This window comes from Euphorbia lathyris, chromosome 2 (genome assembly GCF_963576675.1).
Source record: "Euphorbia lathyris chromosome 2, ddEupLath1.1, whole genome shotgun sequence".
NCBI classification, from domain to species: Eukaryota; Viridiplantae; Streptophyta; class Magnoliopsida; order Malpighiales; family Euphorbiaceae; genus Euphorbia; species Euphorbia lathyris.
Window position 1 is genome coordinate 61,842,141 of NC_088911.1, and position 72,089 is coordinate 61,914,229.

The window sequence follows — 72,089 nt, forward strand, 5'->3', positions numbered from 1 at the left end:
TTTTTAATAAAAGAATCATAGCAGCTTGTTGAAATTGCAGTGGGAGCTTTGTGAAGTGCAGGTGATTCAATATGTGCATTTCATTGGTTGTTGCATTTATTAGTATCATGTACATACATTCAATTGTTTTCTGGCTTCAAGGTAATTTCTTATTTTATTTGCTATTTTTTAAAGGTTAGTTTAACATTGTTCCATCCACTAAGCCAAGAGGTCGTAGTTGTTCCATGACTCTCTTTTTGGCTAAGGGGTTAGTTTTTCCCTGAATATAACCAAAGATTAGATATATGCTTTAAAACATGAATGCTTTAGTGGCTACCAATAGGAATTTCAAGCTTGCAGCAAGGCTGCTGGGTTTAGACTCCAAACTTGAGAAGAGTTTGCTTATTCCTTTCAGAGAAATTAGGTAATTTATAAATTTATAGATGTTGTTTTTATTAATCATTCTAGTTATGACAAGGATATCGGATAAAGCAGAAGTTATGACAAAGGCCAAGCCTGTCTGTTCGACCATGATGGGTTCAAATAATTTAAGCGGATCATGTAGTTCAGGCAGTTCTAGTGGTGGCCTTGGATCTTCTTCTAGTGGTAATTGAGACATTTTCCTTATAAATTATAATTAATGGTAATTGAGACATTTTCCTTATAAATTATAATTAATGGTATAAATTATAATTATATATATTGTTCAGATATAGGTCGATAACATGAGCTGGTAAATCTGTTAATGTAGGCAACACTGTTCTTGGTTTTTGATTTCATTGCGTCTCTTGTTTCTTTCCATGACCTTTACAATATTCAGATATCAGACTGTTCACTGAAATGAATCTCTCCGCCTTAGATAAAGTATATTAGTGGTTGTAAGGTTACTGTTAGGTCCTATGACTATGTAATGTTTTTTCTTTTACGGGTAGAATACGCTAAATTCAGTAGGTACTGCTTGCAGGTTGAATGTACTATACCTAAAGATAATGGAGCATTGGCGTCTTCTGTTGGGTTCAGAGTGCAGGACGTGAAATGGATCTGATTGAGCTCACAGCCTATGGCAATGTACGCCACGTGCAAATCTACAGAGCTTGTAGAATTCAATGACCACTTAGTTGCATTCATGTGATCTTTTAAGGAATTTGTACTCCCTATTATATACACTTATGGAAACATTTAGTCCCAACATATACATAAGCTTTTACACCAAAACTACATAAACCTTGTTAACGCTTTTTGTCAATTCTAGAATGTAGTTCATGTGCTTCACAACTGCATTTTTAAATCTTTATGTATATTGTAAGTTGATGATTATTGTTTGTTAGAGCTCCATTCAATCCAAATTTAAATATTTTACTGTTTATAAAAATCTGTCACAAATTCTATTAGAAAAGAGTCAATTTGCATCGGCCCTTTAAAAAGTGCGATGCAAATGTTACAACATTTGCATCAGCCTTTTAAAAAATACGATGCAAATGCTACATCATTTGCATCGGCCTTTAAAAGGGCCGATGCAAATGTATCTTATTTGCATCAGCCCTTGATGCATTTGCATCGGCCCTTTAAAAAGGGCCGATGCAAATAAGATGCATTTGCATCGGCCCTTTTAAAGGGCCGATGCAAATGATATAGCATTTGCATCGGCCGACGGCCGATGCAAACACATTTGCATCGAGGGCTTTTGCATCGGCCAATGACCGATGCAAATAGCCCTAAATGGCCGATGCAAATGGCATTTTTTCCACTAGTGGTATTTCCCTAGGTTTGGCCTTTTATTCCGTTTCTGGCTCAATGGAATAATTTAGATAATATGTCCATAACGCCAATGTATGTGTCTGATGTATGCTAAAGCAAATCAAGACTAGGTTAGATTATAAGACTTAAAATAAAAATCTCTCACTAATTAAAAATTAAGTAAATAAGCAAGTTATTAAAATCGGTTGCCCCTCCCTAATATTATAATTCAGCCGGCAGTACTGGGGGCCTTTGGGTTGTTGAGTAAACTCAAGCTCGGGGTCTTATGGTAACACCTGAATTATTAAAAAAAAATCGTTTTTCATGAATATGGGGTAATACTTAAATTAGATTATGATAATTGGATGGGTAAACTCATGTTATCATAAACTGATGGGCAATATGGTTGGGATTAATATGAATAGCATATTAGTTACTAATGTGGTTAGTAAACCAATAACCTAGGAATCACATTAAAGATGTGATTGATTGTATGAATCTACCTAACAAATGAGACTAGCTTGTTGAGTAAACTCAAGGTGAAATCTCAGGAGTTAGGATCCTAGCTCACTAAAGGATTTGTGAAATTCTTCGAATTAATATGGAGGGCTATTAATTTGGCAAAATAGTGGGAGCAATTTAAAATAAATTAAAAGACCTATAATTTTAGATTGATGTACTTTAAAGCAAATGAATAACATACGTTTACTCTTTCTCACTCGCAGGTTAAATTAAAACACTCCTAAAATCATGACTAAAACTAATCTGCAAAATATACTTATCGATAACAAGTTGAACGGTTCAAACTTCACCGACTGGTACCTCAAAATCGTTTTGAAGTTCGCTAAGATAGGGTATGTACTTGATACATCGATACCCCCTACCCCGGCTTGTGATGCTCCCATCGAAGAGATCAATGCTTACCGGAAGCATAAGGCTGATGACGATCACGCGGGATGCATCATACTTGCATTAATGACACCAGAATTGAAAAGGCAACATGAGCAGATGGATGCCTATTCCATGGTCGCGCACCTGAAAGAGTTGTTTGGGAATCAAACTCGATGCGAACCCTACGAGATAACGAAACAGTTATATAGATGCAAGATGCAGGAGGGCACATCTGTAATGACACATTGTGTCAAGATGATTGGCCTTATTACCAAGTTTTCTAGTATTGGAGATGCGATGGATCATGAACTAAGTGTAGACTTACTTCTTCAATCCCTCCCCGAGAGTTATTCACAGTTCATCATGAACTACCAAGTGAATGGCTTGCAAACCTCTCTTGAAGAGCTTGCAAATATGCTCGAGACAGTCGAGCCCAATATGAAAGAAAACGAGGGAATACCGGCCCTTGCTATTGAAGGATCAAAACTCCCAATCCTAACTATCCTAAGAAGGGCAAGGGGGCCATGCTCACCGAAACAAAGGGGATGGAAGTGAAGAAGCCCAAAGGAGAGTGCCACTTTTATGGTGAAGACGGGCATTGGAAAAGAAACTGTTTGGTGTACCTAGCTACCATCAAGAAGGGAAAAGTCGGGACTTCAACATCTGATATGTTTTATATTGAAATAAATACAATTTCACAATCTGAATCTTGGGTATTAGATACCGGATGTGGATCTCATATTTGTATGAATATTCAGGGACTCAGACGGACTAAGGAATTGAAGAAAGGAAGCATAAACTTGCGAGTAGGAAATGGAGCAAGAGTTGCCGCCCTCGCTGTTGGAGATTATGCTTTGAGTTTGCCCTCTAGGCTTGTAATAGAATTAAGGAACTGTTTGTATGTTCCAGAAATGTCCAGAAACATTATTTCTATTAGTCGTCTTGTTGACGACGGTTTTCATATTTCAATAAAGAACAAACATTGCAAGTTTTATAGAGATGGGATTTTCTATTTTTCAGGAATATCACAAAATGGGATTTATGTGCTAGATGACAAAATTTCTGTATTCGCGATTGATACCAAAAGACATAAGCTAGATAATTCGACTTACTTGTGGCATTGTCGTTTAGGCCATATAAACAAAAGACACATGCTTAACCTACATCAAGATGGGCTTATAGATTCAATTGATTCTGAATCATTGGAAACATGCGAAGCATGTTTAAAAGGTAAAATGACAAAGACACCCTTTAGCAATAAAGGTGAGCGTGTATCAGACACTCTATGATTAATACATTCAGATGTATGTGGTCCTATGTCAGTCCAAGCAAGAGGAGGATTCAGATACTTCATAAACTTCATAGACGGCCATACCAGATATGGTTATGTTTACTTGATAAAGCACAAATCTGAAGCTTTCGAGAAATTCAAATGCTTCAAGAATGAAGTAGAAAATCAATTAGGAAAGAAAATAAAGATACTTCGATCTGATCGAGGTGGTGAATATCTTTCGGATGATTTCCTGAATTATCTAACTGAATGTGGGATATGCTCACAATGGACACCTCCCTATACACCACAACACAATGGTGTATCCGAGAGGAGGAACCGTACCTTACTAGATATGGTACGATCTATGATGAGCATAGCATTACTTCCAAAGACATTCTGGGGCTATGCCTTAGAAACTTCCCTCTTCACCCTAAATCGAGTACCAACTAAATCCGCTAGTTCCACACCATATGAATTGTTCGTTGGTAGGAAACCCACATTCTCATTTATAAGAGTATGAGGTTGTTCAGCGTTTGTCAAACGCGTAGCATCAGACAAACTAGATTCTAAATCTGATAAATGTTTCTTCATTGGATACCCTAAGGAAACTATGGGGTATTATTTCTATCATCCAGATGATCAAAAAGTAATAGTATTCAAGCACGCAACCTTCTTGGAGAAAGAGTTTCTCGAAGAAACAGAAAAGGGAAGCATGATTGAACTTGATGAAGTTCCAGAAGAAGAAATGCCGACTGAAACAACAGAGGCGGTTGAGGAACTCGAAGCAGTCCCATTGAATGAGACTCAAGTGCCACCTACTCGTAGATCACAAAGAGTTCGTGAACTCCCAGTTAGATATGGTTTTCTAGTGGGAGATGATGATGAGGTCCCCGTGTTAGATGACAAACCCGAAAACTACAAAGAGGCTCTTACTAGTCCAGATTCTAAAGCATGGCTCGAGGCCATGGATTCTGAAATGGATTCCATGCACACCAACCAAGTGTGGTGTCATGAAATAGTTTGGAATTTGATTGTGAAAGGAAATTTGAGTACGTTATGATTTTATGATTTTATATCCATCGAGAGCTATCCGGATCGGTGGTTCCATATTTGAAGACCATGTTCAGTGAGGGACATGGCCTGTGTACACAGTTTGAAAGACCTATTGGGTATGGCAAAGAAGTGTCGGGTAAGACCATATGGGATAGGCAATGTTAAGAGACGTCTCGATTATATATGTGGTTATGGATTGATACTTAAGGGGAGAAACTCGAGGATGGATACAATGTTTTAAGTTCATTTGGATTATGTTTTACGTTATGATTGATTTTGATATAAGGTTTTACGTTTAATTGATTACGATTTGGTTTGATAAAACGCTTATTTGATTACAATATTTTATAAGGTTTTGAACTCAAGAATCGATACAAGATTTTATATTTTTGGTTTTTGGTTTACTACTTTGACTATATTATGAACTTTGGTTTTGAATATATTTTATAAGGTTTTAATTAAATCCCTTTTTAAAGGTATATATGTAGCTATGTTCAGTAAGTTGGTTTTTATAGCTGATAGTTTCTTACTGAGATTTTTGTCTCACCTCTTTAAATGTTTTAATGTTTTTAGGTGATAAAGTACAGGATATAGAGAAGGTTACTGACCAATTAGCCGAGGTTGGAGACTCCTAAGTGTTGATTATGATCTTTCTATTTCACGCCCGATGCCGATTGAGGTCGTTTATGGTCGGGTGTGACATGTGGACTTTGGTTGATCCACCCGAAGGGATAAAACCCATTGGGTGCAGATGGATCTTCAAGAAGAAGACTGACATAGATGGAAAGGTTAGCACCTACAAAGCTAGGTTAGTAGCGAAAGGATATCGTCAGAAACAAGGAATTGATTATGACGAAACTTTCTCTCCTGTGGCTATGTCCAAATCAATAAGAATAATGCTCGCTATTACCGCTCACTACGATTACGAGATTTGGCAAATGGATGTGAAAACAGCTTTCCTAAACGGAAACCTGCTTGAGGATGTATATATGATGCAGCCTGAAGGTTTCATATCAAAGGATGCAAACAAGGTTTGCAAACTACAGAGATCCATTTATGGACTCAAGCAAGCATCGAGAAGCTAGAACAAGCGTTTTGACGAAACCATAAAACAATTTGGTTTCGAACAAAATTGCGAAGAAGCTTGCATTTACAAGAAAGCAAGTGGGAGCTCAGTTGCATTTCTCATATTATATGTGGACGATATATTACTAATGGGAAATGATATAGCTCTACTACAGTCGGTAAAAGTATGGTTATCAGGTAACTTCTCCATGAAAGACCTTGGTGAAGCAGCTTATATACTTGGTATAAAGATCTACAGAGATAGATCAAGAAGACTGCTTGGTCTTTCATAGGCTATATACATTGAAAAGGTGCTAAAGCGGTTTAGCATGCTTGAATCGAAGCGAGGTAACTTACCCATGGTACATGGAGTAAAGTTAAGTAATCATCAATGTCCTAAAACCGAAGATGATAAGAAACGCATGGCTGTAATCCCGTACGCCAGCGCAATCAGTTTGATTATGTATGTTATGCTTTTCACTAGACCTGACGTAGTGTTCGCGTTAAGCATAATGAGTCGTTATTAAGGTAATCCAGGAGATGAGCATTGGAATGCCGTCAAGAACATTCTTAAGTACTTGAGAAGGACTAAAGACATGTTCCTAGTGTACGGAGAAGGGGATCTAAAAATAGAAGGATTTTCAGATGTCAGACATCTCATAAATGAGAATGATTTTAGATCCCAATCAGGATACCTGTTTATCTTGAATGGGGGCGCGGTCAGTTGGAAGAGTTCCAAGCAGGGAAGCGTAGCTTTCTCTACGACCGAGTCAGAGTACATCGCTGCTGCGGAAGTAGTAAAGGAAGCGGTTTAGATTAAGAAGTTCATTACAGAACTTGGTGTGGTGCCTGACATTGTAAATCCCATTACTCTGTACTGTGATAGCAATGGAGCCATTGCACAAGCAAAGGAACCACGGTCTCATAATGCATCCAAGCATTACCTAAAGCGATACCACATTGTAAGAGAGATTGTGGCAAGAGGAGATGTGAGAATAGAAAGAGTACCTACTGAGGACAACGTTGCAGATCCGTTGACAAAGCCCTTAGCCCAGAAAGTACATGATCGTCATCTAAGTTCTACTGGGATAAGTTGTAGAAACAATTGGCTTTAGTCCAAGTGGGAGCATGTTGGGGTTTAGTGTCCTATAGACAATTGTTCTAGGATATGAACTGAATGTTAATGAAGTGTTCTTTATATCATTTGTTTTAATAAGATATGGTTTCATAATTATATAAAGGCAACCTCTTTTAAGAACTAAATAAGTCTAATAAAAGGAAATCCCTAAGTTTGTTTAAAGTGATTATAAAGTGTTCATACAAGCATGAAGTGAGACGAAACTTTATAATAAACTGATAAACTTAAAACCACCCCAAGTCAAGTAATATGTTTAGAAATAGGATTGACATATCACTATTGAGACTTGCATGTAACAATGTCTTCTGTCGAGACAGAGAGCTGATCTCACAAGCTTCAAATATGCAGATATCTAGACAGTTGCATGGATCCGATGAAAGGGAGTTCATTAGAATTGGGGACCCGACTTGAGATAACAAGATGGGTAGATTTATCATTGTCACATGTTCATCTTATTGGTATTAATAGGTATAAGTAATCCTAAGACTCAAAGGAATGTTAATTAGTGATTCTGGATTATGGAATGTGATGCTTTGATCCTGTTGTAACACGATCCATAACAGAGATGACTCTGGGGTGTGAACGGCAGACGTTGGGTATCACAGGAAGTAATTGTAGGATAGTTATACATTGGATTGAGCATTTGTCACTCCCGATAAATGAGAGATACGTCCAAGGATCGCTTATGGAAGACTCGACTCTAAATCCTTGCAAGGTGATAGCTTAAGACTTGAAATGCAGATTTCACTTAACCTATCTAATTGGAGTTAACTTGGCCTGTACAAGTAAAATGAACGTCTCGCTATATGTGACTTGACATTATCCATAGTCATAAGATTCAGTTCAAGGATGTAGTTGATGAAGGATCGAATTATATTGTAACTAATACGGAAAGGTCAACGATAGAATCAACATGTCTTCTTATAGCTCTGGGGGAATGTTTCAGATCTGCCAATCACATTTCGCGTACTCATTCCGTTATGCAAAGATTAAATATAATTCTGAAAAAATTAATTTAATAATTGCATACGGCTAGAAGCGATAAGAACCTAATGGGTAACACATAAGACTTGGAGCCCAAAAGAGAAACAGATGTTAATTAATTGATGGAAGCCCAACTGAGTCCACTAAGGCCCAGTACCTAGGGGCGATTTATGTATGTAAAATACATAAATAAATTAATTTGATTTTAAATAATTCTAAGTAGATTATGATTGTGAATTAAATTAATTAAAGGATAAATAAGTTAGGAGGTTTAATGAGATTAAATTGCTTCTATTATTATCATATCAATAAGTTATTATTATTATTATCTTTATATTTAGATATAATTATAGATAATAACTAATAAGAATTTTATTCCGAATTAAATTCTTATTTCAGTAACCTAATTCTATCTAACTAGGGTTTAGATACAAGAGACTATATATACCCCCCTTATAGTAGAATTTCGGCCAACCCTAGCCAACTGGAGAGAGAGAGAATTTCGACCCCCTTGTTGAGGACGAGATCATCTACCGCTTCCTTCCGTTTCAATTGATTATTAATCTCTTTCTCTTATTCCTTGATCTTGTGTTGATTTATTAGAGGCGATCTACTTTGGTTGCTTTCATACGGTTGAGTTCTAACCATATTTTGAATTGTGTTTTTGGCTTGTGCTCGGGAACTCGGAGTAAGAGTTGTGGGCACTACGATTGCAACGGTAGATAGTTCATCGAAAGGTATTTCCTTCTATCCCTCTTTATATGAAATAACGATTAACGGATCTTGGGTTAATGGAAAAAGGTTAAAAATTTTATATTTCCGCTGCCAAACGATAGCCTATTTTCCTTCACAAATAAATTTTTATCTATTAGAAAATTAAATTGAGAATTTTATGAGTTAAGAATTGATGAGTGATGCGCCTCACGGCGTCGGTACCGCAAGGCTCACTAAGGGATAAGTGTACCCCGTCGTTATTAAGTAATAAAATCTGGACAAGTCTAGGTATCGAATCCACAGGATTTATTTCCGCAAGTACCGAACGACTCAATCTCAGTTGTTATCTAGGCTATGGGGGGTTTGAATTTGGTTTTGTTAAATTAATCTACTCTTAGTTAATTTACGCTACTCCTACCTAAGTTATTCTACCCCTTATTACGTTATTCTACTCCAAATTGATCTTTCACTAATGAATTTACCCGAAGGAACATGGGATGATATGATAATAATGAAGATAAAATTGCTAAGGCAATTGATTAAAAACTTAACCCTAGTCACTTGTACTCGAGGCGATTAACCCTACTTATCCTTTTGATGTCCCTAGTAGGTGATTCCTTTGTAAGGGCGATACTAGCTCTAAGGCTCATCAATTTGGGCCTCATCAACTAAGAGGTTGTCAATCCCTTAGGCTCTGACTAGGTCAGATTCGGCTCGCAATATGTGCCAACTTAATTTTTGGACTTTTGAATGAGTTAAACCAATCGAATAAAGCGTAAGACAAAGGTTAAATCAATGAATCAATATGAACAGAACAAAAGCTATAATATTATTAAAGATGGAGAAATATTGTCACATGTATTCAATTAGCCTAGGATTCATAGACTGTATCAAGCGTTTAAAAAAACTATGAAAAAGATGAGAAAATCCATTTCAGGGAACCTGTCTACCGTTGCAGACGTCTTTCTAGGACTTAAAGATGGACCTTGAACAATCTTCGATGGGCAGAGCTTCGGAAGTTCTTCAATGGAGGTTGAAGGAGATGGAGGAGGTGGAGAGGATTCTTCAGGGGTTAAAGCTAAGGAAAAATACAATAATGAAAGATATTTTACAATTGAAGCTAAGAGTTCTATTTACAGTCGCGGTTTGGGCCATCGTTCTGACCTAATTCGTTTCCTTTTGCAGGTGGGAAGATGTGGGGTCGATCCTGGCATCGTGGGGCTGGGAATCAGTCTTTTGATTGATTCCCGCAGGTCAGCTCGTCGAGCTGGGTGAGCCAGCTCGGCGAGGTGGCCTCCAGCTCGCCCGAGTAGGCCCCTAAGGGCCAACTCACCAATCTGGCCTAAAAAGGCCAGTTTCGACGAGCAGGAGTGCCCAAAACGCCTTGTGCGACTGCCGGATGTCCCGAAATGCAATTTTCATCCGAACTCGTTCCTGTTTTAACCTGCACACGCACGTAATCTCTAAATAACATTAGTTCCGAGACTAAATTGACCCGCCAATCGCTTGTTTTGAGTAAATACTCCGTTTGGTGCGACTTTTGGCGGACCAATTAGCCATAAAAGATAATCAAAATTTAACATACATGCTAATTTGGCCATATTTGCCTAGAATAATCAGAAAACGAGCCTAAACAATGAAAAGTAAATAGAACATATACAATTTCTAACTAACTCACACAAAAGCATATAAATGCAAGAATTGCTCACTTATTCGCAAAACTAAGATAAAAACCGTCCTAAAACCGTACCCAAAGATATGGGGTTTTGACCCTTATCAATGAGTCAACTTCGTAGATAATTATATTGTTTTCTCTTCATACCCGATGTTGTTTAGGGTCGGGTGTGACATTAGCGATGATATACCTACGATTTACTTACAAAATTATTAAACCAATATTGTAAACCAAAATACCAAGAAATCGCAAACGACATACCGACGACAAAAGTTACCAACAACTTATGTCGTTGGTAATTATAACTACTATACGTAAACAAAAAATACCAACTCATCACCATGTCCTTGGAATTAGGGACAACATACCAACGACATACTTTGTAAACAAAAAACATTAATTACAAAATATTTAAAATATTCACTAAAACCTACCCAATATATATAATGTGCAAAAATACTGACAAACAGGAGCAATTTTACTATTCATATTTAAAATTATGCAATTTTACCTCTAATGTTGTTTGTAAAAAAAACAAATTTACGCCTAACATTGATAAATTGGATCAATTTGAGAAATAATTCAACAAACCATGTCACTATATCATTTTCCCTTTCACATGACACAAGATACATGATAAACATTTGTTTTTGTGTGGTCTGATTTTTTTTCGTGACAGTATTTTAACATTATATCATCTAAAGGCGTAATTAAAAACGCGCTCGATTCTCAGACGACACTGCGATTTTGATGGAAATTGTCACTTCACTATCAGACGACACTGCGTATAAATAACTGTCATTGTTGCGAGTAAACAAAAATCTAAAATTATCTAACTTTTGCGGGCGGAGCAAAAAGTATCGAAAAATTGAACGTGCGCCCAAAACTCCAAATATACGATTTTACCCCTTTTCTCTTTTCTCTCTCTTAATTATGTTGTTGTCTCCTCTTCACTTTTCATTTTCTCTCTTAGAAAACCTAAAACTATCGATATCTTCACTGTAAACCTAGGTCTTCTTTCTCATTGATATTTTTCTCTCTCTTTATGTTGTTTTTGCAAGTTGAAGTTAGGGTAAGGGAAGGAAGGGGTGTGGACATTCATATGTTTCGTGGCCGCAGACCAAGTGTATTGCTCTCCACTACGAGGGCTCTGGACGACCTGGGCTTGGATATTCAGTAGGCTATCATCAGTTGTTTCAATGGGTTTGCACTTGATGTGTTTCGGGCTGAGGTATATATATATGCTTCTTTATCCGTCGTAAGATGATATTTTCTAATCAAGTTTGATTTATGGTTTGATGCTTGTTATCAGCAATTGAGGGAAGATGAGGATGTGGCACCGGAGGAGCAAATAAAAGCACTACTCCTTGATTCAGCAAATCACATGGCCAACTCAGTCTGTAAATGGAATTGGCTTTTCAATTTACATTTACGTTGCTCTGTTATGTGCTGTGCCCTAGTTTCTTAAGTAGAATAAATAAATTATCAAAGTTTCATTTTTGGTCCTATCTCAATTATAACAGTTGTTGAATGCAATGTTTTGATTGTAAAGTAGCTATGATTATGAGTAGTTATCCAGAAGTGATAACCCCTCACCCATTCTAACTAATTTTCATCACGTGCCTTAACATGACCCTGTCACAACATAACTCTTTTAGCAGTTGCGATTGAATTTTGATGTTCAGAATGTTCGGGTTGCATGTACTGCTTGGAATAGGTTATTTAGTTGAATATGCTTGTTCTATTACATCTTTTGGCATGTACTGTAGGGTTTATTTTTATTCTTTCTTTCATCATCAGTACAGGTTGCATCAAAGAGGTTCCTATCATTTTAGTGGGGAATCTGTAAGCTTCATCCCCTATTTGATAGCTTCATTTGGCCTTATCATTTTAACTTGTGAAGGCATTTACATTTATTGCATTTTATTTCTAGTGATGACATTCTGATATGCTTGTATCTAATGTAAATGCATAGCTGATATATCATGCACTGGGAATATGCTTTATCAGAAATGGAACTATCATAGAAGGTATGGGCTCTAATCCTTTAACTAAGAGGTCTCAATTTTGAGTCCTAGGGCTGCCAGGAGGCTTTCTCCTATTTAAGCTCCATCTATGTGTTTCCTCCTATGATGATGTAGTCTATGCTGTTGTTTTATAGATCTAGTTCCAGCCACCTTGTATGTCATACCAACATGACAAACATTGCCTTTGCAATGTTATTATTGTTACTGCCATTCTTATTTTAAATTTACACAAATTTAAGTTGTTAGCTTTGTGCCTTTAGCACTCATTGTGCATGTGTGTTTGTGTTTGGGTATAAGAGTTACTGTCTTGATGGTCTATAGTTTACATAAAGCTTTGAAGGTCTAATGCGTGGGATAAAGAGGAGAAATGGAGGATCAAAAAACTACATTGTACTGTATTTTGAGTTATAAAACACAAATAGTTTCGGTTTGATGATGAGCAATTGCACTAAAGTCTGTCCGCTGCAGCCTTTTCAAACTCCCATCTTTTGAAAAGGCATGTGTATCTAGTACATTAATTTTTAAATCATGCATTAGTATTCTTTCTTGCATCAAGTTATAAATTAGGATCGATCATTCCCTTTTATGCAAACCATGACATATCATTGTTGTTCTTCAGAGGAGGTCTTATTCTAACTAATTTGTTGATCATGTATGTCTTTATATGTAGAAATTTGTGGAGAAGCTTCTCAGAAGATCAGAGAACTTGCTTCACATACTTCGATAGCTTATGGTTTAGCTTATATATGAAAGCACGGTATAAAGGAAGGGTGCTTAAAAAAGAAGAAAATTTTCTCTAAGAAATACGTTATTGTTCCCATTGTATATTGGTGAGATTCTGGTAAGTTAGTTTTGTTGTGCTTTAGAACAAAGGATACTAAAATCTATTATCTAGGGGTCATTGGAACCTCTTGATCTTTTGCCACTTCGGCGAGAGTTTCGAGTCAGATGTCATAAAACCCTGCACGTTGTTACTGGATTCACTTGAAATGGCAGATCCGAGGCGCCTTGAACCATATATAAGAAGGTATGAGTACTTGAAGGAACCGAGTTTTTTGGTTTTCCTCTGATGAGGATTCACAAAGTAGATGTTTTTTATTTTTCAGGTTTGTGTTAGACATATATAGATCAGAAGAGAATGCTGAAAATGAAACCTTGATCTCTCACATTCTGTTCCTGGTACCGAAGGTACGCAGCTACAACTTGAGCTATTGTTTACTTCAAACATCCATCTAATCAAATCCATGTTCTTCTTATTCCTGTTGAAATTGTTTTAGGTTCCACAACAAAGAAGTAATGTAGATTGTGCGAATTGTGTTCTCTACTATATATAATTTATACAGATGGCCCCGAACGATTTTTATGTAAAGGAGTATCCTTACTTTGTAAGTCCTGACAACTGCTTCATTTTTTAACTTTTACTTTCAGGTTTTCACTTTCTTATATGTGCAATTTTAATTGAGCATGTGCTGATGCCAATAGCTGTTCATAATGGTTTGATGTCACTGGGTTGTATAAACAAGAGCTTTATGTTATGTTTTATGGAAGTCACTTATTTCTGAAGGACTTGTAGAAGCACTACAGAACATTGAGATGCCATTGGTAAATTTTTACTAGTCAGCTGCTATCTTCAGAACTCTGAACAACTTATGGCCTGTATTTTCAATATCTTCATGAAAGTTGTTCCATTCAATCTAATAACATAGAAATATCTCTTTTTTAACCTTTTCCTACATTCATGAACTCTATTTAGCTAATAAAAATATCCTATACAATATTAAATAATTAGTCAACAATAATCTATCGTTAGCCTCTTCCTTCACTGATATCTTCATGATTGGCATCTCGTATTTAGCCTTGCATGTTTCTTATGGATATGCAACTTTTCAAAATATTTGAAATTCTTGAGGTTTGTGATTAGTTTAAGACATCCTTGGTTTTAGAACCATTGAAGTGGTGTTAACTTATACTAGTTTCACTGTTTCATTCCTAAGATATTATTTGGTTCCTAGGTTAATCTTAGTGCACGTGTTAGGTTAATGTTCTTAGGCTTGGGCGATTGGGCAGTTGGGTTGGATTGCAGGCCCACTTGTCATGCTACTTTTTGTCCTTGTCAATCTCTACACTTCCAACCTTTTAGCTCATTGTTACAGGTCTCCTGACCCTGTCATTGGCCAAAGAAATTACACTTATACTGATGCTGTCAAAGCTAATTTAGGTAACCATTCTTTTCATTTTTACCTCTTTTCAACTGGGTAACTTTATAAATTTTAATTTGCCATGTTAATGTACATATACAAAGGGGGAAAGAAAGTACTATTATATGGACTGGTTCAGTACTTGAACTTGTTTGGCATTTCAATCAGTTAGCATGATGCGAGTTTAGTTTGATAGCACTAATAGCATAAATTACATACAAAAGTGTGGCATATATATGATACGATTAAGGTGGACAAGTGATGAAACTGTTATACTTTTGCAGGATACAATAAAATCTCCACCAGCAGAATACAAACCATGAAGAAAGCAACCCTGCTTAGCATAAGTAGTTTCTACTTGCTATATATCTTTCGGTGATTCTTAGGCTTCATTCATATTGTGAAGAATTTATATCCAAACTTGTTAGGGTATTGTTACCAGTTATATTGCAATATTCTTTTTGGTGTGAATCATAGGTACCCTTTGACAACTAGGGGTGGCAATTCAATTTATCATTCCAAAATCGTGTTATGAGATACTGCTTATTAGGTTTACAAACTTTCTATATAGTCCCTATTTGCCTTTCTTGATATACTAGATTGTAAATGAAGGAACTGCTTCCACGTATTGTAATGTCGGAGCTGCTTCCTCGACAATGAGGTGAAAAGTGTGCGTTTTTGGACGCCATCTTTCAACTAGTGCAGTGGTTAAAGTTTGGTCAATTGACATATCGCCAACACTAGTAATACAACTAAATCCAGATGATTTTAGATATTCCTTAATCCTTGGATCTATGCTACGGAATGCCTTGAACCCCGATGCTCTTTGACATCGCAAAACAACATCATCATCCTATACATTTATAAACGTAATATGTTAGAATATTATTCAAAATATTCAAAACATCTAGTAACACTAATATGCTAAGGTTTAAATTTTACCTTGTTCATCCATATATTTTGTGAACGGTGAGCGGGTTGTAGATACAATAAATCTGCATTCTGTGGATGAGATTGTATAACTTGTTCAACTCTTCTTCCATATGCCATTGTCTCTTAAGAGTTCCGATACATAATAGATCATAGTAAAATTTGATTAGTATAATATTTTGACTAATTAAAATGGTAAATACATAAAAGCCAACTATTTACCTAAGTATAATCGTACATTATGATCTAACAAATATATTCACTTACAAATATAAACATTTTCATACCTTATTAACTACTAAATATATTTAGGTAGCTCATTTACTAACTAAAAATAATTTTATTAGCAAAACATAATATTTTCATACCTTATTAACTACTCACTCCGTGCCATTATATAAGTCGTTTTAGAAAGTGATTTTTTTTCCAAAATATAAATCGTTTCGGTTTTCCAAGAATTTTTAGTTTAGTTTTTTGGTCCAAACATTAATTTTTTTTGTCTTGATCTATATGTTTCATTAACATTCCAATACTTATTGCCCAACCATTATATGAGAGAGATTTTTTTAAAGTTAACCAATGTAAAATTCATTAATTAGGTTCTATATTAATTGTATTTCTTAATTTGTGTGAAAATCTCTAGAATGACTTATATTATGGGACGGAGGTAGTACTAAATATACTTAGTTAACTAAGGCCATGTTTGGTAAAGAGCGTTTTGGGATAAAAAGAGCGGTTTTGACCAACTTTAGAGGTTTGACCACTGAAACCGCTAATTGTAGTGTTTGGTGGAGAGAGGTTTGAGAGAGAGTTTTGGGATGAAAACGCTAATTTAGAAAAAGCTCTTAAAATGAGCTTTTTCAATTAGCATTTTGCAATATTAAAATTAATGAACTTCTTTAACCCTAATAGATAGACTCCATCTTCTCCTGCGCCAAAATTAATGCCCTTATTCGTCTTTTTGCACAAACCACTATTATCAATCAGCTAATTTTTACCAAACAGGTCTACACAAACAGCTAATCAAATCAGCTAATGTAATCAGCTAACAGCTAATTCCCAAACAGGGCCTAAATATACTCATTTACTAAATATACTAGAATATTTAGTTAACTAAATTTACTACAATATATACTTGATAACAAGCAGAGAAATTCTGATCAACTTCCGTCCCTGTGGGGGCGTCGTTGGGTTCGACGGGGGGAAGCTCCGATGCCAAAGTCAGTAAGGTGAATCAAGGGAACAAACTGAATTGACAAAGGATGTAAGAATGTATACCTTGATAGCCTAGGGATGTAGGCTATATATAGCTAGGAAGTCGTAACCTTCAGCAACTAGAAAGTCTCCATTAATGGCGGTTACAGGTTATCTTTAACCTGGCGGTTAACTAATTGATAGCTCATTAATGGTCTTTATGGCCGAGTCGGCGGTTAGCCGTTACTGTGGTGAATCAGGTGAAGGAGGAGATTCGCCTCATAGGTTCGCCAGCGGATCCCTTCAAGCTGGATCAAGGAGATCCGCCCGCCGGATCTTCTTTGGGGATCTGTACACGGCGTTTCTCCAGGTGAATATCCCTTTCGGTCCTTGGGATAATATCTCAATGTTATCAGAAGCACCCCCAAAAGTCCTTTAAAGTCCTTTAGGGCTTTTGAGCTTCCGCGCGCCGTCATGAACACCTGTATTAATGCGCACTCTGTTCGATGCCAATCGAGGAGTGACACATATAACGGGCGCACTGTCCTAGGAAAGAGAAGACGTCCTCCTTTCTCCCTTGCTTTCTCTCTCTTCTCCATTTCGTCTTCACTTTCTTCTTTACTGCTCGAAGCTTTTCCTGGGAATTTCAGAGTTCAAAGCTTTTCGATTTCATGTAAGTTCATCTTTTCTTACTTGATTTGTTCTGAATGTTTAGGAGTTCTTCTTCATCTTCTAGATCAACTTCGGAGCTTTTTAATTCGACCCCTTCCCCTGAAATAGTAGTTGATTTTAGTTGGACCACTTCGTCATCGGAGAACTCATCTTCCTCCGAGGACTCCATTATCTCTGAGTTAGCTGGGTTTTATAACTCGGCGTGTAATCGCTACCAAACTCGTTCCACTAGGAATCAAGTTTTTTCTACTTCTGTCTCCGGTACCGCTCCGGCTGTTAAGTCCAGGTGTTTTCCGGGGACAATGGCCTCTTCTTCAATCCAACCTAGGAAAAAGAACCCTCGAGCGGAGTCTACTCCGTCTCGTATGAGTGCCGCAGATCTAGTGGATCTGGTGAATCGCTTCCTTTGGATCAATAATTATGAGACTCAGTTAGCCGCAGCCCATCAACGACCCTCCTGTCCGCCTAGCGGTTTTCTAACAGTATATTGCAGTCATGTGGAGAGAGGGTTCCGACTTCCTCTCCCAAAGATGATGGCGGACATCCTTTCCTACTTTGATATTACGGCCAGCCAACTGCATCCCAACGGTTGGTTGGATATTGCTTTAGACTGCTACCTCGCCTCAAATTTAGGAGTGGTATATACGGGTCGTATCTTTAGAGCTTTCCATAAACCCTCGAAACGGAAGTACGAATCCTATCTCACTTTCGCCAAATTCGGAGTATATTCGCCATTCAGTGACAAAATGTCCAATGTCCATTGCTGGGATGAGAAATTCTTCTATGTGAAGATAAAAGAGGGCGAATCACTGGGATTTCCCTCGTTTTGGAATCCCAAGCCTTTACACATGGCGGGCGATATGCGAATATTGACCGATAGTGATGAAGAGGTGGCGGAGCTCATGAAGAAGATCAAGGCGGATGCATGGACATACACAGACGCTTTAGCCTTCATGATGAGCGATATTCCGTTGATTCGCCGAGAGGGGGAACAGTTCATTTACTCGAAGATTATGCAATTTGATCAAGGTAACCTTTATTTCGTCTTGAACCTTGATTACTTTACTGTTTTCTTTGGCAGGGGTTTATCTAAGGCCAATCACGCTATTGCAGAGAAACGTAGGAAGTTCCTAGAGGCTGAGGCGCGTAGGAAAGATCAAGCGGCAAATCCTCAAAAGGATACTGGAAAACGCCCTGCAGAAACAGTGGTTGAGCCGCCACTAAAAAGGAGGAAACCTGCAGCTTCTGGAGGTTTTAAGCTTATGGTGGATGCCATGAAGTCCGCCATGCCTGTAGGGGAGATGGAACAAGTAAGTTGCCTTTTATTTTTATCTGTTCATCAAGTTTTGGACTTGAGTTTTGACCCTTGAATGTTTGTGCAGATGGCGAAGCCTGATATGGGCGGATACTGGTCCGCTAAATATGGCGCTCAAGGATCTTTTGAAAATGAATCCATCATAAACGACTTGGATGAGGCCCTGGGTCAGGTGGGCAAAGTGCAAAAGAATCAGAACCAAATTCCTGGTTCCATTCATGCGCAAAAGGGGAAAACAAAGCTCCTTATGGTGAGTCCTCTAGAAAGGATTTCTTTTTGTAGAAAAAGTTGTTCCTTTGCTCTTTTCTTTTAACGAAACTGTTTGTTTTTGACAGATGTATACTCGCATACGTGCTATGGAGGCCGAGCTCCTTCAAGGTGTGGCGGATAAGGCAACCATTGAAAAGTTGGAGAAAGAGGTAGCGGAAGCCAATGCGAACATCGCTTCTGCTAATGCGAACCTTGCCTCTGCCACAGCCGCCTTAGTCCTTAGAGATGCGAAAATCGAGAAGCTAAAGGAAAAGATTGTGACAGACGCCAAGAACCATGAGGACGCCCTAGGAGAAGCTGAATATATAGCGGGCGAACAAGCCTTCTATTATGGCGAACTGCTCATGGCGTACTTTTCCCTGGCGCATCCCGAGATTAATTTTATAGATCCGCAGTTCACCGTCCCCGACCCAGAGGACGTAGCCAAATATGACAAAATGTCAGACGCTAAGGAATACCTCCGCGAATATGTTCGGAGATGGATGAAGGGACCCATGGAAGAAAGCAAGCCTTCCACTAATGTCACGCTAGTGGAGCTTGAGGAAGTGCCCCCCAAGGCGGGTGAAGAACCGATCACTGATAACGCCCTTCCTCTTGGTCCCACATCTTCCGTGGAGAAGGAGGTACCTTTGGTTGGCGTATCCGAGGCTTTGGAGAAGGAGGTTTCCCAGGCAAGTGCCGTAAGCAAAGATAGTGTAAAGGAGGATGCTCCCATTATTACTTAGTTGTTTACTTTTTGTAAAAAATCCTTTAAGTACAATTTGTTTAATCCTTTATGGCAGCTATTTATTTTACTATTACGTTTGCGTAAGTAAATATATAGGCATGTAGGATTTATTTTGGAGTAGGTGGCCAGCCATACTCCATTGCATGGACCTTTGTGAAGGTTAGAAGTTGTTTTATTCCATTGAAGGAAGTAAAGCTGCCTAGGGGATCAATTTGCTACCTGTCTTTGAGGTGAAGTGATCCGCCCGTAGGACTTGTGAATCCTTTTTTGGGAAGGATATGTAAGAGAGTGTAAAGACCTTGCGTCCAAGGATCGTTTTAACTCTATCGGAGATTGGGATCCTCTCAGAGATGGATCCGCCCATAAGATAGATTCTCTTATGTCTAAGGAGAAAAAGTAGCTATGAGATAGCGATACTTTGTTAATGCGGAGAGCGTTGGATGCCCCCCTTCTTTTTAAGACTGGAATATTGATATTGCTGCAATAAACTTTAAAAAGAACACAGATAATAGAACAAATGATGTTTATTAATGGGAGAAATGCTTTATTACAGCAAGCAGGTCTTATAGGTGAGCCTCGTTAAAACCTTTAGTAAGAAAAACCACATGGGAAAAAGCTTACTAAAGGAAAAAGAGTACTCAAGACCGTGTGTACACCTCATTTTCTGACAAAATATTTGCGGAGATTTTGGAGGTTCCATGTGCGCGGCAATGTGTTGCCCTCCATGTCCTGAATTTTAAATGTGGCGGATCCAATCTTGTCCACTATCTGATACGGACCCGTCCAGTTGAGCCCTAACTTGCCCTTGCCTTCTCGAGACTGGATTTTGTCAGCCTTTCGGAGCACAAGATCACCTACATTCAGATCCACAAGCTTGGCATTTTTATCATGGTAAGCGGCGATCCGTTGTTTATACGCCGCCATGCGTACATAGGCTTGGTCTCTTCGATCTCCTACCTGATCCAGACTTTCCCTTAGCCTTTTGTCGTTGTCCTCCTCACAATAAAAGGCCACTCTATCGCTTGGGACCTGTATTTCGACTGGGATCACAGCCTCTACACCATGAGAGAGGGCGAATGGTGTTTCTCTTGTGGCCGTCCTAGGAGTGGTGCGATAAGCCCATAAAACGCTCGTCAGCTGATCCGCCCACTTCTTATCATGCTCTCCCAATCTCTTCCTTATCCCTTTTACGATCGTCCGGTTCGTGACTTCGATCATTCCATTGGACTGGGGATAATAAACGGAGGTAAATCTGTTCAGAATGCCCAACTCTTCACAGAAAGTTTTGAACTCGCTACAGTTGAACTGTGTTCCATTATCAGTGATGATGGTATAAGGAACACCGTATCTTCCCACGATGTTGTCTTTGACGAATTCCACCATTCGTTCTGCAGTGATGGAGGAGACAGCTTCGGCTTCTACCCACTTGGTGAAATGATCCACTGCCACTACCACGTACTTCCTCTGTCGGCGAGTTGGAGGGAATGGCCCGACGATGTCTATTCCCCAGAGGGCGAATGGTCGTCCTTCTATGATGGGCCTTTGGAGATGTTTGGCAGTATGTGATTCATTCGTATGAATCTGGCAATTATGACAAGATTCTACCAATTTTTGTGCATCCAGTTCGGCCGTGGGCCAGTAGAAACCTGCTAACCTGGATTTCTTCAAAATGGTGGCGGATGCTTCATGGGCCCCACATGACCCCTCATGTAGCTCCTTGAGGACTTGTTGTCCCTCCTCCGATAGAATACACTTTAACCAAGGGTGGCTAAAAGATTTTCTATAAAGGCCATCGTTGATCATGGAGAAATAAGCCGCTCTTCTAACTATCCGCCGTGCCTCTTCCTTATCCTCAGGTAAAGTTCCACATAGCAGATATTGGCGAATGGCCGATCTCCAGTCATCTTCTACTGTTGTGAGTAGGGATATTTCCTCTGAGGCGAAGGCTGGAGCTATTTTAACTTCGAAGGGACATTGTGGATCTGTCTAGTTCTCCTCACTGGAGGCCGTTTTGGCTAAATGATCCGCCTCAGTGTTGGACCCCCGGGGTACATGAATCAGTTCCCATTTGGTTTCTTTTGCCTCAAGGTGATCTAGCAATTTTTTGACTTCTGCTACGTATTTGGCCAAAACATCATCTTTCACCTCGTAATTCTTGATTACTTGATTGACCATTAGTTTGGAGTCACTATAGATCACAATCCGCTCGGGAGTGATTTCTTTGAGTAGGCGTAATTCCAATATCAGAGCTTCATATTCAGCAGCATTATTAGTTGCATGAAAATTCAATTTTGCTGCGTACCGTAACTTTATGTATTGGGGACCCTTGATCACAACGCCTATGCCCGCTCCATTCGCCGAGGAGGCGCCGTCGGTGTACATTGTCCACTCTTCCATTGGAGGCTTGGGATGATCTATCCCTTCCTCAGTGAATTCATTCACAAAGTCTGCCAAGACCTGACTTTTCAAAGCTGACCTGCTTTCATATCTCACATCGAATTCACCAAGGCGGATTGCCCATTCCATCAACCTTCTAGAAGTGTCCGGCTTCTGCAACACCTTTCTCATCGGTATATTCGTTCGAACCACCACAGTATGAGCCTGAAAATATGGCCTAAGGCGGATTGTTGTGGTGAGAACAGCCAGCGCCATTTTATCAAGCTTAGAATATCTGGTTTCGGCATCTTTCAGAACCTTGCTCACATAATAAATCGGAAACTGCTGGCCGTCTTCCTCTCGTATCATGACCGTGCACACGGCTTTATCCGTAACCGATACGTACATGTAGAGGTCCTCTCCTTTCATCGGCCGACTCATCATGGGCGGCTCCGTGAGAAACTGTTTGATCCCTTCAAAGGCCTTTTTACAATCCTCGTCCCATTCGAACGCCTTTTGCTTCTTGATAACCTCGTAAAAGGGCTGACATCTGCGCGCTGAACAAGAGATAAACCTGCCCAGGGCTATGATCCGCCCGTTAAGGCGTTGCACTTCTCTGATGTTCCGTGGTGCCTGCATTTCTAGGACAGCCTTAACCTTGTCAGGATTTGTGCTAACTCCTTTTTCACTGATCATGAACCCTAAGAATTTTCCATACGTCGCACCAAAAGTACACTTCTCTGGGTTCAGCTTAATATTGTGGCGTCGGAGTACGTCCAGTACCTCCTTTACATCATCCGCGTGTCTTTCTATGGTTGTGCTTTTAATGATCATGTCATCCACATAGACTGAGTAGTTATCACCTTTGCTTTCTGCGAATATTTTGTTCATCATCCGCTGATAAGTGGCTCCTGCGTTCTTAAGCCCAAAGGGCATGACTTTGAAGCAATAAGTGGCTTGGTGAGTCACGAACGAGGTTTTGATTCTATCTGAAGGCTCCATGGGAATTTGATGATAACTCGACTTCACGTCTATAAAGGAGTACATCGCATGTCCGGCAGTTCCATCCACGAGTATGTCAATACATGGCAAAGGGTAGTTGTCTTTGGGACAAGCCTTGTTAAGATCTGTAAAGTCGATACACATGCGGTAAGATCCGCCTGCTTTCTTCACCAGAACGACGTTCGCCAACCATTGTGTGTAAAGTACCTCCTCAATGGCGTCCGCCCGTTGAAGCTTGGTGATCTCCTCCTCTATCACCTTTTGCCTTTCAAGCCCATGGTTCCTTCGCTTCTGAGCTACGGGAATTGCATCTTTGTCAATATTGAGCTTGTGAGTGATCACGTCTGGACTGATCCCGGGGAGAATCTCATCCTTCCATTCGAAGACATCCTCCGCTTCACGGAGTACCTTGGTGATTGCGTCTTTAATTTCGCCCTTGAGCCCTTTAGCCATTCGCACCTGCTTTTCATCCGCCATAAGGTACATTTCTGTCTCGCCCAAGGCCATTGTGATGAGCTCCTCCTCATCCTCTTCTTTAGATTGGGGGCGAATCATTAGTGATGCCGAATATGTCTCCTGGGCCACCTTTTGGCTACCTCTGACCATTACACCTCCCTTGGCCGTGGGGATGTAAAGTGTTAAGTGGCGTATGGAGATAAGGGCTGCTACTTCGGAGATAAAGGGCCGTCCGAGGATGATATTGTAAGCTAACTGACCATCCAAGACAGAAAATTCCAAATCACCTTTCCAGACCTGATCATCGTTTGTAAGCTCGCAATGCAAAGTGACTTGGCCTTTTGTTTGGATAGTGTGTCCCGTCACTCCTAGGATATCAACCACAGTTGGCTCTACTTGGACTGGATCAATCATGAGTTTGGCGAAAGCTCCTCTGGTGATGACATTGCACGAACTCCCAGTATCAATCATCACTCTTTTCATCTCCCAGCCTTCCACCATCATAGTGACGACCAATGCATCCGCATGGGGAGAGATTTCAGGACCTACATCGGCAATGGGGCGATTTAACGATGTTCTGTCAAGAGCGGTGGTCTTTGCCTTTTTCAGCATTGGTTGGTATCCAGGTCCGCCTGCTATGACATTAATGGTACCCTTTCCCTTCTTCTTTGGGTCCTCTTTGGATCTATCGCCATCTCCTTTCTTGCCATCACTTTGGATGAACCGATCTAATTTTCCTCTCTCAATGAGACGCTCGATTTCCCGAGCTAACTCCCAACATGCATCGGTGTCATGGCCATTTTTCCTGTGATATTTACAATAATTTTTAGGATTTTTACCAGTATTGGTGTACTCCCCCCCTTTTGGTTCGGGGTATGAAATGCTCCGTTTGTGTTGACTGTTCTCGATCCACATAAGGACTTCACTTTTAGAAGCGTTGAGAGGTGTGAAAGAGGTGACAAACGTTGATTTGTTCTTAGAACCTCTTTGCCTGCTTCTAGAGGAAGAATCCTGATGCTTGTCTTTGTCTCTATCTCGATGGCGAGATTCGCCCTTGTCCCTTTTAAGCGATGACAGTGATCCTCGGCGAATGTCATCCACCTCGATAAAGTCTTTACAACGCTCCATCAATTCTGCCATGCTGGTGGGTTTCTTTCAAATTAGATCTTCTTGCAAGCTCTTACAAGTGGCGTTTCTCACAAAACATTCCACTGCTATGGAGATATCCACATCAACGATTTGTATGCACAATTGGTTAAAAGTGTCCACGTACTCCCGAAGGGATTCGTTCGTCTTCTGCTTTAACTCAAAAAGCTTCCCTGATTTAACCATTGGAGGAATACAGCCGGCGAATTTAGCGCAAAATTCCCTGCTCAATTGATCAAAACTGTTTATCGAGCCCGGAGGTAGAGACTGAAACCACCCATAGGCTGGACCCCCTAGCGTGGTGACAAACATTTTGCAGAGCACCGGCTCGATGGCACGATTGAGTTTAAGCAGTATTCAGTATTTTCTGACGTGAGCTTCTGAATTGTCAACACCTGTGTATATAGCGAGATTAGGTATTTTAAAAGCTCTATCCGTTTCCTCCGCCTCAATCCAAGCTGCGAAAGGCGAATCTCTATTGGCGAACGGATTATGCCTGGCATTTTCCTCATTCATACGGAGTACCAGAGCTTTAATTCTATCATCAAAATTCTCCGGATCCGCCATTGGGCGACCCCTTCGTGGAGATCTGCTTGGAGAGGAAGAAGAGCTTGACCCAGATGATGGATCTGATGGCGAACGCCCTCCTCCGCTTCCGCGTCCGCCTCCTCCTTCGCTACTACCTCCTCCGCCCCCCCACCTGGGGGAGCTTGCCCACTACCCCCTCCATGGCTTCCCGACGGGATGTGACCAACAGTTCCTAGGGGTGGCGGCGGCGGTGGTCCACTCAAATGGGGTGTCTCCCTTGGCCTTTTACTCCGTCTACGACCAGTAGATGGGGGCGATCGGCCACGATGGGAGGATTTCGGTCGTCGAGGCGAAGGTGATTTAGACCGCCTACCTTTCTCCTTTCTATGTTTTTTGTGTGTTCGCCCTTCGGATCCGCCAAGGGAGAGATTTGTCTGTGGGCGCCTCGGGATTTTGGACCCACCCAGATTTAACCCAGGATCCGTAGATCCGCCCGGAAGGGTTGAATCGTTTCTTTGACTTCCTTCTGCGCCATTAGGGAATAACTCCCGATTGATTTGACGTTCTCCACCTGCTGCCGTGGTAGTTACCATAGAATCCGTGTTGTGAGCTTGGAGAAATGAAGAACTTTGGGCGCCCGGTCCAAAGTTTAATAAGGGCCAAGATGATACAGCCGATGTGGACGCCATGCTCCAATGCGGAGGAAGGGTCATAAATGACCGCAGGCGATTCCCCGTCTCGGGCCCAAACCGTTCTCCGATTGCTTGTGCACACATGTTGATGAAAGCATCTGGGTTCATACTACTTTCGATGTGCGTTGCAGGAGTAGTTGAATCTGTGCGGCCAGCACTAGATGGTGTAACTAATGGTGTTTCAATCCCTAAAGAGGGATTCTGATCTCCAGTTGTCATAGTTTTTTAATGTGAACGAAAAACCCTTTGTTCGATTAAGGATTCCACGATCACCGCACCAATTGATAACAAGCAGAGAAATTCTGATCAACTTCCGTCCCTATGGGGGCGTCGTTGGGTTCGACGGGGGGAAGCTCCGATGCCAAAGTCAGTAAGGTGAATCAAGGGAACAAACTGAATTGACAAAGGATGTGAGAATGTATACCTTGATAGCCTAGGGATGTAAGCTATATATAGCTAGGAAGTCGTAACCTTCAGTAACTAGAAAGTCTCCATTAATGGCGGTTACAGGTTACCTTAACCTGGCGGTTAGCTAATTGATAGCTCATTAATGGTCTTTATGGCCGAGTCGGCGGTTAGCCGTTACTGTGGTGAATCAGGTGAAGGAGGAGATTCGCCTCATAGGTTCGCCAGCGGATCCCTTCAAGCTGGATCAAGGAGATCCGCCCGCCGGATCTTCTTTGGGGATCTGTACACGGCGTTTCTCCAGGTGAATATCCCTTTCGGTCCTTGGGATAATATCTCAATGTTATCAATACTCTTTTACTAACTAAAACATGTTTCCCTTTCAAAAAAAAAAAAAAAAAACTAAAACATATTTAGTTAGCTAAAAATACTCATTTACTAACTAAAAATATATTTATTAACAAATATAAACAATTTAATTATGTACACTAATTTAATTTACACTCTTTTATATACGCTAACTAAAAGATATACAATCTTTTGCTAACTAAAAGATATTTAGTTAATTAAATACACTCATTTACTAACTAAAAACACTCATTTACTAACTAAAAATATATTTACTATCTAATATAAACATTTTAATTACTTGGAACTATAAATTATACAAGTATTAACATTATCATACAAGTATTAACAATATAATTAATTAGAAAAGTAAATTATACAATATTAATTACCTTTGTAGAATGAAAAGTATGTAAATAATTGAAGAAGATTAATCCATATTAAGGGATCCTTAAGTGTGAAGAAGAGAAGTATGAGGAAGAGAGGAGTTAAGTGTGAAGAAGAGAAGATTGTGAGGAGAGTGAAGAAGAGAAGAAGAAATGTTAGATATTTAAAACATATTGATCAAAAGGGTCATTTTTAATAGGATTAATTACAAAAAGTACCTTGTTGTTTGGCCGATTTGCGATATGGTACCTGTGGCATTTTTTTTGCAAAAGTAACCCTGTGGTTTGCAAAATTTTACATTTGAGTTTACTTTGTCAGAATTTGATCGATAACGACTTCGAAATGAAATTTTTCAAGAGTTAAATGATATTTTAAACAACTTTAATTCTTTAACTTTTCAGGTTTGATGTAATTTAGGTGTTGTTTTTTTTATGAGAGAGAAAGATAATGTTTAGAGAGAGAAAACTCCATAAAATAATGTTTTTAAAAAATTAAGAATATGGTTCCATAGTAAATATGACACCAAACAAGTTTAATTCTTGGTCGTTATCGGTCAAATTTGGCAAAGTAAAATAAATATGTAAAATTTTGCAACCATTGGATTGTGTTTGCAAAAAAAAACCATAGGTACCACATCGCAAAGCGGCCAAACCACATGGTACTTTTTTTATAGTTAACCATTTTTTATATTCCGGAATTAAAGGGGCAAAACAATATTTTGCCCCTTCAATAATATCGAAATTGAACTCTGCTTCATCTGTGGAAGCAAAGTTGGCGTGCGAATCTTATTCGCACGCCAATGACACCGGTGATCCATTCACCGGTGTCGGGAGACCGGTTATCCATTAACCGGCCTCCCAGTGATCCCGGTAAATGAAATACCAGGATCTTTACAAATGTTGAAATTGGTGATCCATTCACCGATTTCAACTAACCTGACTTAAAATTTTTAATATTACAGTGTACAATATGTTTAACCCAGATGTATAGGTGTAAATAATGCCAAATTGGGCATTATTTTAAGAAAAAAATCCGATTATTTATTTATTTTATTATTAACAAAGCACCCTATAAAGCCCATACTGTGGTTCACGCCTGCTCTGCTAGGGTTCTAGCAACGAGTTAGGGTTTTGGCCGATTTTGGTGCACCTTTCTTTCTACGCATCTGGTTCGAATCTGTTCGATTTCCTTCTGATCATCTCACATCTGGATTATCGCGATGGCTGAATCGGTCGATGATATGTTGAAAAATTTGAAATTAACAGAAGAAGAAGATACGGTGATTGAAGTTGCCGTCAGTCCGAAGGCAACATCGCAAAGATCCCTAACCTTAGCCGGAAAACTTGTGTCGACAAAACCCTTGAATATAAAATCCATGGCCAATGCGTTTCACAATATCTGGAGAACATCAAAAGGTTTCACGTGTAACGATTGTGACGATAACGTGTTTCTTATTGAATTTCAATCGTATAGAGACCATGAACGGATATTGCAGGAATCCCCATGGCACTATGATAGGAATTTAGTGATAATCAAAGAGATTGATGGGGTGGATCTTGTTACTGATGTGGATTTTGCACATTGTGAGTTCTGGGTCAGACTTTACGATATCCCGCTATCATGCCGGTCTGATGAAACAATTGCAAAAATTATAAGCAGACTAGGGGATGTTGCTGCGTTGGAAGAGAATCGACCAAAATACGCTCCCTTTAGCAGAGCTCGGGTTAATATGGACATAAACAAACCTCTATTAAGAGGCGTTAAGCTGAAAGTTGGTGGGCAGGAAAGATGGATTAGCTTTCGGTATGAAAAGCTCCCAAATTTCTGCTACGATTGTGGAATCATCGGGCATGTACATGAGGACTGCACTGTTGAGGTTGAAGAGAGGGAGGACGGATTTTGGCATTATGATCCATCTTTACGAGCAACTCCAACTAGACAGCGCAAAGTTGAATACGGAGTGAAGGCAACTAGGGAAAGGGAAAAAAGAAACAAGGAAGGAAGTACCACAACATCAGGCTCTATTATCCGAAGAGGACTCTTTCAAGAGGCTCAAAAAGAGACTGTGGATGAAGAATCAGAATATTCAGTTCCTTCTGAATAAAACAAATCCAAACAAGGTGACCCAGGCAACTTATAAGAGACGGATCCCTGAGACCACTAATAAAGATGATGAAGAAGTGGTGTCCACTCCTGCACAAGAAGCCAGCGAACTAACACCAAATTTACTGGCTGTGGATTCGGAATATGGGCTAACTGGCTCTCTCCCCAATGGGAACACAACAGAAAAACAACCTGCTCTGCGCCGTGTGAAAATAAAAAGGTTGGCTAGGGGTACTTTAAAGCAAGTAGCAGGAATTTCAGGGACCTCAGCAACTCCTCCAGAAGGAACAAAATCAAAGCGACAATATACTGATATGGAGGGGGTCGAAATGAATTTTGAAGTAGTAAAATATAAGAAATTAAACTCAAATGACCAGAGGGTGGAGGCCGGAAGTGGGCCCCACCCTATGCAATGACAATCTTAAGCTGGAACGTCCAAGGTTTGGGCAACGCCTGGACGTTCCGAGCTCTCAAGTCAACTCTGAGAGCATGTTGCCCGGATATTTTCTTTCTCATGGAAACAAGAATGCGAAAGAATGGAAATTTTATTCAGAATGCTTTTTTAGATTTTAATGTTTTTTTTTGTGGATGCAGTTGGTTCTAGTGGAGGGCTAATATTGGGGTGGAAAAAAGAGTTAGATCTATCAATCAACAGGTATTCCCAACACTGCATCTATTTCCATATCAAACAAAATGATAATGTGTGGAGGGGATTAGGGGTATATGGTTGGCCGGAAAATCAAAATAAAAGGCTCACATGGGACCTTATTAGCTTTCTAAGCAATTGTGATGATCAACCTCTGTTGACATTTGGAGATTTTAATGAAATACTCTGGAATTCTGAAAAGAAAGGGGGCAGACTACGTGATAATAGATCAATGGAGGCTTTTCGTGAGTGCTTGGTAGAAAATAACCTTATCTCTTTCGACCAACCAAACCAGCCATTTACTTGGTTCAACCGGAGGGCGGGTGAGGAGGCTATTTGGGAAGTGTTAGACAGATTCGTCGCTAGCCTGTCATGGCATCAACTCTTTCCCCATTCAAAAACAAAAATACTCCACCGGGTCTGTTCTGATCACAACCCAATTGTGGTTGATACTACGGCTACGCCTTGTGGAATTCCAAAGAGAAAGGCACAATTTCGCTTTGAAAATATGTGGGTTGGAGACAATAGGTGCAAAGAGGTTATTGCAACAAGTTGGAATCAGTCTGCTGCAAACAATATTTCCTTCAGTGATAGACAGAAATTGGTTGCTCGAGATTTAGCTGATTGGAACCGAGCTGAGTTTGGGTCCTTGGGACAATAAATACGGTCAGTCACTAGACAGCTTGAAGAAGTGCAGCGACAAGCTGATCCGAACCAGCGAAACCGTGAATTTGAATTGGGAAAACAACTGCACAGGTTACAGGAGAAAGAGGAAATCATGTGGAAGCAGAGGGCGAAAACTGAATGGCTCAAATCGGGTGACCGGAATACGGCCTATTTTCACGCAAAGGCATCGGCTCGAAGGCGTACAAATACAATTCATAGGATTAAAAATTCTAATGGGAGTTGGGTTGCAGGGCAAGAGAATATTGCAAAGGTAATTACTGAATACTTTACTGACATTTTTAATTCGAAAACGCCTTCAGGGGAGGATGAATTTATTCAGGCGGTGGACTCACGGATTAGTGATGAACAGTACCAGTTCCTATGTGAGCCATTTTCAAAAGAGGAGGTGACTCGAGCAATGTTCCAAATAAATCCTACAAAAGCTCCGGGGCCTGACGGTATGTCTTCTTGTTTTTATCAATCATACTGGGATATCATTGGCAATGATGTAACGCAGGTGGTGCTCAATTGTCTTAACTTGGGGGTAATGCCAGAAGGGGCAAATCACACGACAATTGCTCTTATTCCAAAAGTTAAAAATCCTGAAACTGTGAAAGACCTTCGGCCTATAGCGTTATGCAACGTTATATATAAAACGATTTCCAAGACCTTGGCAAACCGGCTAAAGGAGGTTCTATCAAAAATAATTCATGCTTCTCAAGCAGCCTTTGTACCAGGAAGGCTTATTACGGATAATGCGATCATTACCTTTGAGGCATTCCACAGTATGAAGGGGCAGAAGGGTAAAAAGGGGAATTTTGCACTTAAACTCGATATGAGCAAGGCATATGACAGGGTAGAATGGAGGTTTCTTAAATTAATTTTGGCTAAAATGAATTTTCCTGATAAATTTATTGAGCTGATTATGCTATCTGTATCCTCTGTAACTATGTTTGTTCGCGTTAATGGTGTTTTGGAAGGTTTCTTACAACCAACACGGGGCCTTAGACAGGGGATCCTATCTCCCCGTACTTATTTCTCATATGTGCAGAAGGACTATCTGCGGCGCTTCGACAAGCTGAATCTCAACGAGTATTACATGGTATTAAACTAGGCCGTAACGGTACTAGTATATCACACTTATTCTTTGCTGACGATTCACTCATTTTTGGCAAAGCAAATTTGGAGGAAATCAGGAATGTGTCTTCTACCCTCAACAATTATGAAAAAGCATCAGGTCAGATGATCAATTATGATAAATCCGAATTGTTTTTTAGTTCTGGTATTCCAGAGAATACGAGAGCACAAATTTTGGCAATCCTAGGAGTGAAAGAAACCAGCGGATTACCTCGATATCTTGGTCTCCCAACGTTAATTGGAAGATCAAAAAGGCGATTTTCTCAGTAATTAAAGAAAGAATTGAAAGACGGCTAGTGGGATGGAAAGAACGGCTTTTATCCATTGGGGGTAAGGAGATATTGATTAAAACAGTTATACAAGCAATACCTCAGTATGTTATGTCTTGCTTTATTCTCCCGGATTCAATCTGTATGGATATTCAACGCCTTATCAGTCGCTTCTGGTGGGGAGGTAGTGAAGGAAAGCGACCAATGTACTGGTTATCCTGGGAAGCAATGTGTCAGTCCAAAAAAGAGGGTGGCTTGGGATTTCGATGGTTAAAATCTTTCAACTTGGCCTTGGTTACCAAGCAATGTTGGCGCCTATTACAAAATCCAGGATCACTGTGTGCGCGAGTACTGAAAGAAAAATACTATCCGAATTCATCGGTTTTGGATGCACCTGGTTGTTACAGACCAAGCTATTTTTGGCGAGGAATTTTTAAAGCTCGTGTGCTGTTGAAGAAAGGATTAATGTGGAGAGTGGGTACTGGTACTGATATTAAAATATGGGAAGACGGCTGGGTGCCTGGTTTAAATGCGCGAAGACCCCTAATTAATCTACAAAATCCAATGCCGGTACTGGTAAGCGAACTAATCACCCCTAATTTATCCTGGGATCGGTCTATGCTGTCAAAACATTTCCGCTTGGATGAGAAAGAGGAAATTCTGAAAGTACCGTTGAGCACCCGCCGACCAAGGGACTGCAGATATTGGAGACTCACCAGAACTGGTGAATATTCGGTCAAATCAGCATATCACTTAGCTGAACAGAACCGAGCTGGGGATGATAATCGAGCGTCATCATCGTCGGGGGCGAGTGCATTGTGGAAGAAGATCTGGGGCATTAATGTCCCGTTGAAGATCCGACATTTTCTTTGGAGGCTAAGTAGGAATATATTGCCAACTAATGAAGCCATGTCGAAGAGAGGGATCAATTGCTCGGATGTTTGTGCAAGATGTTTATCGGCGGGTGAAGACAACCTTCACGCCATTAAATCCTGTATTGCAAACAAGCAGGTATGGAAAAATTTTGGTTTCCCCCTTCGGCTTGACAAAATCGAAACCTCTGATATACAATCGTGGGTTCAGTCGTGTTTAGACAGATTAAGGGAAGAAGATGTCGGTCGGGCAGTGTGTGTCATGTGGTGGCTTTGGTATAGACGAAACAGGTTCGTTCATGGTGAGGAATGGATGGATGATGAGATGCTTATATCCAAAGCACGGGACTTTATATCAGAATGGCATGTAAGCACGGTGAGCAACACTAACCGAACCTCTGAACTGTTAGTCCCTGATCCTAAAAAGACTTGGTATCCACCTCCGCGGGGCGTTATAAAGATTAATTGTGATGCCTCTTTAGGAGAAAATGGCCTTGTTGTTAGGGCCGGATTGATAGCTCGGGATGGGGAGGGAAAGATACTTGCTTCAGCTGGGATACCACTTAACCCGTGTGATTCTGCAGAAGCAGCGAAACTTGCAGCGATCATGGCGGGTCTCCAGCTTGCTCAGGACTGCTTTTTCCCTCATATCTGTATTGAATCTGATGCACAGATTGTCATCGACACCCTATCCGGCAAGCGGATCCCTCAGGCTGCGCTACAATTTCTTTATGAAGATGTTGGTAATTTTAGCTCGAGTTGTGCAATGTGTAGTTTTAGTTTTATTCATCGTGAGGGGAATGTTCCGGCTCATAAACTTGCTGCATGGGCCAGGGATATTAGTTCTCCGTTAATCTTTATAGAAGATTGTCCATCTCGTATCTGGAAGGACGTTTGTAATGATGCTTTAAGGCGTAATTAATATCAAGTACAGATTTTTATCAAAAAAAAAACAAAGCACCCTGAAATCAGAAAAACGGAAAACACCTCAAAATTAGTAAAGAGGGAATGCGGCATAGGCGGAAGGCGGTGTATGTCAGAGTCATAGAAAAGTCCAAAAACATTCAACGTTGGGGAAATTAAATATTCACAAATTCCCACGATCAGATAACGTGCCAAAGAAGGGGATGATGCTGTTCTGCTGTATACACTGTCTAGCGCAAGCAGTCTAAAACCTGCTACTGATCTTATAGTATTTGAACAAGTCATATACTTTTGTTAAAGCTCACATAGACTTGTCCTTCCCCGATTACTACCTGCGTAGGCGGGAGAGACGAACTCCGTGCTCCCCTCCAAACCAAACCAAGTCTTTTTCGATATTTTACCAGTCTCTTTTCTTTTCCAAGGAAGAGTAGCGAACAACACTAGAAAGAGTATTAGCGAGCAGTGGATTCTGAAAATGGCGGATTCATCGTCTCCAACGTCTTCCTGTAGCTCTTCCCGTTCTTCTCCATTTCTGTTGCCTGAGTTCTCGTCCCTCCCCGTGATGTCACTCAGACACAGAATCGTCGACAAAATCTTGGAAAATCGCGTCACTCTCATTGTCGGCGAGACTGGTTGCGGTACTTTCTCTAATCACACTGCTTCACTTTCTATCTTTGTTGTTGAGGAGCTGTTTTTGCATTATTCTCCGCTATTATTTGACCCCGGGAAGAAGTTTGGGACCGCTTTCGTTTTAGAAACAACGATCAGCATTATTTTGGAGAATTAGAACAAGATATAGGCTTAATCGGTATACATTTACAATTTTGCGCGAAAAACTCTGTTATTCCCATGTTTTCTGAGAAGACACAAGGGGAACGAACGAGGAAGCTGGAACTATTTCAATAGTTTTCTCTATTAAATCGAACTAAAACAACAGGCTTATGATTTCTATTTTTTATTTACTTACTATTCCAGTAACTAGAATTTTACGTGTTCGATTTTATTAATTTGCTTACCCTGAATAGTATTTGGCATGTCATTTTGACTGGTATCTAGTGAAAACTATTACTAGATATAGTGCTTCCCGAGATTCAAGGAGTGGCATAGGTAGTTCCTTGACTGCAAAGTATTCTTTTCTTAATGTGGAATTTGTAGCCCTCAAATTTGTGCAATGGATATTCTGTGTTATAAACCAGGCATTCGAAGTATGAGGGAGTGAGCTATTTGACAAGGAAGAACTATTAATACTCTTAATACTATTCCATGACCTGAAGTTGCTTACGAAACTGAATCAAATATAACCTGGGTGTTCGGTTTTATCAGCATCCTCATTCTTACAAAATCAAACACTCATATAAAATGTATGATATTAGTCTCCTATATAATTGTCGTATTTTATTTTCCTTTTCTGAATAGATGAATTTAGAGTTCAGTTGTACCTGTACTGCTTTAAGTTGCGTTTCTTGAATAAAACGTTCTTATTTTACAATTTATCGATAATTTGGGCGAATATTTTTATGTATGAAAATAAAAATATCCTGGTGTGGCTTTCTTTTCCTTCGTATTTTTACCTTGATCTATTATTTTTTCATCTTAGGCTGTAACCTTGATAGAGCTTGCTTTCCTACATCCCTCTTTCTATTTGTTTATTTATTTATTTTCGCTTCTATATTTGTTATTTTATCATACTTTTTCTTTTTCCAATTCTGTTTTGAAGGAAAGAGCTCTCAAATCCCACAGTTTCTTTTGGAAGAAAACATGGAACCCATATTATGCACACAACCAAGGAGGTTTGCTGTTGTTGCTGTAGCTAAAATGGTAGCAAAAGCTCGCAACTGTGAACTAGGGGGAGAGGTTGGATATCATATAGGCCACGAAAGGCTCTTATCAGCAAGGTATATATTATTCTGTTAATTAACTAGTGATACTAGTCACGTTTATATGTATGCATTACGCCTCTTCCTCTTTTTGTCTGTTTCTTTCAGCCATCTTTGGAATGTACTTGCTTTATTTCATATTTGTCTAGTGATAAAGGGTAAACCTCTTAACCCTTTATTTTGTATCGCAGATCGAAGATTGTCTTCAAAACAGCTGGCGTTTTATTGGAGGAAATGAGAGATAAAGGGTTGAATGCACTCAAATACAAAGTTATCATTCTTGACGAAGTGCATGAAAGATCTGTTGAGTCTGATCTTGTTCTGGTCTGTGTGAAGCAGTTTTTGCTACGAAACAATGACCTGAGGTAACTGTAGTAGTTCTGTTTGTGTCATGCAGGGAAATGTTTCTTGGTTCCTGTTGCTTCTCTTTGATCTCATACATGATGATCTGATGAAAGTTGATTTATCCAGGGTGGTATTGATGTCTGCAACTGCTGATTTTGGAAGATACAGAGATTACTTTAAAGATCTTGGCAGGGAGGAAAGAGTTGAAGTGCTTGCAATCCCTAGCTCCAACAACCATGCACTTTATCAGAGAAGAGTTTCATATCTTGAACAGGCAATTTCTTATTTCTATTATTTACTTTCAATTAAGTGGAGTTTGCTTCAACCGTTGATTGCAGCCTGCCACCTCCCATTTTCTTTTTTTGCCTTAAAATTTCTTGAACTGGTTCTAATACATCAAGCTCCAATGCTTTCAAGCATAGCACCATCCTTTTATAACTATAATTGATTACTTCTGCTTTTGCCCTCATTATGAGTTATCTGTATTGCATACCATACACTATGTGGAAAGGACTGCTACATCTTAATTGTCTGTACCATTGTTAAGTAGAATGTAAAACAAGAATGAAGTAATATTTTGTAAACCTATTGCTTTTGCATATTGAAACTGCACGCTATAGCTAAAGGCATTATGATGCCACTTTTTTAGATTGTTTGCAGCCATGCAGTGTTAGTATGCAAGGTGTTGCTTTTAGAGTCTTGTTGTCCTAAAAAGTGACACTAGCAAGTGCACTAAGTCAAATGCAGTAGGGGTGAAGTACAAGTATCGTTTCCACAAGGATTGACTATGAAAAATTAATCGAATAATTACCGAAAAGCTTGTTCGTGCACACAGGTAATGACTTTTTAGTGATTAAGAACGAATCTCATGCAATGCAATAATTGTAAAATAAACATAAAAAATGCTAGATTTGGAAGTTTGAGATGTAAATGAGTAAGCTTTAACACAAATATTTAAAGGCACAAGCTTTAGCACAACCCGACTAGGCAGTTGTTTGTTCTGCTTCTTCTTCTTGTTTTCATCTCCAGTTTTTCTGAGATTGCACTGTTATGCTGCCCAATTGTTTTTGGGATTTTCTTGACTCTGTCTCTTCTATTTTTACTTTGCTCTTGCTCTCTTTTGTTACTCTGCTCTCTGTTTTGGGATGTACATGTACTGTTGTTGTTATGCTTTCCACTTTTGACTTATTTAAATTTAATCTGATAATTAGTAATCTCCACTTTATGCCTTTCTTATTGTTGCTGCCTCGGTCTGAGACTTTTGTGTTTCTTTTGATCAAAATTTGTGGTTTCTGGAATGGAAAATCGTTTGTGTTCTAATGGGATGTTTGGGATTGTGAACAATTTCTTTCTTTTGCTATGTTAGAAATTCAGGCTTTAAACTTAGTTTACTTTGCAACAAATGACCTAAAGAACGTTATTAGATGGATAAAGGATTAGTGCTTGGATCTTAGGTTTTCCTGGTTGTTAAAACTCTTGACAAATGCAACTAGTCTTAAATTGCTGTAATTTGACACGCTGCTAATTATTAGATGGGTAAAGGATGGCGTTTGATGTTGTGTTATTTGGATTTAGTTTTATTATTAGACTATTAAGTTTTAGAGGGCGAGCCTTGGCGCAACGGTAAAAACGTTGTTGCCGTGTGACCAGAGGTCACGGGTTCGAGTCTTAGGAGCGGCCTCTTGCCAATTAAATTGGCAAGGGAAGGCTTGCCCCCAATACACCCTTGTGGTGGGACCCCTCCCCGGACCCTCGCTCAGCGGGGACGCGTAATGCGACCGGGCCGCCCTTTTTTTTATTAGACTATTAAGTTTTATTTTGGGATTTGGATGATGATGTTTGATATTATGTTATTAGGAATTAGGATTTTATTATTAGACTATTAGTTTTATTTTGGCTTACAACTTTAGAAGTTAAACTAGTCAATTTGAGTAATATTTTTATGTTCTGTGTTTTTCTAATTTGTTTGTTGCCTCAAGTGCGAGAGGTGGTTGCGTCGCCTCGAGGCTATATTTTTCCTTTATCGCCTCGACCGCCTTTCGCCTTTAAAAGCTACCCATCAAACTTACAACCTCCAACTAGAGCTGACTTAAGCTTGTTAAGTTCACTACTCCCTCATATTTATGGGGGAACAGCCACAAAAGGATACCAAAGTACCAATGTTCTTCAAGAATTAAGATGGAAAGAAAAGGGTGGTGGCTGGAACTTAATTCTTGAGAGATCTAATACCAACCACTAAAGAAAGTATTTATAGTACTAATAACTCCAAGGGTTAACACAAAGAAGCTGCAAAAACATCTGTTCATGTCCAAAAATAGATTAATCCCTCACCGTTGGGCCAAAAGATAAACAAAAAATAGTTAAAAAGTACCAATACAGCTTTAACCCATGTTCTCCATCTTTGACCCGCGAACAACCTGTTTTCAGCCCATTAAAGCTGTCTGGGCACTGGAACAGCCCACTTCTGACTGTTTGCTTTGATTGTTTCGGAAAGCCTAGAAAATAGCCTAAATTAATGATTTTAAACTACAATCTACTCCAAATTAGTCCGAAAGAAGTAACTACCTAAATAAATAGGTCAATATTAAGTACATCAAGTGTGCAATTTGATATTGAAGTCACAGTTTCAATGAAATTAGTGATGTAATTCTTGTTCTCTGAACAGGTAACTGAACTTCTGGGAATAAATTCAGAATCTTTAGCCTCTCGTGATTGTTCAGGACAAAGCCTTTCCACAGAAGCTGCTGATATCAATCCAGAAGTGCACAAACTTATTCATCATTTGGTATTGCATATTCATGAAAATGAGCCTGACATTGAAAAGGGAATTTTGGTTTTCCTTCCTACATACCACGATCTAGAGCAGCAGTGGTACCTTCTCAGGCCACTGAGTTCACGTTTCAAAGTTCACATTTTACATGGAAGCGTTGGCACTAAACAGGCTTTCAGTGCTATGAGAATATGGAAATCGCATCGTAAGGTATTTCTTCAATTGATTCCTATATTGTGGATAATTGCACTATAGTTATTTTCTTAAAGGTTACAGAAGAACATGGAAAAGTAACTTTTCTGTTATGTGTTTTAATCCTTTAGCATGGCCTAATCCTTCAGTATTTGTCCTTTTTGCTCTAAGCTTAATTTAGGGTCAGCGCTTCTAAATTCTGTTGCAATTTTCTGTGTGTTTTGTATATGTATAGTTAGTAAATTTTAGCTGTTTAAAGTATATCAGGATGCTACTAATTGGGCCTTTTACCAAAGCATGGTGAATCAGTAAATAATTCTCACTTCAGTGGTGACAACCAAAAATTCCCTAAAAGTACTGAGCCAGGTGGAGTCAGCTTCTCCAAGATCATTTACACGAACCAGGAGTTATAGTCTTGATGAAGGAGAAGAGCAACAGGAACGTCAAACATTGTTGCGAGCTTGACCTGCTAGGGGTGGAGTTGTTTGACATAGGGGGGAAACGGTAGGTCAATAGTGTGTCTATTGTGCATACTTCTTCCCGGTTTATTTATTTTAGATAGAAAGCTGAAATGCCACACAACCCCCACCCACCCACTCATTCAAACCAGGAAGCACTCTCCTATGATTTTTCATCCGGTACGATTCCGTGGCTTGGCAAAATCTAGAGAAAGCATTTCACTGCAGAAAAAAAAGCAGAGGTTTATGTTGGTCCCTGTATAATATTTGATCTAAATGTAACTAAATGTAATTCAAATTAAATTTATACTCTATCGAGACTTAGGTCTTGATCTTGAGTGGCAGGCGAAGTTAATGGAAGCCGTCCTTTATTGCTGGTTTATTGGGACTTTGTATTATTATCTTTTAGACTCCCCTGTCTGCTCAAGGTGAAGAGTCATATATATTATTAATCTTGAACAAGCTGAATCCACCTGACCAGATTCATCCCCTTTAGGGAATTATTTTTCCATTCACCCTGTTTTGGTAAAAAGGGTCTACTAGTACTTTGGTTCTGTAAGTGCTATAGAGTCATTCATCAGGTCCTCTTCATTCATGAAAGCATGTAAGCAAATAATTTTAGTAATATGTGCCAATTCTATATTATATCTTGGGTGTAGCTGTTCATTTGGAGGTGCTTTTGCATAGGTGATATTAGCAACAAATATTGCAGAATCCTCTGTGACAATTCCCCATGTAGCATATGTCATTGATTCATGCCGATCTTTGCAAGTATTTTGGGACGCTACAAGGAAGAACGATTCTGCTGAGCTTGTCTGGGTTTCTAAATCTCAGGTATTTATTGGGTTTTACAGTTGATTTTGAACTCTTATCTTGTGTTATCCTTTATGAAATTTCAGTTCATGCTTTAGGCTGACCAGCGTAAAGGGAGAACTGGTAGAACTTGCGATGGTCAGATTTACAGGTTAGTGACAAGATCGTTTTTCAACAAGCTTCAAGATCACGAGTCTCCAGCTATCCTCAGGTTGTCGTTACGGCGACAAGTACTAATGGTTTCCTGTTCTGAATCTAAAGCCATTAATGATCCTAGAGGTATATAAAATATGATTCCAATTTTCTTGTAAATGATTCTGCTCAGTGTTATTGCTTAATGTAATGGCTAGAATATCCTTTTTCATATCACACTACTAAATTACTTTTCATGCTTTGGAATATTGATATACTGCATTTTCTTTGCTATTTTGGGAAAGCAGAATGTGAAGAGTTCTAAGGCAAATTGGTATTAGCTGGTTTGCTGCTTCCTTTCCTTTTCTTGGAACACAATTCTAACATGTGGAACTTCAATTTAGTCTTGTTGCAGAAGGTTTTGGATCCTCCTGATCCTCAAGTTGTTGAAGGTGCAATTGACTTGCTTGTTCACTTAAAGGCATTGGACAGAGCTTCTTCAAGAGGTCGGTATGAGCCTACATTTTATGGACGATTGCTTGCCAGCTTCTGTTTGTCATTTGAAGCCTCTGTTCTTGTTACCAAGTTCGGAGATATCGGGTTGTTGCATGAAGGCATTCTATTGGGTGTGTTGATGGATGCACAACCTCTACCCATCCTTCATCCTTTTGGAGAAGAACATCTGGTATTATCTGATAAAGCACTTTTTGTATGCACTGAGTGGTTTCAACAATTCTTTGTCGTAAACTGATGTCATGCTTCAGTTTGCAGAGTATACTTACCACTACTTTGGTGGTGATTGTGACAATGTTGTACAAATTGGTAAAAGGGAGATGATATTAATTGGAAACTTGTGTGCATATCAGTTTTGGCAGCGTGTTTTTAAGGTAAACAGGTTTTCTAGCTTGCAAAGGCATTGTGCTCGATAGAACTTGATTGTGTTATTCAGGCATCTTCTTCTCATGCAGGATAAGCATCGCCTTGAGCACCTTAAACAACTTTCGAATTTCAATGAGATGAATGCTGTGACGTCACTGCTACCGAAGATTGAAGAGGAGTGGTGCTCATTTCATAATCTTGTGCAGATGTCTCTGCATCAAGTCTCTGAGATGTGTATGTATTCAATCATTATAAAGTTTGTCTTTTCGCCTGGCTATGTGGACCTTGTACTCCATTATTAATGCATTCTCTTCTCTCAAACTTATTTTTCTTTTATGACTTTTCCAACATCATTTTAAGACTTTCTTCTCCTTCCTTTCAGATGAAGACATACTGAATTCTCTGCACCACTTCCGGCCCAGATTCCTCTGTAAATGCGATTGCTTACCAACGTACTATAATCCTTATGAATTCAGGCATGTTTGTCTTCTAGAATGTCAGCCAAATGGGGATACAAACTCTGATGATCCAGAAGTCGAGTACCACAATTCATCCTGCGGAACAAAAAAATGTTGTGCTGTGCCTTTTGTGTCGTCTAAACATTTTCAGACTGTTAATGTGGCAGAAAATTTGTCAACTATTGTCAAAGAGGTAAACTAGGCTTCGTAGTCTTTTTACTTCAGTATGGATTTTTGTTGGCATGCTAATGGGTATTTTTCATTACTTGTTGACAGATGAGAGTTCAATTGACCGACACTTATAAACATGCTCGCCATGTGAATGATCATGTGTTTGATGTCAATGAAGAGGCTACTTTATGTGTTTATTTTAACAAGGGATCCTGCAACAAGGGAACTCAATGCTCTTTTTCTCATTCACTTCAAGCAAAAAGACCTATATGTAGATTCTTCTCCTCTTTACAGGTTTACTTCTGTAGCTTTAATCACTTGTTTTATGCCTATGCAAACTCATTTATACAGCTTTCTTTTTGGCAATAGTTCAATGTCATAGCCATCTTGTTTTGCAGAAACTATTCTTCTAGCTTGAATTTTATGTAACCATATAACTGTTAGACCACCCACAGTGGGCGCCTCACTTGGTAGAAGTGATACAAATTTATTGTATCATTGCATTGGATGACTTTGTCTTAATTGAGGAGAGAAGTAAATTGAATCACAAAAGTGATGCACAGACCACCTTTCTGGAAACTCCTCGGAACTGTTACACACGCAGGCATCAGCGGCTGAGATCGCACCTCAGCAGGATGTGTGATACACGCGCCTGAGAGGCGCGTCTCAGCCGCTGATGCACCTGCTGTGGACAGTTTTTTTTTTTTTTTTTTTTCTTTTTAATTGAAAAAACGATGCTGGGTCAGATATATATACAAACAAACAATTGATTAATTTTAGATTGAGTCCACATTATCACCGTTGGACATTGATTGTTCAAAAAAAAATTAAATATATATAACTATATATATATATATATATATATATATATATATATATGTTAATATTTTTAAAAATTTCTTTATAAATACCTAAATTCATTTACACATACAAAAACACACCTAATTCTTTTGTACGAATTAGACAAAAAAAATTCAAAAAATTCACCGAATTTGTAAATATTAATCTCCAATTTTATTATTAAATTACAAAAAACATTATATCATTTTTTTAGAACAAATTGATATGCAATTGGTGCAAAATAAAGAAAAAAAAATGATTGTATTTTATAATAGTGTCTGAAATTGATCCAATTTATCAACGTTAGGGGTAAAATTGCTCTTGGCTACAAATATTAGGGGTAAAATTGCACCATTTTAGACGTTAGGGGTAAAATTGCTCCTGACCCAAAACGTTAGGGGTATTTTTGCACCTTAACCCTATTTTTTTTTAACTAATTTATAGATTAATTGAATTATTTAAATTGAATGATGAAATAATTAGATTAATTGTTTGGTGGATAGAAATAATAATTTATTTTAAGTGTGTAAGAGTTTTATAACAAGTGGGTCCTACGTAAAAAGTGATACAAATTGGTTTAATGGAGAGGTAGTTGAGTGTATTAGATTTTTTTGAAAAAAGTGGGTTTTTTTGGATATAATACAAAATAAGTGTATCGCCCATTGTGGGTGCTCTTAGACAACATCCAAAAGATTGTTGTGAGATGCCTTATTTTGCATTGGAACCAGATAAAGAATTGGAATTTTTTGAGAAAGACCGGTTTCTAATGAAGGACATTTTATATAATTTAATGGAGAAAAGGGATCGATTTTGCTAATAAATTTGATTTGGTATACTAATGACTGTTATTTGGATTTTTTTGTTGATGGTGATTGCAAGTATATTATATGCAGGAACGGAGATTCACACCATCATTGTAGTTGTATATTGGAATGTTGCTTGTTGCTTTTTAATCCACTGGTATCTGGTAACATAATTTATATCAGTTCTTGATCGTTTGAGAATGGTGTACTAGTGGCGTAAAATAACTCTTTTTTCTGAAGTTTATCATGATTCTATTGGCTTTGATGCCTGTTTGGAAGTTTACATAATGGGCTATGGTTGTGAAATTTTGGATGCAGGGTTGTAGAAATGGAGAATCCTGTAATTATTCTCATGATTTGGGCCCATCAATTCCCTTATTTAGCTTGTCTCCATGCCTGCCTGAAGATGATGATGTCAATACTGCCTCCCTTCTACAATATTTTCCGACATCTTCAGATGGATGTATTCTGTTATTTGATGACACTGATTTACATTTTTCCTCAAATTTTGCTCGGCATTATGATCCTTCCAAGATAGTATCCTCAACATGCTTGACTGAAACCACCATAAGTGAACCATTGTTGACGGGTGTCCGAGTTCTTTGGGGTCTCCAACATCCGTACCAGACAATTTTTTGCAGTGGACAGCGGAATCTTGTTGCGTGGAGCGAAATCAAGTGTGCCTTATGGTTCCTTAATTTAGATGATCACAGTGAAAATTTGGAGGAGGAGAAAATACTTGTGCAGAATTTCTTCAAGTATTTAGCCATCAGAATTATAGCTGATTCCTTGTATGAACTACGAGTTATCATCGTCATGAACAATATCAGATTTTCACAGCTACAGGTAACCTTTTTCTTAACAGAAGGTTCACTTTCTGTTTTCCAATGCTTAAATTGCTAACATTAATCACTAACTTAATCATGTATGACTTGCAAATAGTACTGTGGCACATATCTGTACTTGTGTGAGGCTTTCACCGTGCGTCCTTGTGGTTTGCTTGTTATTAATTGTATTTTGCGGTAATACAAAAAGCATAGTGTACTATTGATGCCAATATGATTTGAAAGCATGCTATTAATGTTGATTTAGGTTGAAAAGTTGGGCAGAGAGGGGTTCTTCTTTCTGAGAGGGTCCTTTCCATTTGATGAATCAAGCTTTGGAGGGTTGTCAGATACAGTCAGAACTAAGAAGCCAATGACACCATCAAGGCCGATATCATATGTTTTTGACTTGCACCCACCTACTGATATTCAGTTTGATGACTATGCAGCTACGCTTTCCAAATGTCTGCATGATCTCCAAGGCTGTACGTAACATTAGATGATATCAAGATACTGTGGTTATAAATTTTAAATTAGTGTGAATACCAGAAAATACAAATCACCTGGACCTGGTACCGTAGCATTATGATTTGAATATGTCAAATACTGGGCTTGGGTACAGTTGGATTTCACTCGCTCATTTTACCCAATCTGCTAGCTTTAGTATGCTTCAGATGCTCGATCACTTGTTTAATTGTTGGTTTTTCTTTTTTGATGCTACTAATGTTCTGGAGAAAGAAATTGTAACTTTTTCACAACAAGGTTTGGGGAAAGTTCTAAAATTACTCACATGGTTATATTTAGCGTTCACGTACAAAACTAAACTATGCAATCTTTAGCTTAAAGTTTTATCTAAAGTTAAAATTTTAAGTCTTATTAATGAAAAATGATTTCTTTTTCATGTGCAATTTCTGTTAGATTTATAAGAAATTATATTGTACACCAGACATACACATCATAATATGATGTGGTTTGCCATAGCCAATGAAAATAAAACACATGTACAAAAACTCTTGACAAGTACTTCGTTTCTACAAAAATGTCTTTTAAGGTTAAGCATAAGAATTAAGAAAAACAACTAATTTTAACTAAAATTTTTTGTTACTCATATTAATTGCATTTACTAATTAATTTTTATATATTCTTAAGGAAAAATGCAATTTAAATAAGAGTATATTTGGTAAAAATCAATTATTGTGCCTAGATTGAATCAAAATGATATGTATTATGGAAGTAGGGATGACAACGGGTAGGGTACCCGCGGGTAATGTCATTTCCAAACCCTTACCCTTTTATTTTTTAATTACCCGTCCCATTACTCTAACGGGTATACTTTTTGCATCCCATTTAATTCGTGGGTACCCGCGGGTACCCTTACCCGTTAAGAATTAATAAATAAAAAAATATTACAAATTTAACAAACTATAAATTTAATAAATCATCAATCTGAAAATTGAATAAATTGAACCTTAATTAATAAGAATAACGTAGTTTAGTGGTATCACTCAATTGTTGAAAAATAAATGGTTGGGGTTTAAATTTCATGCCTTACATCTAAAAAACAATGATATTTATTAATATAATTGTTTTTTTTTATGACGGGTAACGGGTACCGGGTACCCTAGGGGGTATTCCCATACCCGTCCCATTACCCTAACGGGTAATGATTTTGATCCCATACCCGTACCATACCCTTTTATACAGGGTACGGGTAGTCCCATTAGGATCGGGTAGTGCCGGATACCCACGGGTACACTACCCGTTGCCATCCCTATATGGAAGGAGGATATATTTTTTCATTTTATATGAATTTGCTGTCTACCCTTTCCTTCTCGTCTTTCGTCGGAATTCATTAAAAACGGTTTTACCTTCCAAAAACCTTCATTCTTCTCCTCCAACCACAACCCAATTTTTTTTTTAAGTCAATTGACTCTTTGAATTTTCTAAGAATCAAAACTTCACTGTGTTAGATATAATATTATTAAATCCAATGTGGAAATGCCAACGGTGATGAATAGTAGAGTAAATTGTTCAGCAAGTCTCAGTCTCAGACCATGATTTTTATCCAATTGAAATGGTTTCTACCATTAATTAATGGGGTTTTTCTTATTTACTACTCTTTTCTTGTTGGTTTATCCATATTCCATTGCTTGAAAATCTTTCAGACCCAAATCGATGTAACCTTCAATTAATCGGAATTGATTTTCTGTTAACCATATTCCATGTCTGATTGAGTTAATCTGAATTGATTTTATGTTAACCATAATTAATGAAACCTTCATAGTGGATGATCCACCGAAGAAAATATTGATATAAAGTCTAGTTACGTGGATCTAAAAATGATAGAATATATCGACAATGTAAAAGGGAGATGGTCGGCAAAGGAGAAGGAAAGAGCAATTCTGTCATTAAAAGTGTTTCTGAATGGTAGAAAAACAACTAATTAAATAAGTAATAATTGTTCAAAATAAAATTTGTACACATGTTTTTTTTTTGGTACACCAAGGCCCAGGGGAAAACAAAACAGAAAAGAAAAGGATCAGGAGCGAACAATTCTGCTAAGAACCGATCCTCGACGATCATCGGAAAGGATATCCTGGAGGCCTGCAGGAGGCGCACCAAACTCATGGTGGTCCAGAGAACACGAACCTGCGAAGTTCGCCAACTAGTCAGCAGCACGATTACCTTCACGGTAGGTATGAACAAAAATAGTGGACTAATCTCTATCCCTAACTTCTTGGCAGCGGAGTATCAACCAGGAGAAAGGATGTTTGCATATCCACAATGCCACTCACTAGGTGCAGAACCACCTTGGAGTCTAATTCTAAAACGACCTTTTTGTAGCCCTTGTCCCAGGCTATACGGAGGCCGAAATAAAGGCCTCAAAGCTCAGCTGCCACTGCAGTGCAAAACCCAATGTTTGCTCCGAAGCCCCCTTGCCAGATACTATTTTCATCCCGAATCAGACCCCCAGCAAAGGCAAGACCCGAGTTACCTTTACAGGCTCCGTCAGTATTAACTTTCACCCAGCCCTGTTCCGGAGGATACCAGCCTATGCAGATCATATCATAAGTCGCAGTGCGGCCTTTCGCTGCCAGAATCTGGGCCCGATTAAATTCAGCACAAGCACTTATCGTACGCCCCACGTCTATAGCCACGCGTACCGCCCCATTGAAAACAAACTCGTTATGGTTCTGCCATAGCCGCCAAACGGAAAAAGCAAACAGAACCGACCACTCAACACTCCTAACCAAAGACGAGCAGCCAAGACTCTTTTCCAGCCAAGTTTTCAGGTCCCCGACGAAGAAAACAACGCGATACTGGGGTGGAATAACATCATCCCAATAAGCCCGAGCAACGTAACAATCCCGAAGAAAATGAATTTCATCCTCAGCCCCCCACAACGCAAACAACTAGGATCAGAAGTAAGGTGACGACGTACCCGATTAAGATTACACATAGTTCCGCATTGAGCTAACGTCTAGAGGAAACATTTGATTTTCTCCGGGGCGCTCAACTGCCAGATAAGCCGCCATAACACACTTTCCGTCGACCCCTGACCACCAGCAATTAATTCATATCCTGTTCGGACCGAATACTCCCACGCTGCAGTTAACGGCCAGAACCAAGGATCATTTATCGGGCTACTTGGGCTTACCGCGAGGGCAACAATCTTGAGCAGAGACGATGCTGGCAGGCGCGGACGCAGACGGTCCCAATCCCAGCAATCACGATCTCCCAACCACAGCTGACCGACAGTTTTAGCCCGTTCCCCCACCGCGAGGTCCGTGGAGCAAGAAGCCTCAAGCGGATTTGAACCACACCATGGATCCGACCAGAAGAGAGTCCCCTTACCATTGAAAATTAATTTTTCTGCTCCCGAACTCAAAATCGAGCCTCCCGCAACTACACTACGCCAAAGTACCGAGTGAGAAGAATTTGCACAAAAAGCCTCCATTCCACTGCGTTGGCCGACGTACTTAGCCCTGACAACCTTTTGTCTAGAGCTTTCACAGAAATCATGCAGAATATCCTGAATCACATAAGCTTGTTCAATCGACGCTTCTGAGAGCAACACAATATCATCAGCGAAGAAAATGTGGGACAGAGTAGGTCCATTACGAGAAAGATGAATGAGTTTCCAGCAGCCTCGCATCCATATATAATTCAAACGTTCAAGGCATAGAACAAAGAGGTAAGGGGACAGGGGATGAACCTGACGGAGTCCTCTTGAGGGGGTGAAAGAGTTAAGAGGCTCCCCATTCCACAGAACCTGCATACTCGACCCAGAGACACAATTCATAATGAGGCTGATAAATTATTGCCCCAAGCCAATATCAGTAAGCGTGTTTCTCAAAAAAGACCAGGAGATTCTATCATAAGCTTTCTCAAGATCCAACTTCATTACCATAAAGCCTTTACGGCCTTTCTTTGGTCGCGATGAATGGATCGTCTCTTGAAGTAGTATAACATTATCAACAATCTGTCGTCCCAGCACAAAACTACTCTGAATGGGGCTCACAATAGTGCAAAGGAGAGGTTTAAGCCGATTGACAATGCACTTCGTTACAGTCTTGTACAGAACATTACACAAGCTGATCGGCCGAAAATGGGAGATAACCTCAAGGTGAGCAATTTTAGGAATTACCATGAGATAAGTATCATTCCACTTAGTCGGTAGCACACCAGAGTTGAGGGCATGCGTAACGGCTTCAAAAAATTGATTTCCAAGTGAGGGCCAAAGACGCTGGAAGAACCCTGCTTGAAACCCGTCCGGACCCGGTGCCTTGAACGAACCCATTTCAAACCCTGTTTTATTTTTATTTGACTATGACATACCACATCATATTGACCTAGCATACAATATAATTTCTCCAGATTTAAGGATAAGTTGATAATAAAGCGTGTACAAATTGATAATAAGTTTAGAATGTTAAGAAGGTGAAAGAAGAGAATAAGTTGATAATTCATTAGTCATGCCTTACATCACAGAACAGAATCTACAGCTGTCAATTAATTAACATTAGGGAAATAACGACAATGTAAAATACAGAATTAATAACTAACATAATTCAACAATCATTCTTATGTTTATAGGTAACAATGTCATTGTCTTGCCACCTTTCAATTTTCAACATTCTAGCTAGCCAATTAGAATTGAATGTCATTGATGAAAAAAAAAACTCATTTTCTGCATGTTTGAAATTATATGGTTTGATAAATGTTAGTTTTAAAATTACAGTGTCTTGTACGTGAAGGCTAAATCCGCTCCCCTCCATAATCAAAGACTAAATTTGTAACTTATCTAACATAGTTGTGATACTTAGACCTTGTTTGTTTGGAAAAAAATATTATTCTGGAAAATATTCTCTCAATTTTCCAGTGTTTGTTTGGGCAGGAAAATAAGTGGTAAGTCAATGGAAAAAGAAGGAAGAAAGGGTAAAACATTTTCCCCATAACATACGCGTTTAGAGAAAAATGGAAAAAACGTTAAAAAATGAAACACGAAACTTGAATAATATGAAAACGCTACAAAACACGAGAATATGAAAAAAAACATGAAAAGGTAAACAAATGCGACAAACAAACACTAAAACAACCATTTTTAGGTCTAAACTCTAAAACAACCATTTCCCAAACTCTATAATAACATGAATCTTACAAATTAGTGTTTTTAACCACCAATGCGAAATCTTTCATCTTGCTCTTCTAACACCCTCGTCATTTTCATTAACTTTTCCTCCAATTTTGCTTTTCTCACAATCAAATTGTGCAATCTTATTATCTAAATTTTTTGATTCATTCTTCAGCTCTTCTGTCCAATTTTGATTGACAAACTTGTTAATTCCATCTAACATTGTCTTAAATTGCTGCCACAAAAACCACATTTTAGTCGTTTCTTGGAACACGAATCCTATAGATAGCATATACTTCATGGATTGACTCGTGTTCCAAGAAATGACTAAAATGCGGTTTTTGCGGCAGCAATTTAAGGCAGTGACGGATCGAATTAACAAGTTATTGTCAATCAAAATTAGACAGAAGAGATGAAGAATGAATCAAAAGATTTAGATAGTCAGATTGCACAATTTGATTGTGAGAAAGCAAAATTGGAGGAACAAATTAATGCAATTGAGAAAATGATGATGGTGTTAGAAGAGCAACGTGCAAAATGACACAAATCTACACCAAACTAGCAAAGTTCATCATATTACCCATATCATATATCACACGGATGGACTGTTGTGTTCGAAAGAATTAAAATGTGCTTTTTATGGCAGCAATTTGAAAACTTCTTGTAAATCAACATTCTGCCAAAGAGGGTCTTTGTGAAAGCATCTCTTTGCTTCTTCACTAGCTGCTTGCTTGAACATTTACCACATTAGATGGGTTCAAATTTTCAACATCCCCTGAAAGATAACCATATTTCATATGAACAGTCCAAAACAGAAAAACGCCACAAAATATAATACATTAATAATCCACAATCATGACAGATTACATACTTCCAAGGCATGTTGATAGAGCTACATCATCATTGATTTGCCACGGGATGCTTCCACTTGTGTGATCTGCAATGGGAACTATTCATATACAATCACAAGACTTGAGTTAGTATTAACCCATTATGCAACCAAGCAGTCAGGCACCCTGTACGTAAATCAACTAGATATGCTGTGTTTACCTGCAGTGGGAACCTGCTGGCTCATAAGTTGGGCATTCAGTTCTCTTTCCCTCTTTGAGGAGTATGCCTTTCCATTTTCATGTTCAGCTTCTTGTTGATTAGGGCCCTTCATTCATATGATAACAAAAGCAATCGTAACACGTACCTCATACGAGGTCAAAAAATTAGAAACAGAGAAAAGAAATCACATATGTTGATCATGACACTTTGCTTTACCAAGTATATAAGAAAACCATTGAATCAATAAACAACTTGTTGAAATATTTTCACTTTTTTTACTTGAAATCTTTATGCGCGATTTCAATTTGTTGTCCTATGTGGCCAATTATAAAGTATTGCGTGAGGTGAGTGAGCAGGCTTACAGTATTCATTAACTTGTTAAGACTGTTTGATCCAACCACTGGCAGATTTCCACCGGAATGACACGCTGAGCCTGTAACTTGTTTTGCTGAATCTAGAATGGATGAGATTCTTCAGGAGAGAAACCATTCTTAACTTCTTGGAATAGCTTGCTTGCGTGTCCTCTCTTTCAGGAGCTGTCTTGTTAAGTTTATTACTTGTTGAGTTTGCACTAAGAGGGGTTGACTTCTTAACAGAAGAATTCTCTTGAGTGCGTTTTGCAGTATTATCAACTGTGACCTGTTCGGTATTTCCTGAAACAAAGCCACTCTCTCAGTTGTGTACAAGTTATTATGCTATAGCAACTTAGATAAATGAATGTAGCAACTTACTAAAGCCCCAAACAAATGTTGTCATCAAAACATCAACAAAAAAAAAAGGTTTCTTTCAATTTGAAGAGGGTAGGGTTCACATCATGTGAAGATAAGAAAACGGGTATCACACTTCATCAAGGTAACAATGTATCTCTACAAAAAAAGAAAAAGAAAAAAAGAACTGCTTTTGAGGACAGTTATCGTCTCAAAACAACATTCTATTTCTAGTCTGCTCAGTCACATACAAATGCATAAAAGCATCAATGTAATTTGGCATCTCTTTTAGAAACACATTGAAGCTCTATACCCTCAGAAATAACAAGGGGGGGCATTACAAGGATTTCATTTGATTAGATGTTATATCACATTTGGCCAAGAAATCAACAATTATACCTTGTTTTGCTAACAATCTCCAAAATTATGTTATGTCTACCTTGTATACAAAAGAGAAACATTTACAGCACATGGGAACCCTAAGGTGATAAATAGTACACTACTAATGGTGGTAGATATGGAACAACAGAAGCGACGATGTTTCAAACTCCAAACTCTATACTTATTGAGAAATGATTACCTACCTCTAAACAAAGAGCATATGAACACTGCAATGAAGACAAGGGCATAGCTGGAAATGGTGCAAAAATATGTACCAGTAAGCATACAAATAGACATGCAATTATCATACTCCAACAAGATGAATTTGACCCAAAATGAATCTAGTGGTCAAATTAGTCTGAAACTCATGCGACTCAATTCTAAATTTAAAAATTGATACTTGATTGGAAAGAAAAACTAACCCATCTGCCGTCTCTGACTGAGAGTGAGGAGGCGGAGGAAATGAGCATTCAAAATCACCAGATCAGACTTCAAGGAGCTGTCAAAACCCTCATTTGGTTCCGTCTCGGAATTACTAACTCAACCTCTCTCCAAAGGGGTTTTTTTTATAACAGGAGGATTGTATCTAGGTCAACAACTTGGGCTAATCATCTCACTTTAAACAACTTTGGGTTAATCACGGCTCAATGGGCTAAATAATTAGACCTTAATAGGTTTTTTTTTTTTTTTTTTTTTGATAAAACACGTAAACTTGCATTAATTCAAATAAGTTTCAATACAGATACAAGTTAAAAGAAAATCAACATCATTGTAAAACTGAAAGAAAGTAAATGAAAATCGCTTCCCTTTATTATTGTAGTCTGAATATTTAAAATCGACAATGAGGGGTATAATAGGAAATATCAAAATACAGCTCAACATTAGCTGTTAGACTAACAACTAATTTTCCCGTCAGAATTGGGGTCTGTTATGACCACCAGTTGAACACGTGCTACATTCTCAACACTCCCTCTTCACGTGTGAAATATCCTTCACCTTTATACTTGTTTTTCTATCTTTTACTTGTTCCATTTCAACAATTCCCATCTTCGATATCATAGGTAACATTTGAGCAAATGTTAATGGCTTTGTGAAGACATCTGCTAGCTGGTTTTCAGAAGCTATATATGGAGTACATAAGAGCCCACTCTGTAAATGTTCCCTGACTATGTGACAATCAATGTCCAAATGCTTTGTCTGTTCATGGAAAACCGGATTTTCTGCAATATGAATTGCAGCTTTGTTATCACAGAACAAAGGAATTGGTTTTTCAATATCCAATCCTAACTCTGTCAGCAAATATGTGATCTATTTCACTTCACACGAAGTGGTTGTCATGGCCCTATATTCTGCTTCAGCCGAAGATTTGCTCACAGTTGGCTGTTTCTTTGCCTTCCATGAAATAAGACAATTACCCAGAAATACACAATAGCCTCCAACTGACCTTCTTGTCTCCTTGCACCTTGCCCAATCAGCATCACTGAATGCAGTCATTCTCATTTGGCTTTGTTTATCCTGCTCTTCATAATCATTCTTGCAAAAAGCTTTAATAGTTAAATTTGATCTGGTAGGATAAAACAGCCCCATAGTTGTTGTTCCTTTTAAATATCTCAGCACATGTACTGCTGCATTGAACTGAATTTTGGTAGGTTGTTGCAGAAACTGACTAAGATGTTGAGTCGTATAGCTTATGTCAGGCCTGGTGAAACCAAGATAAAGAAGCTTCCCAATGATTCTTCTATATCGATCACAATTATCGATAACAGGACTATCTTCAGTAAGGTCCACTCCTGCGGGTAAAGGAGCATATGCGACTTCTGCTTCTGTTAATCCAGCCTCTTTGATCATATCATTGATGTACTTATGTTGAGATAACACCACCCCATCCTCTGATCTTGATAATTCTACTCCCAAAAAATACTTAGCAATTCCCAAGTCTTTGATGGTAAAGGCCTTGTGCAATTCTTGCTTTACATCGTTGATAATTTTCAATGACGATCCTGTCAATAAGATATCATCCACATACACGACTAACATAGTAAATTCATTCCCTTCAGTTTTATAGAACATACAGTAGTCATGTACAGACCTGTTGAATCCCAATTTCATCAATGCGTAAGTTAGCTCTTTGTTCCACTGCCTTCCAGCTTGTTTGAGTCCATAAATGGATTTCACAAGTCTGTAAACTTCCCCTTTCTTTGCATTATATCCTTCAGGTGGCTCCATATAGAGCTCTTCTTCAATGTAACCATGCAAGTATGCATTGTTTACATCTATTTGATAGATTTCCCAACCAAAATGGACTGCTATAGCAAGTAAGAATCTCACAATTACCACCTTTGCAACTGGGGAAAAACTATCATGATAGTCTATCCCCCATCTTTGATTGTAACCCCTCGCTACAAGCCTAGCTTTATATTTCTCCAGACTGCCATCTGCTTTATATTTCACTTTGAAGATCCACATTGATGAAATTGCTTTCTTCCTTTTTGGTAGCTTTGTCATCTCCCATGTTCCATTACTTTCAAGTGCTTTCAACTCTTGATCCATTGCTTTAACCCAATTAGGATCCTTGCTAGCTGCTGAGTAACTGCTTGGTTCTGGGATTTTTGCAATGCTACTAAAAAAGGCAGCATGTTGTATTGTATAACTTGGCATCTTCTTCTTTGCTTTCTCTTCTGAACTTATGGTTTCACTGGCATTGTTGGACACAAAATCAGTTATCCATGTTGGTGGTTTGGATTGTCTTGTGGATCTTCTCAATTGTGGTTCTTATGTGTTTTTAGGCGCTATAGCTTATTGTTCATTTAGATCATCGTGTTGTTCTCTTTGAACTTCACTTTGCTCTAGAGTCTGCACCTGGGAATTTACTGGCACTATTTCATTATTGGTGTGATCTTCAAAATATTGATGTAAGTCCGGAACTGCATTTTCTGTATTTGTCGATATAATACTTTCTTCTGCACAATTTGGTATAACTGTGTGTATTGTGATGGATCTTTGTTCTGTATCTGTCAAAACAAGAAATTTGTTAAATGAATAATGAAACTCCTTTTCAATAAAGTGTACATCTCTTGAAACACATAATTTCTGTGTTTGGATATTGAACAATTTCCAGCCCTTCTGTCTAGGAGATTCTCCTAAATACACACACTTTACCGATCTATCATCAAATTTTCCCTTTTGTGCACTTGTATTGGCTGCAAATGCAGTACAACCAAATACCTTCAATTTATCATAATCTGGCATCTTCCCATATAGAACTTGATGAGGTGATTTCCAATCTAAAACTTTGGTTGGATGAACATTTATCAACGTTGCAGCATGCAACATTGCTTCTCCCCAAAACCTTTGAGGCAAACTTGCTTGTTTTAACAAAGCCCTTGCCACAGTTGTAAGACTCCTGTGTCTCCTTTCCGCTTTCCCATTCTGCTGTGGACTATTTATACAGGTTCTCTGATGAACTATCCCCCATTCTTTCAAAACACTTTGAGTTTCCTGACCAACAAATTCAGTACCATTATCTGACCTGATACATTTGATTAATGTATCATACTGTGTCTGTACCATTTTTATGAAGTTGTCAATCAACTCAGGTACTTGATCCTTACTTTTGAACAAAATGAGCCACATAGCCCTGGAGAAGTCATCCACAATAGTCAATATAAACCTATCACCAGTGAGAGAAACTACTTTATACGGTCCCCATACATCCATGTGAACCAAATCAAACAATTTTATTGATTTTGAAGTACTACTATAGAATGGTTGTCTGGTCATTTTGCTACGTATGCAAACATCACAGTGTACAAAGTCAACATCCGGATTTCCCCCCTGACTTTGTATATTTTGCACGTACTTCATCCTATTCCCAGATAAATGACCTAACCTTTGATGCCAAATAGTCATCATATCTGTAACATCTTCTTGAACACTCAAAATACAATGATCAAACTTGACATTGAAACTATTTATTACATCTTTATTAAAAGATCTTCTAGTAAGTTAGTACAATCCATTCTCCAGGAATCCAATTGCCAATGTCCTCTTACAGACTTGGTCCTGCAAAACACAGTGCTTAGCATAGAATTGAATCCCAATTCCTTCATCATTCAATAATTTGCTTACTGAAAGTAAACTGTATTTAAACTTTGGTATATGCAATACGTTCTTCAATACAAAACCATTGCTAAACATGATATCTCCTTGTTTTACTACCTTATGTGCATCACCTGTAGGTAGAAAAACTTTCCTATTTGCATCAGCCTTACTTACATGAATCATCATATGATCAGCAAATGTCATGTGAGTTATTGCTCCTGAATCAATAACCCATGCATATTCGAAATCAGAATTTAAGTTTTCAGATGTAATACCTGCCGCACTCATGCCTGCAAAAGCAGAAAACTCATGGTTTTTGTTGCTATTATCTGCAACATTCTTCCCTTTCAAAGCTCTCTGAACTTCTCTCTGCACCATAACTTGAATCGATTCTGGCTTGTCATTCTCAGAATCTGAATCATCAATTGGAGACTGCTGATCTCTAGTCATATGAGCATGTTGCTTGATATTGTTGTTCTTCTTTCCCTTATACCAGTCAGGATATCCCACTAACTTGAAGCATTCTTCCTTCTCATGTCCAGGTTTCTTACAATACCTGCAAAACTTATCTTCCTTTTGACCTTGACCGGATTTCTTAGTGCCAGATTTTCCTCCAGAATTATTCTTTGACTGATATTGTGCAGATCCAGTTGTCATATTGACAAATTCATCTTTCACTTCTTTGACAACAGATCTTTGCTTCTCAATTCGCATCAGCATAGAGTAAGCCTTGTTCACCGGTGGCAAAGGCTCTATCAAGAGGATTTGTTCACGAACATTCTCAAAATCTGGATGTAATCCTGTCAAGAATTGCATTAACTGTTCTTCTTCAAGTTGATCCTGAGCTTGTTTCCTGGATTCTCCACAAGTACAACTAAGTAATGGACGAATTTCTGCATATTCATCCCACTTCCTTTTGATTTTGTTAAAGTAATCTACCAAACTCAAATTACCTTGAGTCATGCTACAAATATCTTTGCGTAATTGAAAAATTAGAAGTCCATTACTCTCACCATACCTCTGTTCTATCTCTTTCCATAATCCATAAGAAGTTTTTGCAAATAAAAACACATCAGCAAGTTCCTTTGATAATCCATTCATAATCCAAGAAAAAACTAAATCATCAATTTCTCTCCATTTCAAGAACTCGTCAGATTTCTCATCAGCAGGTTTCTCATCAGACTGTATAAATTTCAATTTACGCTTTGCATTCAAGGCTAACAACATAGATCGTTTCCATGAAATGAAATTATTCCCTGCCAACACAGTAGAAACTATGTTTAGACTAGGATTATCAGCGCTAGGGTTTACCTGTTGCGTATTGTTTGTTTCTGTCATCTTTATGTTTTGAAACCGATCAGATCTTGAATTGTGTGATAAGCGATCTCTAGATTGTTCAGAAAACTGCTCAGAGTTCTCACTGCCGGAACCGTCAGCGTCGCCGGAATCTTCTGATTCGGAAAAACTTGCAGAATTTCGCACGGTATCGGAGTAAGACTTTGATTTCGCTTTCTTTGAGCGCATTCCAGATACAATCGATCAAGAATAATCTTCCTGCTCTGATACCATGTAAAATTGAAAGAAAGTAAATGAAAATCGCTTCCCTTTATTATTGTAGTCTGAATATTTATAATCGACAATGAGGGGTATAATAGGAAATATCAAAATACAGCTCAACATTAGCTGTTAGACTAACAACTAATTTTCCCGCCAGAATTGGGGTCTGTTATGACCACCAGTTGAACACGTGCTACATTCTCAACAATCATAGCTGATACAATTTGTAAGAAATTGAGGATAAGACCCAAAAAAGATCTGAGGCGAATTAATGGAGTTACCCCCATCGGGCTAATTCATGCGCCACTCGATTTTGTTCACGAGCTTCATGCAGGAACTTAATCTCCGTGAAGAAACAAGCATGTTGTCTGATTTCTTGGCCCAGGATATCAATGTAACTCATATTAGATATTTTTTTGAACAGAATCAACAGCTCTCATGCAATCGGATGCCACTATGATCTGGGGATATCCACATTGTTTCGCAAAATTGACGCCATTGAGGATTGAGAGGAGTTCCGCGTGTTCGACTGACCAACACTTTCCTAGCGGGCAGGCACCACACATAATTACCTCGCCTTGATTGTTTCGCAATACAAATCTCGCTGCAGAGATTGACTTACGGTCACTAAAGGTGGCATCACAGTTTAATTTGCCTATCCCGTTTGGGTGGGGGGGAGGTATCCACCTATGAGTAATCCTCGGAACATTGAAAATCTCATTGGTTGCTACTTCATCTGAGCTTGCAGCATTTTTTATTCCCATCGAGAAAGCGTCAGCTGTCATAGATCCCTCACCATGTAGAAGTTTATTGTGTGCAAACCAAGACATCCAAAGGAAAGTGCAGAAACAATTAAATTCCTTTGCATTCATGACTTGCTTAACTTGTACCACTGTAGACACCGAGTCGGAGGACCTATGACGAAAACCTGAAAACAAGATGGTTGAAGCGATTGATTCCGAAAGTTTCAAAAATAATAAAATAAATAAGTTACAGTCGGTCGCTGTTGTCGATCGGATAGCTCGCGAATGCTTAACGGCACGGTGCGAGTACTTAGCGGCGGCCGGCGCGCATTCGACGACAGTCGGACGCACGCTCGACGACGCGAAGCACGCGCTCAACGTCTGTCGGACGCACGCACCCAACCATGAATAGTACGCGCTCGGTGTCTGAGCAAGGCACAAGCTTGGCGGCACGGGACGCGCGCTCGTCGGCCACGGGACGTGTGCAACCGGCAGCGCGGAACACGCGTTCGGCGGTCACGACGCGTGAACGCCCGACGACGCGAAACGCGAGTTCGACGATCGTGGGGCGTGCACGCCCGACGGCGCGAGGCGCGCCCCGGCGGCCGTTAAGCGAGTGCCCAAAGGTAGGGGGGCGCGAGCGCCCAACGCCCAACCGCGCGTTGGGCGCTCGCCCAACGCTGTTAGGCGACCGCCCAACAATTGTTGGGCGATCGCCCAATAATCGTTGGGCGGCCGCCCAACAATGTTGGGCGGTAGCCCAACGTGATGTTGGGCGGCCGCCCAACAAGCCTTGGGCGGCCGCCCAACGGCTTTGGGCGACGCCCAATTTTGCTCGGGCGTCGCCCAAAGTTTCCGGGACCCGTTTCCCTATATAAGGGGCACGGATCCCAATGCAAGAGGAGGGATTTCTTGGAGCCTTTCTCACTCTAAACATTTTTAGAGAGAGAAAGTGAATTTTTTTGAGAAAAATATTTTTTTTTCTCAAAAATTCCGAGTTTCCTAAAGTTAAACTTTTACTAAAAAATATAAAAAAGGAAGATCGCGACTCATGGAATCGATCGGCTTCGACTGTCAGATACCGAATTTAAGGTATTATCCGAGGACTAGACTCTTTTATTTTATTTTATTTACTCTCTTCTATTTTTTTATGTGATAGTTTCTTTATTTGATTAGTTATTTATTTTATCACGTTTTATTTAATTAGCGTATTTATTTAATTTTTGTTTCATGTTGAATAAAATTCGGTTTTGTTTTAAAATAGAAAACCTCGTTTTGATATCCCAATACGAACCGTGATCCGATAAAAAGGTAGTTCGGGTATCGAAAACGTTGAAATTATAAGTTTCTAATTTAAAAGAAATTTCCAAATAATGTTTTAAAATAAAAACATCATTTTAGGAACTTCCGTTATTGACTATGATCCATTTTTGGTAGTTCGTAAATCCAAAACGATTGAATTAGATTTAATTTAAAGCTTTTGAATAAATCTGGAAACAATTAGAGTGCTGCTGTAATTTGCCATTTCTGTCACTAATTGCGTTTTACCTACGGATTTTCCGTCGGTAAATCTGCCAAAACGCAAAAAATGCCATTTCAGTCCCTTTTTCTCAACTTCTAAGCTTTTAATCCTTAATATATATATGTATAGTTATATAATATATGTGTTTCAAACTATTTTAGATATTTAGTGTATATAATTATTTAGGATGTTTGTATATCATTCTTTATTTAATTTTTAAAACATAAGTATATGTATATATTTGTTCTTTTATTCATTTGAGTTATATTAGATCCTATTTTGAAGATTATTTACTTGGGCATTTTGGGAAATAATCAATAGATATTAGTATATGTTATTTTTTGATATTTAAAACTATAATAGTTATGTATATATGTAGTTTTGGGATATTTGGGTTATTTTATTGGTTATTGAATGAAATTGTTTTGGGTAAATGTTAGGTTCTTATTTATGAGATTTATTTACTATTTTCACATCTTTAAAGTATAAATGTATTTTATCTAATATTTTCATATATGTATTATATAGTTTCCTTTTATTAACTTTTATTTTCATATTCTCTTTTTGATTTAAATGTATATATATATGCTAGAATTACTTTCTTTATTCTTTTGGATCATTCATGGGTCCATGTTTCAAATGGGCTTTATTTGATTATGAATCTTGCTTTAAATGGGTTTATTATTGTAATTATAATAGGTAGAGAGAGTCCATTAAATAAGAGGGGAAAATAAATTAAAAGAAAGAGAGTTTTCAATTTGATTATTTAAACTAATGAATTTTTAGAGGTTCCTAATGTAAATAAATGGAGTTGTTTTTTGTTAATATTTCAAATCGTTTCCAAAACACCACGTTTTAAAACCTTAATCCGTTCCAAAGGCGGATTAAGTGAACATTGTAATTAAAATCGCTTTCTTTGTGAATAATAGAGTTTTTGAATCATTTTCTTAAAGGATTTGTACAAAATAAAATTGACTTGTATGTTTAACCACGTTTTCTTAACTAAAGGTTTTTGTCTCAAACGTTTCCAAAGCACTTGAGTCGCTCCAACGGTGACTCGAGTAAACTTCACTAATCGGGGTTTTAAAACGCACCTAAATCGTTCCAACGGTGATTAAGGTGCGAACCATGTAAATAAACTCGTTTTGGGGAAATAAGTTAGTGTAGAATAAACACACGGCATGACATTTAAATAAAGTTGTAAATAAATCACTTCTTTCTTCCCCCTTCTCTGTGTATGTATAATATAAATGGGTGATTCTTTACTAATATGGCTTTCCAATAATATATGCTCAAAACGGTTTCTGAAAAAAGAAAGAAAATGTTTCAAATGAATTTTAAACTTAAAGAAGTATACGATTAGTCCGTTATCGCCTAACATGCTGAGTAGGAGGCCGGTGGTTCATAACCGGGCGATGTCGGGGTGCCTAGTAGCCTTTCTCCGGAAAGGAGCTAGCCTTCTCGGCTCGTATCTAAGTTTCCCGAACCCACACCGGTCTCCCGCAAGGGATCGGTGTTCATTTTCCCATTCGTGGATGGCGACTCTTCCATATCTCCGAGCTCCGGTCCTGCCGAGCAGCTTGATTCCACGATTGGTTGCTTTCGGCGCCAATCACCGCTTACGTCGCCATGAGGTTGTCCACCCCCCGGTCCGCCCGGGAGATTAGGCCGCGACACCTCGTCTAACAACCACCCACTCCAAAATAGATATGGCATGAATTTTATGAATTTTGAATCCCATTCCAGCAACTTTCCATCTCTCTTTACTGAATTTGCAGTTTTTGAATAAATGAAGTAGGGATCCATCACCCATCCCACAAAATAAGCACTTATTTTCTGCAACAACTTTTCTTTTGAACATATTGTCAATTGAGGGTAAGGAATTTTTGCACACTCCCCACATGAAGTGGATAATTTTTGGCGCAACTTTGAGTTTCCACAAATGTTTCCAAATTAGTTCCGGACCCTTTGAACAAGACGCTAGATCTGCTAGAGTGCGATTAATTTTCAGAGCCGTGCGATAGTCGAGCTTAACTTCGTAGCACCCGTTACGCGATTCCTGCCAGAAAATTTATCCGCTCGGTTTGAGAGTGATAATGGGATCTTCATAATCCATTCGACCTCTTCCGGGTGGCAGCAATGGTTTATCACCTCCCTATTCCATATTCTTTGGTGTTGCCCCTCTTGAATTAGAGAAGAAACATATTCTGAAGGAGTCGGGTTCTTTAGAGTTAACGGACGTAGGCCTGGAAGTCCCGGTACCCACCGTGATTGTAAAATGGAGATGTGCTCCCCCGACCCTACCCGCCACACTCCACTCTCACTTATGATTTTGCGTACACTTAGCAGGCTGCGCCAAACGAAACTGTCAGTACCCTTGCTTGTGATGTCAAAGATCGACTGGTGTCGCAGATATTTGCCTTTAAACACTGCTGAACAAAGAGAGCTCAGTCTTCTAATTATTCTCCAGATTTGTTTTTCCAACAACGCTTGATTAAAGGAAAAGACATGTCAAAAACCCAGGCCCCCATCTGTTTTAGGAGCGCACAACTTCTTCCAATTCGCCCAATGAATTCGTTTTTTACGTTTGTTGTGTCCTCACCATAGATCTGCCGTTAGTGCCTGTAACTCATCACAGAAGGTTTTTGGTAATAGGAAGCAGGTCATTAGATACTGGGGGATAACTTGGATCACTGCTTTAATCAGTACCTCTTTCCCGGCTCTAGAAAGGCTTTTTTCATTCCATCCTCCTACCTTTTTAGCACACGCTCCCGAAGAAAGGTGAACACAACTTTTTTAGATTTTCCGATTACCGTCGGCATGCCAAGATATTTGGGTAGTGTCTCAACCTCCTTTACCCCTAGGATCTCTCGTAGCTCTGTTTTAATTCGGGCATCCACATTTGCACTGAAGCTGATTTCTAATTTGTCAAAATTAACACATTGCCCGGTGGATACACCATAAATTCCCAAAATATTTTTTATTTCTCTGCATTCATTGTGTTTAGCTCGAAAGAAAATCAATGAGTCATCTGCAAAGAATAAATGAGAAATTGTCGGACAGTTTGGGCTAATACGAATACCATGAAGCACACCGTCTACTTCAGCTTTCCTAATCAATGCTGATAACCCTTCCGCATAGATAAGAAACAAATAGGGTGAAATAGGATCTCCTTGACGAAGACCCCGAGTAGGTTTTAAAAAGCCTTTGGGGACCCTATTTATAAGGAAAGAAAAGGACACTAACTTGAGACAGTTATTGATTAACCCAATAAAACCCTCCGGAAAACCCATTTTCCTCATAGCTAACTCGAGAAAAGACCATTCCACCCGATCATATGCTTTGCTCATATCTAGCTTTAGAGCACAAAATCCCTGTCGCCCCTTGAGCCTATATTTCATTGAGTGGAACATTTCAAACGCAATGAGAGCGTTGTCAGTGATTAATCTTCCCGGGACAAAAGCACATTGTGTTTGATTAATGATTGAGTCTAGAATAGATTTAAGTCGATTAGCCAGAACTTTTGAGACCAGTTTATAGACAACATTACAGAGACTGATGGGGCGCAAATCTTTCGTAGTGCTTGGAGCTTGAACTTTTGGAATCAAAGTAATAAAGGTGTGGTTGAAATTATGTGGAAATTCATTACCTTGGAGGAGCCTAAGTACCTGAGCCGTAACATCATCACCAACTATATCCCAGTAAGTCGAGAAAAAAAGGGCAGGCATGCCATCTGGACCTAGAGCTTTCAGTGGGTGCATCTGGGCAAGGGCCGCTTTCACTTCTTCTTTAGAAAAGGGAAGAGAAAGGTTGTCTCTTCCTTCGGAGGGAATGCGTGCTTCCATGGCATCTATCACTGATTCAGAAATATCCGGATTGGACGAGGAGAACAAATCTTCATAATAAGATACCACGATATTCTCGATCTCTTCTTCTTTCTCGCACTAGATACCTTCTGCATTTTTTAGTTTTGTAAGGCAATTGGCTTTTCTTTTTGCGCTAGCCTTTGCATGGAAAAACTTGGTGTTTTTGTCACCCTCCGCGAGCCACATCGCTCTAGACTGCTGTCTCCACATCATTTCGTTTTTCTCCTGTAAAATGAGCAAACTTCTAGATAGCTTGTTAATCTCAGCCTCTACTTCAGGATCACCAGACAGGACTTGTAAGGAGGCAATTCTGTCGCTGAGTTTCCGAATTCTCTGGCCAAGGTGTCCTATAGAGTTGCGGTTCCACATCTGTAATCGTCTAGCACATGTTCCAATTTGTTGTGTAGCACTCAGCAAGTTCTCCCCAGCCCCTTCCTTCCATGCTTCCTCTATCAACTTCTTACAGTTGGCCTCCTTAATCCAGAACGATTCGAATCGAAACGGGCGAATTCCAGCTGTTTTGACTCCTTCAGAATCTAACAAAACATGTGCATGATCTGAACTGACTCTTGCTAGATGGTGGACAATTGAATGAGGAAACATAACATCCCATTCCACCGTTCTCACAACCCGGTCAAGCCTCTCCTAAATCCTATCTTTACCTTGTCGTCCATTTACCCATGTGAATTCGGCTCATTTGTATCCGAAATCGAACAATTCACATTCACTAAGACAGGAGCGGAAAGCCTGGAGCATACGATCAGATGGTGCTCGACCTCCTTTTTTTTTCGAACGAGTACATGATTTCATTGAAATCACCGAAGCAGACCCATTGTAGTGACTCTCTAGTGTTGATATCCCTTAACATAGTCCAAGTTCTCCATTTATTTGAGGACTCAGGCCATCCGTATACCCCGATTCCTCTCCATAAAAGTCCCCCCTGGTCATCTTTTATACCAAAGTGAATGCAGTGCTCTGAGAATCCGAGAATGTCAAGATCAACTGTCTTTTTCCATAAAATCATTAGTCCACCTGATCTTCCCCTTGCTGTAACACTGAATACATTGTAGCATTGGAACCTTCTTCTCATGCCTTCACTATCTTTAGGCCCTAATCTTGTTTCCATCAGAAAGACTAGGGTTGGGTAATGTCGACTCACCAAGTGAGCCAAAGTTTGGAGTGTTCCGAGGTTGCCCATCCCTTGAACATTCCAGCTGATGATTTTCATGGCTCTTGGCGGGGCTGGGGGCCATCCTCTGCCGATTTTTTCCGGTTATGATCATTAATGCCCCAACACATTTTTTTTTGGACAAAGACTCCTCATTTGTTGTCTGCATAAGAGCACTCTCTTTATATTCTTGCTTCCTCTTGCCCGTGGTTGTAGTGTCTTCCCATTCCCAGTCAGTCTCTTTGTCAATTCGATTAATATTAAGCTTTTGTCCTCTAGCCTTTTGTTTTAATCTCTATTTAGTACATAAAGCTTCAGTTGGGAAAGGTTGTTCACATAGGGATGGTTCATTTAGTTTTGCATGGGATAGTGGGTTGTCATAAGTTAAAGCAGGCTTGGTTTTTCTGGTATTAGTGGGGCCAGTTACTGGGGAGTCAAGTAGGATGATGGGTGGGCTTGTAGTTATTTTATTTGTCGCATGCACATGAATTGAGGGAGGTGGTAGTGGGTCCAATGGGTGTGTAAGCTCTATAGTCTTGTTTTTGTAACTGACCTTTTTGGAGGACCAAAATTTCCTTCTTGAGTTTTGTACATGTCTCTTCTGCACCTTCTTTGGGTTGACCACACCATTATCATCACCTAGAGTTTGTCCTGGAGTGTCTATTTTCCAATTATCAGCAGCCTTTTCTTCATTGAGACCCTCAATTTCCATATTGTTATTAATTATCCCGGTCCCACGAATTAATTCATGTGTTTCCTCTCATTGAGTCCAGTCCATGCCTTCGTCACCTTTCTCATTCGTTGCCGGACTCCGTTCAAACAGTGTCCGCCTGACCCCTTTTGCTCCTATCACTATTTCGGCCACCATTTTCTTACCCGATGCATCCACTCTGAATGTTTTCAATTTGACTGGAGTGGACCTTAATGCTTGATTATAAGGCCATTCTGTATCTTCAATTTCTTCTAGTAATTCTGAACATTCATCGTGGTTATGTCCGAGCTTCCCGTACCAATAGTAGAAGTTAGGCAATTTTTCATATTTAAAACTTACCCAAATGACTTCTCCTTTTCCATTCTTAATTTTAACTCCTCTGAGAAGAGTTCTGGAGATATCAATTCGTACTCTAACTCTGATAAAGTTGTTGTAAGATCTGATGCCATCTTTATCGATATCTATCACCTCCCCTATTCTGGAGGCAACCAGGGAGATTGAATCAGCGTCGCGCCTATTCAGCGGGAGATCCATTATGCGTACCCAGAAGTCACACCAATCAAGCTTTGCCTCAGACATTTGTTCAACGCCGGTCCTATCTCGGAGGACTACTAATTGTCTTTCGAAGTGCCACGGACCCTCGGTCAGGACCCTCTCCTTATCTCTCTGAGAATCGAATTCACACAGGAACAGACCACTGCATATTTCCTTTAACTGGAAAGCTTTAATTCGCCATGCATTGAGGAAGGCTTGTCCCATTCCTCTAATATTTAGAGGTTTGCTTGAGAGAACTCATCCCATTAAACTCGGTTTGTCTTCCTGTATCTCATTCTGTTTTGTTGTGCTACCAAGATCTATGACACTTTCTTCCGAGTCTGTTAATTTGACTTATCCCATTAGAGTTGCTAGTTGAGCGGCCATCGTAGTGGGTTCAAGGGAAGAGAGTAGTTGGGAGGAGAGAAGGAAAGAAAAAGAAAGAGAGGAGTGAATAGAAGAAATTTCCAGAAAGGTAATGATCCTTTCACGCAGCTAGGCCACTAGCAGGGAAAGGGAGAGAGAAGACCACATCAAGGGCAAATCCTTAATAGGTTATTTTCAATAGTAATAATAAAAGAACATGCAATTTATCTATTTCACATAGTGATATTTTTGTTTTAAATTATTAATTTTCACTTTTCAAACCATTGTATATAATATCATCCAACTCCGCTATGTTTAACTTTACGATTGATTTTTCTCATAAAAAAAAAAAAACTTATACGATTGATCTACGCAGAGGTGAACTCCAGCTAATGCAAAAGCTAGTCTTTTATATGTATAAAAACAAACTTTCTTTATGTCATAATAATAATGCGAGAGAGTAAGTTATCGTTTTTATAGGTTGGAAGGATGTAGAAATATCATTCTACTGTTAGGTTTGGCAATTTAAGTATTTGGGCCTATTTTTGGAGAGAGATGTGCCTCAGAAGATTTAGGTCCAAAACAGATTTCCCGCCAGTTTGGTCTAATTCGAACATTTGATATGAGAGAAAGTTGGTATTACCCCCTTTTGCATTTATCTCGAAAATCTATTGTCATTCATTGGGGTGTTAACGACCTTCGTTTACTAGGACCAATAGTTACTCGACATTGTAAAGATATATAAACTTATATTGAATCATAAAGTGGAACAGACGACAAAGTTCTCCATTTTAATCTAAAAAATAAAAGAACTTCCTTTGTATTCAGGTTAGCTTTCTTACAAGTTATTCCTCATATACCTTATAAATAGTTATAGTATATACCTTATAAATAGTTATAGTTATATTTATTTTATTTTATAAATAGTTATATTATGTACCTTATAAATAGTTATAGTATTTGCTATATATATAAAAGATAAAGGCTATGGTTACTTTGTTTTTGACAAAGTAAGTCTTACTTTGTTTTTTTTCCACCATTGGATATATATATATATATATATATAAAAGTGCCTTCTATGGTTACTTTTGTTTTTGACAAAGTAAATCTTACTTTGTTTTCTTGGTGGACTTTAACAAAGTAAGTTCATCCAATGGTGTTAAAAACAAAGTAAGACTTACTTTGTCAAAAACAAAGTAAGAATAGCCTAAAACTATATATATGGGGTTAGTCTTAATGGTATCAGTAACCATCCAGACCCCTAAATGGATGCAAAATCTCAGCCATTGATTTTGATCCAATGGTGTGATCATTTAATGTAATTAATATCATAATAAATGACTTACCTTGTGAATTGCATTTTTCTCTCTCTTTGTAATTACTCTTTCTTCTTCATTAGCCTTCTTCTTCATTAGTCTTCATCTTCAATGCGAACAGTAAGGAGAATACATCGGATTATTCATCGGAAAAATCATCACAACGGCCAGACAAATCATCACGGTGGCCGAAAAATTCATCATCGTTAATCGACTTTTCTTGCTGATTTCGACTAATAGCTTGGTTTCGATTTCATTAATATTACTCGGTTAAATTCTGAATTGATGTTTGTGTTCCTCTTGACTTCATAATGGATCGATCTGTTTGTCAAGTTTTAATAAACTGTAGTTCTGTTGGAGTTTCAACACCCATTATCGGCAAGTGTTAAAGCTTCCATTGATTGTATATATTGATAGATTGTAAAGTGTTATTGATTTTGAATAAGAAATTTAAGAGGATTGAAATCAACCTCCAGAAGATTCATTCAACACGTTGGAATGTTGCTCTGAACTCAAAATAATGTTTCACATTATTATTTTACATAAATCAGAAGAAAACGTTTTCTTCTTTGTATTGTTTTACCGCTCTATAATGTCTACAAAGTTTCTCAGAAGTCTTTTTTTTTATTTAAGTAGAAGTACAAACTGATGAGAAAAAATGTAGTGTTTTGGGATTAGGCTTAAGACAAGCGATGCGTTATATGTGGATTGGTTTTGCATTTTGGGCTTTTAATAGGCTTTTTCAGAGTATGATGTGATTGGAGTAAATTACACCAATAGTACCTAAAATATACCTCAATTCACACTTTGGTACCTAAATTACATTTTGTCACAAAAATATACCTAAACTTTGGACGACTGGACAATATAATATTTATGACCTGCTATAATAGGTTAAGTATAAAAAATGATGATATGGTATGGTTTGACTAGGTCTTTAGTTTAAATGTGGGCCATATCCATTATAAATACAATTTTTCCATCCCTAACTTTCTCTCATTTCCATTATTGTTCTATCCCTCTTCAACAATTCCAGAAACTCAAGAACACCTAAAAAAAATCTAAGAAACCCAACAAATTTGATTTGTGGTCAGGTTAAATTGTCCTCTCTCTCTCTTCGCTTATGTTTTTGAGTTTATTTTATAAACAGTTTCTGGGTTTATTCCAAAACCCCTCATATTCCAATCTGTCAAAAAAAAATTAATTCAAAGATTGGAATTTTACTAGAATAAAGGGTCACTCATTTGAACAATAAACTCAATCTCACACCGAGGATAAAACACCATGAACAAAAAAAATTGAAGCTTTAAACTCAATCTCCAGGAAAAAATGGAAGGTGTTAAACTCAATCTCAGACCAAAGAAAAAACACAATTCCCTCTGTGTTCTTATTACTCCATTTTCTTCTTCCTAATAGTGTTTCCTTCTTTCTAAAATTTCAAAATCAACATCTACAAATCAATAACTCCATTTTTACAAAATCGAGCTACAGGATAATCAAATTGGTATTTGGGTTTCTGAAGATTATGTCTCTATCCGAAACCACCGTCATGCTAGTTCTCCGACCGCCACGAGTTGTCAGATCTGTAGAAAAGGAAAGGGAGACCGGTTTATTAAAAAAGAATAGGAAGAAAGTAGAAATATTAAAAAAGAAAACATTTTGGGTCTAGTTTATTATTTTTTAACACTGTAACTTAAATTCATCTTTGACTACCCAGAATAATTTGACTACAAGTAAATGAATTTAATGGAGAAATTGATAAAACAAAAATTAATGGAGAGAGAGAGTATAGTGGGTCCTAGCCATTAATTAAAAATGGTCAAACTCATGTTGACCCGCATTGACTGGTTAGTGACCGGTTAAAAGCATTAAATTGTCCAGTCACCCTTACTTAGGATATATTTTTGAGACAAAATGTAATTCAGTTACCAAAGTGTGAAGTAGGGTATAGTTTAGGTACCATTGGTATAATTTACTCGATGTGATTGTAAGAATTTTTAATGCACGATTGAAATGATAAGAAAATTCAGAAATAACAATAGTAGTTTATAAAAAGGAACAATATCAAAACATTATGAACCAATACTAATTGTTAATAGTTTACATTTTGTGCAACATTATTCTTCTTTCGAGGACAATTCCTGGAAGCATGACCAGTCTGACCACAAATTCTACAGTGGTTCGGATCCTTCCACACATTTTTTCATTTTACCAGTAAAATGACACGGATGTGCGCATTTGACTGAATCAGATGTTCTGCGATCACTTAGTCTTGGGCAAGACCAACTTCCAGTTTGCTTCATATGTTGCTGTGCCCTAGTTCATAGGCATTGGTTCTTATAAAATGTATTTGTGTCACATTAATAAAGGCATTAATCTAGTTCATTTATATCTTGTGCTATAATATGAATAGAGAATCCATTGATTAATAATCATAAAACCATATCCCAAGTCTATTCTATCATGGGAATGATTAGGACCACAGACTTGTATATTCGACGACTGTATGATAGTTATTGATACTAGCCATAACACTTGATAAGTCAGTTGTGAATATGGGTACATGTTGTATACATGTGACTGGATCGATCCGCCCGAGAAAACTACATGGTGGTTGTGTCATTAGTTTTCTTAAGTAGGTCTCTAACTGTCTTCAGACCAGATTTCATTATAATATCAATGTGGGATCCGGTTCACTTTGACATATGCCTAACAGGTCTGTAACAGGATGCCAAATACGGGTATGATAAGGTGAACATGTGAACACATTGGCATTGATAGTGAAGTGATGGAATTACCACTCATATAACAGTGAGATGATATCACAGGCCACTTGATAAGTGAAATTGATAAGTGTGTGGCCACACCCTGATAAATAGTTTACTTATCTGATTCATTAATCTACTTAAAATCAAGAAATATCATAAACATCAGAGAGGATGACAGCCGCCATGCCTCTAGTTTATAATATCGATATCAAATGGTAAAAAAAGTTAAGAGATAACTACAGGGTCTCTGCATCTTTAGACTGCTGAAACTCTGTCTTAGTTAGGGGCAGTAATGGTTTGCTAGAACCCACTTACTGTCTGTGAGCTATAAGCCCACTGCTAGCTAAAGACAGTCCCATAGGATCGTGCACATCGAACATCTGAGTTAGAACTTATAGAACAGTACATTGGAGAGATAGAATTAATTAATTGATTGCCAATAAAATGTCAAGGTAATTAATTGATGGTTAATTAATTGATTAATTGATACTTTGTATCAAGATAATTGATTAATGGTTTTAAGTGTTGAGTATTTAATTGATTAATTAGTTTGCGGGATGTAATTAATTAATTAATTTGTAAATTAATGAAATTGCATTCAGTGAGTAATTAATTAAAGTAATACGTCAATTTATTAATTAGTGTTATTTATTTAATTGGGGCAATTAAATTTAATCTAATCATAATTAATTGCATAGAATAAATATTATTGGTATTTATTTATGTAATTAGATTAGAATTGGATTAGTTTTGTAATTAACCAATTAACCCTAAACTAATTAGGTTTAGGAATACACTCTATATATATATATATATATATATATATATATATATTAAAACACCTTAAACCTAACCTAACATACATAACATTCGGCCACCCACCTAAATTGAATTAGGATTTACGGCAGAAACATGTATTCCAATTGAAAAGTGGGATTTTGATTTGGCAAATATCACAATCTCTCCCGTTCTTCGTTTGTTCTTCGGCTAGCACCGGTTCTGGCTCGATAGCTGTTCGTGCACCTGACTACGGAGATCTTACTACTTTGTGGATTCTTCAGCCGTCTCTAGAAGAGACAGTCCGGGTAAGTTTTTACTCTTAAACGGATCCAAAAGGGTTTTATTCAATCAATGGTTAACGGGCAAAGATCAAACTATAAGGGATTAGAAATAAATTTTAAACTGCAATTCCGCTGCGCTACAGTTGATTAACTGGCTATAATTCCTAACATCATATTATTATGACCTAACACACAAACAACACCCTTAACTTGTTCAAATGTTGCAACTGCCCCCTCCAAC

The 72,089-nt window shown here is 38.5% G+C and overlaps 1 protein-coding gene and 2 long non-coding RNA genes across 10 annotated transcripts in view; all 3 read left to right on the forward strand.

Annotated features, from left to right (window-relative positions):
* LOC136218425 (uncharacterized) overlaps window positions 1–1,315 on the forward strand; it is a 2,982-nt gene extending 1,667 nt beyond the window's left edge. The window contains exons 2-3 of the long non-coding RNA XR_010683781.1: window positions 1–585; window positions 944–1,315. The exon at window positions 1–585 is cut by the window's left edge and continues 1,026 nt beyond it. This is a non-coding gene — a long non-coding RNA (uncharacterized lncRNA). The remainder of the gene's footprint in view (window positions 586–943) is intronic.
* A 10,137-nt stretch (window positions 1,316–11,452) lies between these two features.
* On the forward strand, window positions 11,453–15,271 carry LOC136218426 (uncharacterized). Of its 8 annotated transcripts, none has more exons than XR_010683788.1 (8): window positions 11,453–11,740; window positions 11,822–12,354; window positions 12,485–12,539; window positions 12,869–13,563; window positions 13,643–13,724; window positions 13,814–13,921; window positions 14,690–14,754; window positions 15,019–15,271. It is a non-coding gene; the product is annotated as an uncharacterized lncRNA (long non-coding RNA). The 8 variants fall into 8 exon arrangements; XR_010683789.1 differs by having other exon boundaries at window positions 11,455–11,740; window positions 13,207–13,563; XR_010683787.1 differs by having other exon boundaries at window positions 11,822–13,366; window positions 13,432–13,563.
* An 18,625-nt stretch (window positions 15,272–33,896) lies between these two features.
* Window positions 33,897–45,150, forward strand: LOC136218428 (DExH-box ATP-dependent RNA helicase DExH8). Its single transcript, XM_066005285.1, has 14 exons — window positions 33,897–34,437; window positions 35,517–35,694; window positions 35,868–36,041; window positions 36,148–36,295; window positions 38,687–39,001; window positions 40,129–40,275; window positions 40,353–40,533; window positions 40,791–41,071; window positions 41,151–41,273; window positions 41,355–41,499; window positions 41,648–41,916; window positions 42,000–42,188; window positions 43,856–44,383; window positions 44,630–45,150. Exons 1-14 carry the CDS (start codon window positions 34,275–34,277, stop codon window positions 44,852–44,854), a joined length of 3,066 nt encoding a protein of 1,021 aa, XP_065861357.1. The 5' UTR covers window positions 33,897–34,274; the 3' UTR covers window positions 44,855–45,150.
* The last annotated feature ends 26,939 nt before the right edge of the window (window positions 45,151–72,089 follow it).

Coding starts and splice junctions, on each gene's coding strand:
- LOC136218428 (XM_066005285.1), top strand. CDS start 34,275: ATGGCGGATTCATCGTCTCCAACGTCTTCCTGTAGCTCTTCCCGTTCT. Junction 41,500..41,647: donor GCATCAAGTCTCTGAGATGT/GTATGTATTCAA, acceptor CCTTCCTTTCAG/ATGAAGACATACTGAATTCT. Junction 42,189..43,855: donor GATTCTTCTCCTCTTTACAG/GTTTACTTCTGT, acceptor TTTTGGATGCAG/GGTTGTAGAAATGGAGAATC.